At 39.1% G+C, this 72089-nt stretch overlaps 3 protein-coding genes across 3 annotated transcripts in view; 1 reads left to right on the top strand and 2 right to left on the bottom strand.

The window, feature by feature from the left end:
• cyth4b (cytohesin 4b) overlaps positions 1 to 6639 on the bottom strand; it is a 25804-nt gene extending 19165 nt beyond the window's left edge. The window contains exons 1-3 of the mRNA XM_041786371.1: positions 6512 to 6639; positions 1405 to 1487; positions 1215 to 1279 (exon numbers count right to left, since the gene is read on the bottom strand). Coding sequence (XP_041642305.1) covers positions 1215 to 1279; positions 1405 to 1487; positions 6512 to 6530 — 167 coding nt within the window. The 5' untranslated portion in view covers positions 6531 to 6639. The remainder of the gene's footprint in view (positions 1 to 1214; positions 1280 to 1404; positions 1488 to 6511) is intronic.
• Positions 6640 to 13216: 6577 nt separating this feature from the next.
• LOC121508527 (ras-related C3 botulinum toxin substrate 2) lies at positions 13217 to 61861 on the top strand. The gene is made up of 7 exons (XM_041785450.1): positions 13217 to 13358; positions 45603 to 45674; positions 47952 to 48069; positions 48481 to 48543; positions 57802 to 57961; positions 59964 to 60097; positions 61287 to 61861. Exons 1-6 carry the CDS (start codon positions 13255 to 13257, stop codon positions 60092 to 60094), a joined length of 648 nt encoding a protein of 215 aa, XP_041641384.1. The 5' UTR covers positions 13217 to 13254; the 3' UTR covers positions 60095 to 60097; positions 61287 to 61861.
• Positions 61862 to 67909: 6048 nt separating this feature from the next.
• LOC121507794 lies at positions 67910 to 70772 on the bottom strand. The gene is made up of 6 exons (XM_041784134.1): positions 70609 to 70772; positions 70423 to 70481; positions 69891 to 70042; positions 69654 to 69797; positions 68005 to 68130; positions 67910 to 67915 (listed from the first exon to the last, which is right to left on the bottom strand). The coding sequence occupies exons 1-6, from the start codon at positions 70770 to 70772 to the stop codon at positions 67910 to 67912; spliced, it is 651 nt and encodes a 216-aa protein (XP_041640068.1).
• Between the last annotated feature and the right edge of the window lie 1317 nt (positions 70773 to 72089).

Below are 72089 nucleotides of genomic sequence, written 5' to 3'. Positions count from 1 at the left end.
ATCAATTTTCCAATCCACTTCACCAAATTTCCACCAATTTTTGCCCATTTAAAGCCATTTCAGCTACATTTTATCCCTCCTTTACCACTATTTATGCCAGTGTTTGCCTTTTTTTAATCAAATTTTTGCTACTTCTAACCCATTTCTGCTACTTTTAAAATCCAACTTCACCACCTTTTACGACATATTTTTCCATTATTAACCATTTTAGCAATTTTTAAACCATTTTAGTTATTTTTTTTTAATTATAATTATAATTTTTTTTTGACAAAAATGATCTACATTTTTAAGAGGGCTTTTTACTACACACATAAACAAATAAAGATAATTGTTTCTTTGATAAGAGTGGTTATTATTCAGGTTAAATATAAAATATGGATAGCCTAACTTTACAATGGACTATGGTTTTTCTGACCTCCATGGTCCCCCAGTTCGGCTGTGCCCACTTATCCTATTTATTCCCCTTTATGGACAGCAGTATTTGACTTTTTCTAAAGGTGGTTAAATAGCACCTGGTGTCATAAAATTTTTTTTTTGCCTATACCCAATTTTTTTTAATGGACATCTAGAACCACCAGGCAGGTCAAATTCACCCTTTAAGAAAGCCTTAATTTTCACACTGTTTTATTTCACACCAGTAATAAATAGATGCTGCAATGGAAATACCATCTCTCTATTGCAGCAATGCCTAAGCAGAGGTTGTTAGATCAACCTTCAACATGGATACAAGAGGGAAAAAGACATTTACCACTGTTAAATGTCAAAAGGTAATCTCAGTGTTTTTAATGAAGAAGAATACAGTGATGAGGAAGTTTCAGGATTAGCAATCAGTCCAAATACGATTTTGTAGGTGACAGATCATCTTCCAACAGTGATCTGGTTTGCTATCTGTGGTTAATAAGCTGTTCAATGTCAGTGGTTAACTAACAGTCCTTCATCAGAGCTATTCATATATAATCAAGGCACTTTAATGACAGGTAAATTTGACCCATTGGCTGTTTTAGGTATGTAGAAATCCACGGCGGTTCTAGTGTTAAACCTTCATTGAGAAGTGAAGGTTGAGTCGATCAGAGGGGACCAAAATGTGGGCGACACTGCTGGAAAGATGGTGAAATGAATCAGACATGACAGAGACACGGAGTGGGAGCGTTTAGTGGGAGATCTAAGGGACTGGTTAGTAAGTGAGGAGTGGGCTTTATTAAGATCAAACGTACTTTTCCTCCGCAGACTCAAAGCTGAGTATTTCCGCCATGACGTGGTCGATCTCCATCTTTAACTTCTGAAAAGTTCAGAATAAAATAAAAGATCTTTAGCAGGTTTTATAGCAGGACAGGTCAGTTTTAGAGCTATTTCTCTTGACGTTAAGCTCAAACATTGATTGCTTCTATTTTAGGATGCTTGTACCTGAATTTCATCCAGAAGATCTTTCTTATGCGTCTTAATACTTTCAATCTCCATCCTCTCGTCTGCTGTGAAATCCGAGGAAACTGTAAAAAAGGAACAAAAACAGCCCAAGATTTCAAAGTTTAAATCCTTTATCTTTAAAAAGAGAAGTGCTAAACAGTATGTAATCAGTATGGCGTCACTTTCCCTCCCCTTGTCAGAGATCTTGTCCCCAACATGATAAGATCAGATCTATAATCAGTGTCAGTGATGTTTTATGTAAAAATAACCAGAGTAGAAGAAAGATAGGCTTCTCTGGAATATTATCGAGACTGCTGGTGTGGTTTCACAGGAAAACTTTGTCACCACACAGTCTAACCATGACCATATTTTTGAATACATGAGTATACGCTCACATGGATGTAAACATCTACTCCCACATTAAAAGGTTACTTAGACATTAAAAGTCTGACTCATATATATCCTACAGTCAATCCTGACTTTCATTGAAGCTTTGTTATTTTGCTATAAACAGCACTGAGGGTTGCTGAGGGGCAATCAAAGTATCGTCAACAAACATACTGTACGTGGTCAAATCTTGAGCCACAAATGACTCCCTCAGAATCTAAATCGTCATTCCTTCTGTGTTGTTTCTTCACAGGATTTGCTGTCATTTTCTGTTGTGTAGTCATTCCTCATTACAACAGTTCAGCTGACTAACTCACAGAAAATAAGGACCAGTGTTGTACTCAAGATCACACTATCCAAGACCAAGACTTGCCCAAGACCAGATTGCACTGAGACCAAGACAAGAACAAGACCTTTTGGGGTTTACACAGAGTCAAGACCAAGACTACAAAAATCAATTTTTAAAAAATCATGACAAGGTTGAACAGTTAAACAGCATTCTGTCTTTAATTGTAGTTTTCTTTTTAAAAAATCTGAAAGATAAAACCAAGGTGTCTGCAACTTTTTCAAACAACATGCAAAAATCTCTAATCTTAACAAATTTGTTCAACTAACTTCTTGTGAAAAATAAATCCTTGTATGTATTTAAAAGCCACTGTAAAAGTCTGGAGTAATTCTAAATATCTGAAAATGAGATGTTTCTCTAGATTTGTCAGGTGAACATGGCCTACAGTAAGTGTTCAGAGGTATTTCTGACGAGAAATAAGATGGACTAATGTCCATATGTCTTAATCCAATGCTTGGCATTGGACTTGGTGATGTGATATGCCACTGATCAGTTAAGGATGTTCTGTACAGGCATCTTCTCAGTGTCTTTGGATATTGTTTATCATTGGGCACTGAGGTTAGAACAAATCTTAAGTCCTTAACTCATCATTGTATTCTGTATTATCAAGTTGGTTGGCCTTCATTGACCACACATAGGCAAAATCATTGGCATACCCTTATTTATAAGGCTTTACTAAATCTACTTCCATGTGATTTCTTTCAGGTTAAAATTGCTGCAAGCTACAGTCTTCCCTCTATGTCTCAGACACAAGATTTACTTTTGCTATCTGTTCCCGAAGGAGATTCAGGTATGCTGCTCCTGCAGCCTGGAATGTGCTACGGGAGACCATTAGTCTTGAGGAGCTGATAAGATGCATCAGGTTGTAGATGATTGACTGCTCTGCTTCTGCTCTGTGACTCAGGATTTGGTTTCTCTGTGATTGTAACTGCTCTATTTAACATGTCTGTCTTTGTTAGTCGTGCCGCTGCCCGTCTCAGCCAGGACCAGTGTTAATTTCGTCGACTGAAGCTATAACTAAAAATGTTTATCCACACACTTTTTTCCATGACAAAGACCAGACTTAGACTAGCCAAAATAGATCTATGAAGACTAAAACTGACAGAAAGTGTGCTTAGTATTTGTCAAGATGACTAAAACTAGACTGACATGTAATTTATTTTTCATCAGACATTCCATGATATTTCTCCACAGAGGGTAAATCTGCTAAAATACAATGCATTTGTAGCTCTCTGCTGTAGAAAGCAGGGATCCAGGTTTGGTCGCAGAGGACACACGACCATGATTTGGTACCAGATTCAGGCAAGAGAATAAATGCTTGGACTAAAAGTAAAGACTAAACTGTGAGGACTTTTTATGAACAAAAACTAGACTATAACTCTAAAGGGTAGAAATGACTAAAATGTGACTAAAACTAAAAAATAGCTGTCAACATTAACACTGGCCAGGACAGTCTTGTAAATGAGATTCTTACTCTCAGTTAGTTTTTTCCAGGCTAAATGAATTTAAACAAAAAAATGTGAGGCGTGAGGCCCATTCCACAGACTACCGCTGCACGCTTTTTGTGTTTACTTTAGCACCAGCAGATGATCAGAACTCTTTGCTCCGCTGTTGGCCCCATTTTTACATGGTCTGTTGCATTGTGGCTGAGTTGCTGTTGTTCCTAGATGCTTCCACTTTCTAATAATATCGCCTACAGTTGACTGTGGAATATCCAGCAGGGATGAAATTCACAAACTGTCTTATTGCAAGAGTGGCATTAATCACAGTGCCACGCTTGAAGTCACTGAGCTCCAGAATGACCAAATCTGTATCACAGATGTTTGCAAATTGAGACTGCAGCCAGGTGCTTGATTTTACACACCTGTGGCAACAGGTCTGACTAAAACACCTAAATTCAATAATGAACAGATGTGGACAAATACTTTTGTCCATATAGTGTATACAGTTTGAGCTGAGCTCTTACATTACCGAAAATATTTCCAACAGTTTTTAAAACCAGAGAAACCTTCATTTTTATTGCTGTTTGGACGGTGATACTCAACGTGTGGCTCTGGAGCCACATGTGGCTCTTTAGTAATGATTTGTGGTTCTTTTATGTCTTAATTTGAAACATTATTCCCATTTTTGCCACTTATTTTTGACACTTTTATCCTGCTTTTTGCAATTTTGGCCCATTTAAGCTGCATTTTGCAATTAAATGCCACCTATTTCTTATTTTGCCATGCATTTTTGATGCGTTTTGCCCATTTTCCCACCACTTTGCTGATTTTTGCCCATTATAATCACTTTCCACTTATTTTTTTGCCACGTTTTTGCCACTTTTGGACCATTTTTGCTACCTGTAATTAATTTTTTGCCCCTTTTAGCCTATTTTTGCCACTTTTTTTGGCCACTTCTCACTGCCTTTTGCAATTAAATGCCACTTTTTGCCCATTTTCCCACTTTTTTTCTGATTTTTGCCACTTTTTGACAATTTTTTGCCACCTTTAACTAATTTTTCAGTTACTTCCAACCCATTTTTACCACAGTATGCCCTTAATCGCCACTTTTCTCCCAGTGTTTGCTGCTTTTTGACCACTTTTGCCAACTTTTACTTATTTTTTTGCCACTTCTCACCCATTTTTGCCACATTTTTACCCATTTTGGCCACTTTTTGCTCAGTGTTTGCCCCTTTTTGCCACTGTGCACCCATTTAAGCTGCCTTTTGCAATTAAATGCCACTTTTTGCCCATTTTCCCACTTTTTTCTGATTTTTACTGCTTTTTGACAATTTGTTGCCACCTTTTACTTATTTTTTTGGTCACTTCCTACCCATTTTTGCCACATTCTGCCCTTATTTGCCACTTTATCCCAGTGTTTGCCGATTTTTGACCACTTTTGCCACCTTTCACTTACTTTAACTGCCACTTTTTTACCACTTAGATTTTGGCTCTTGCAAATGCATTTTTCAACAATTCGGCTCTTTGGTTGAGCAGGGTTGAGTAACACTGTTATGAGACATTCTTATGGTATCAGTCATGGCAAAGCCACCATGAAAGGCATATCTTATCGTTGCCATAGAAATGGTGGATGTTTCTCCTCTCACTGCACCAAAGTGGGCACTTTATCTACCAAGGGGGTAATTTTTCAAACATTAGGGCACCAAGATGGGTGATCGCCCCCTTCTAGGTGAGTGTCTGACCTGCATAACCTACAAGTCTCTTGATTACTGACTGTAATGTTCTCACAGTTTTGCATGTAGGGGAAGAGCTGTACTCGAAGTGTGAGGGCCGATTTAAACCCCAGTGACCAGAGAGCGGTTCCCACAAGACAAAAACAGCAGTCGTATAAATACCTTCATCATCTGCATAGAAGATTTCGTGATAAACACAGCTGAGTTTTTTTTTTTTTTTTTGGTTCACCACCAGTAAGACTACACCTAGTATGAGCTCTCCTGCAGAGGGGTGGACGGTTTATGAAGAAACCAACACATAAATAGCGATCACAGGTTTCATCCTCGGATAAGCAGTGCTCATAGTGCATGACTACCAAAACTTCCTGCAGAGATCTGTGAGGCATGATCTGAATACAGGGCTGATGCCCCCCCACCCTTCCTGCACACATTTTGTGCAATAAAGCATAAAAAACACCACACATTCCAATCCTCATTTACAAGAGTTGTAATTTATCTGATCAACAACGTGAACATCACTTAGTAGCATGACTTTAAATGTGGATTATCATCACATCGAACTAATTATAGCGACTTCTGTTTTTCTGTTGTTGTCTGTGGCGAGTGGTCCTGTGAGTTACTGAGCATGACTGCCTCTTCCCTATTTCAGGACAGGATGCCAACACTTTTTAACCGTGCATTGTTTGACGAGTGATATGAAGAGCTGTGCAGCAAATCCTAAACCCTCTACTCACAGCTGATCTGTCAGCTCAGGGAGATATACTGACATGTTTCATGTTTTTCTTCGTTACAGCTGTTTATAACTGGACAGTCAAACGTAAGAGGATATCGGAGTTCTCATAAGGAAGAAAAACGAACACCTTTAAAAGATAAAACCCACCTTTTCTGGCTTATTTGTATCATAAACCCCAGATTGTATGTTGCCTTTATTTAGGGCTCTATTACTACAAATGGGCAAATTAACACAAACAGCAAAGTTTTACATACTATCACAAGTTGTCATAAACAGAAAATATCCCTTTTGCTGGTTAATAGCATAGTAGAGAAAGTTATAGCGAGCAAGTGCCTTATTTCTCAATTCAAGTGCCATTTTTAAGACGAAAGATTTTAAATAATTCCACATGAATGTATTAAAGTATTTATGTATATCCAAAATAGTCTAAAATATGACAAACAACCAGGAGAAGAAATCTTCTTACCCATTTGGCAATCAGTCATTTATATCCAAGAAAAAAAGCAAAATTGATTGGCGGTAACATGCAGTCCTGTTGGGCTATGAAGAGATGCAGATTACCTCAGAGAACAGCACAGTAACACTTGAATGAAGTAGGTGTTTTGTTTAAAACTCCACCCTCTTCCTTATTTGCAAAAAAAAAAAAAAAAAATCAAGCTTACATCAACGTGAAGACTGCAAGTGTGAAAAGCGGAAGTTGAGTATAACAGAGGACTAAGTCCAGGAAGTGAAGCAAAAGAGCGCTGGAGTATTGTTCTGCACATAATTTTCAGTGACAGACCTCAGTTAGCATCAGAAGAACAGCCACAGCTACAACTGACTGACAATGCGGTGTTAAAAATGTTGAAAAGTAAGAAAGGGAAGTCCAAAAAAATTTAAAAAACAACAAGGTTTTGAGAATAAATACGACCCTCTATCATCCTCAGATGCATTGCAACACCAGCTGCACGTTCGTCACACGAATTGGTTCATCAATGAAACTTTCACGATAGAGCTCAAGCAAGGAAGTGGATGTTGAAAGCCAGGAAGCTTGTAAGATGTTGAATCTACAGCACATATAAAACATGCTGATAAATGGTGATTCAGTGCTATGACAAGAAAGATTAGGTTCCAATTTATTCCTCTTCAGATCTTCAGTAATAATTGAGGTCAACCCCTGGTAAGAAGCACAAGACAATAAAGCTGTGTTTCCATCAGGGGGTGCGGTTTGATTCAGTTTGGTTTGGTATGGTTTGGTACGCTAAACCCTAAAATACTTTGAGTTTCCACAGACACCCGTGCCCTCACTTGGCAGGCTGTAAAGGCTTTGAATGTGAAGTCAAATTCAGCATGAGTCTGCTGGTCCAGCCGCAGAGTTACAGAAAGGATGACTGACAGAAATCAGCAGGGAATAAGCAGTAAACAGCTTTATTTCAGCTGAAAGTGCTTTTTAAAAAACTAACTACATTTTTATGATGTTAACCGCTGTCAGTACAGCTCCTCACCTGATGGAATACGTGTACAGAGACTGTTTTTGATTCGTAACTGTAGGTCAATAAGTGAATGTATCTAGTCTGTAACAGTTTATACAGCAAAATATGAAAGTTTAGAGCTGCACTATGAGAATTCACCACAATAAAAATACAGTAAAAGTTCAGCTGGTGTTAAAATCAAGCTAGATTAAGTCAGAAATCCTGGGTACGCTAATCTCATTTTAACATAGGCTGCAGCCCGAAGATTCTGGCTCTGCTTTGTGTGTCGAGTCCAAATATTATTTAAGCAGATATTAGTCTGTTTTTCTCTCGTTTTCACCCACTCCTCACAGAGAAAACTTCTGTGTTTTGCAGCCCGGAGGAGAGCAGCCGTGTCGCGTGCTGACGTGACGTCAGTACAACCCCCTATTGTTGTGTGTAGCTCCACCTTTTTGGGACGGATAGGAAAGATTGGTACCCCCAGGGAGGGTGCCGAAAACTGGGACGGTATGGGTTGGTGTTTTAGGACCCTTTCCAACTTTTGCTCTATGGAAACGCAAAAAAATGCTCACCGAACTGAGCCCGACTGTTTGGTGGAAACAACCTATAAGGTACAGCAACAGAAGGGCTGTTTCAAGCAGCAGTTCACACGTCCTCAGTTAGCAGTCTCAGACATAAGATAAACAATGTCTCAGATGTAGTAGTGCAACGTAAAATTACGAATATACAGGTACATCTAAAAAATACATTAAACACATTAACATTATTTGTGTTTTATGTTGATGACTATGGCTTATACCTCACAAAAATCAAAATCCATTGTCCCAAAATAGTAGACTATTGTGGAAATGCCTTCTCTTTGCTTCTCCCTCTACAAGACACTTTTGCAACCCTCCTCCACCCCAGCTCCTCCATTATGCTACATCTGACTTAATCAGTGATCATTCATTCTGCTGTCATTGATGCCTGCTCTGCTTTGGGTTTTGTCCTGCTTCTCTTCCTCCATCAGTCTTCCTTGTATGCACAGGAAGTGCTTTCCAGAGAGTTTTTGGAAGTGCAGCAGGATCCCAGAACAGCCACACCACTAAATATATAAATAACAGTAATACAGTAAAATAAGTAAACAGTTAAATGAGTAGTACTGACTGAAATATAGGGTTCTGCCCTTCTCAAATACATTGTCCTTGTAAGGTTGTCTTTACTTGAAAAATGTTGGTGAATTTAGACATTTTGGAGCAAAATTTCAACACATTGAAGTATTGTTGAAGTATTTGTTGAACTGATAGTTGAAGTATTTCAACTATCAGTCTTTCTCTTTCTGCTTATCTGGGGCTGGGTTGGTGTGGCAGCAGGCTACGCAAACCAACCCAGATATCGTTCTCCCCAGCGACACTTTCCAACTCCTTCTGGGGGATCCTGAGGCATTCCCAGACCAGACAGGATATATAATCTCTCCAGTACATTCTGGGTCTTCCCTGAGGTTTCCAACCAACGAGAGGTGCCCAAAAGATCTCCAAAGGGAGAAGCTCTTGGAGGCATCCTAATCAGATGGCCTGCTGGCTCCTTTGGCTGTATCTATCTCTATGGATGTCCAAACTCCTCTTCCTATCTCTGAGACTCTGGTATTTCAATTAATAATTGACCAAAAACTTTTGGTTGATACTAAACCGTCTAACATTTTATTTTTTTATTCTTAAAGTTACAAGGTTACATGCAAGGAAAATGTAAGGAAACAAAGAGAAGTGTTAAAACATCATAAAGATCATTTCAAGATACAATTCCAGTGGAAATAGAAATATTTTTAAGTTTTTAAGTCTTTATTTCCTTTGACTAAAGTAAGCTCTAAATGTTAATATCAAAAACTACTTTTCTACATTTGAGTTTAGTTCATGATAACAAAACTGTGCTGAAGCCCCATCTAGTGGTGAAACATGAGTATTACAGTAACAGACTCATGTGGGAGAGTTCTGTTTCCTCTTTAGATGAACTGAACTAAAACTACAAAGTTCTGTAACAAAGCTACATATGTGTGGTGCTTTTCCATGTTTGTAATGAGAATGCTAGCTCTGTGTATAGATCCATATTATTATTATTATTATTATTATTATTTGGCTCTTTCAGGCTCCTACATTGTTGCTCAATAACTGTCTTTACATGGACTTGAGTATCCCGGTTTCTGTGTGTGCAAATTTAGTTTTCAGAAATCGGGATATGACTCCCAACCAGGATACTTTAGTCCATGTAAACACACTCAAAGATGGCAAGTAGTGACTGTTCATCACACAGCAGTAAGTACACACAGCTGTTGGAGAAGAAGCTCACATTGCATTATTTACAGTGCTGTGAAAAAGTATTTGCCCCGTTTCTGATTCCTGAGTTTTTGCATATTTATCACACTGAAATATTTTAGATCATCAAACCAATCTTTATATTTCACAAAGACAACCCAAGTAAATAGAAATGCAGTTCTTAAATGGTGATTTTATTTATTAGGGGTAAAAAAAAATTCAAAACCTATCTGTCCCTGTGTGAAAAAGTAATTGCCCCCCTTGTTAAATCATGAGTTAACTGTGATGTGAAAGCTGAGTTAAATTTCACTGGCCACACTCAGGCCTGATTACCGACAGATTTGTTGAATCAAGAAATCACTTAAATAGAAGCTGTCAGACAAAGTGAAGTCGGCTACAAGAGCTCAGAAAGAAACGCATCATGCCATGATCCAAAGAAATTCGAGAAATCCATCAGTCTGGAAAAAAAGGTTACAAAGCCATTTCCAAGGCTTTGGGACTCAGGTGAACCACGGTCAGAGCCATTATCCACAAATAGAGAAAACTGGGAAGAGTGGTGAACCTTCCCAGGAGTGGTCGGCCAACCAAAATGACTCCAAGAGTGCAACGACGACTCATCCAGGAGGTCAGAAAAGAACCTAGAACAACATCTGAAGAACTGCAGGCCTCACTGGCCTCAGTTAAGGTTAGAGTTTATGACTCAATCATAAGAAAGACACTGGGCAAAAATGGCACCCATGGGAGAGTTCCAAGGCCAAAACCACTGCTGACAAAAAAGAACACAAAGGCTTGTCTCACATTTTCCAAGAGACATCTTGATGATCGCCGAGACTTTTGGAGAAATATTCTGTGGACTGACGAGACAAATTTTGAACTTTCTGGAAGGTGTGCGGCCCGTTATATCTGGAGTAAAAACAACACAGCATTTGATAAAAAGAACATATACTAACAGTCAAACGTGGTGTCAGTGTGATGGTCTGGGGCTGTTTTGCTGCTTCAGGACCTGGACCACTTGCTGTGATTGATGGAACAATGAATTCTGCTGTCTACCAGAAAATCCTGAAGGCCAACGTCCGGCCATCAGTTCATGACCTCAAGCTCAAGCACTCTTGGGTTATGCAGCAGGACAATAACCTGAAACATACCAGCAAGTCCACCTCTGAATGGCTCAAAATAAACAAAATGAGGGTTTTTGGGTAGCCAAGTCAAAGTCCAGACTTAGATCCAATTGAGATGCTGTGGTGTGACCTAAAACTGGCAGTTCATGCTGGACAACCCTCCATTATGGCTGAGTTTTCAATTCTGTGGAGAAGGGTGGGCCAAATTTCCTCCACAGCAATGAGAAAGATTCATCACCTGTTAACACAAACGCTTGATTTCAGTTATTGCTGCCAAGGGTTGCACAACAAGTTATTCTGTTCAGGTGGCAACTGCTTTTTCACAAGGGGCCAGATAGGTTTGGATTTTTTTCCCCCCTTTAAAAATTAAATAATCATTCAGACAATTAATTTTGTATTTACTTGGGTTGTCTTTGTGAAATATAAAAATTGGCTTGATGATCCGAACATTTAAGTGTGATAAATATAAAAATGATCAGGAACCAGAAAGAGGGCAAATACTTTCATGTGACATCTGGCAAGTTGTGGAATTTTGGCCCACTTGTTTTTTTTTTTGTTTGTTTGTTTAAATTTTGGGCTTTTTGTGCCTTTATTCGATAGAGTAGGATAGTGTATAGAGTTGGAAACAGGAGAGAGAGTGGGGAGAGACATGCGATAAAGGGCCACAGGCCGGATTCGAACTCAGGCTGCCCTCATACATGGGTAGCGCTTTAGACCACTAGCCCATCTGCGTGCCTGGCCCACATGTTTTTGCAGAATTTTTTTAATTCAGCCATGTTGGGGGTTTTCAACCATGAACTGACTGCTTAGGATCATGACACAGAATCTCAATTAGATCTAAGTCTAGACTTTGACTAGACCACTCCAAAACCTTCATTTTGTTCTGTTAAGCCATTCAGAGGTGGATTCGCCGGAGTGTTTGGGATCATTATCCTGCTTCGTAACCCAAAAGTGCTTGAGCTTGAGTTCAGGAACTTATTTTCCTTCAGAATTTTCTGGTAGAGGCCAGAATTCATAGTTCCTTTAATTACTGCAAGAAGCCCATGTACCAAAGCATTAAAGCCAGACACGACCATCACACTGCCACCACCATGTTTGACTGTTTGTATGATGTTCTTTTGATGAAATGCTGTGTCAGTTTTACTCCAGAAAGTTTAACTTTTGTCTCGTCAGTCTGCAGAAAATTTTACCAAAAGTCTGAGGGATCATCAGGATGTTTTTAGCCAAATGTGAGACGGTCAGCAGTGGTTTTGGCCCTGAAACTCTCCCATGATGCCATTTTTTACCTAGTGTCATTACTGTTGAGTCATGACCTCTGACCTTAACTGAGTCAAGAGAGGCCTGCAGGTCTTTCGATGTCATTCTGGGTTCTTTTGTGACTTCCTGGATGAGTCGTCCATGTGCTTTTGAAGTCATTTTGGTTGGCACTCCTGGGAAGGTTCAACACGGTTACAAGTTTTCTCTATTTGTGGATAATGGCTCTGACCGGGTCCCAGAGCCTTAGAAATGGCTTTGTAACCTTTTCAAGACCGACAGATGTCAATGACTTTGTCTCTCATCTGTTCTTGGATTTCTTTTGATGGCCCCGACTGGTTCTATTTAAGAGGTTTCTGGATTAAAAAGGTCTGGTATCAGGTCTGAGTGTGGCCAGTGAGATTAAACTCTGACCACCCCAAAAAAAAAAAAAATGTTGTAAACAGCAGTTAAGAAATAAATTATCAATGGGGCAATAATTTTATCACAAATGTGCTCAGATCAGGAAGATCAGAAGGGGGGTGAATACTTTTTCACAGCACTTAATAAGAAGAAGTCATGTCTTTAACAGTAAAACATCCATGATTCTAGTTTTATAATGAGCTCAGAAAAAACAAAATACTCTAGTTTAAGGTGACTCCATAGCTGATACCGAGATAATTCATTCTCTTGAGTGAAGAAGAAAGGTTACAGCAAAGGTGTCTCAAGGAAATAATGTCAGAGAAGGAAATGCTCTTCTCAACCATGGGGACCTGCAAGTGCAAACACATGCATGATTGAAAACTCACAGGCAAACAAAAGAGGAAGTTTCAGACAGGCCTCAGCGTTATTGCTTCTGCATCTTCCTCCTTTCAAAACGCCATTTCACAGCCCTAATCTGTCACAACATTTTCCACACCATTTACCTCACCTTTTTTCATATGTACCTTTTTGGGCACCGTGTTTGCGTAAGTTCTGTTTTTTAGAGGAAGCAGAAACACAACAAACTGGAGGGTGACATCTGTGCAAAAATGAAGGGAGAGAGAGACTGAGAAGAGAAAAAAAGAGGCAGTGAAGGGTGGGGAGTGAGCGGGAGGTGTAAGAGTTTCCTGTAGTTGCATGCTGATCTTCCTCCATGAGTCTGTTTCTGTCAGAGCGAGGAGCACAGACGAAGCTGAGCGGAACAGGATGCAGGCTATCAAATGTGTGGTCGTTGGAGATGGGTATGACATATTTTAATTCACCTACTTTATAACTGTTTAAAAATCTGACTTCAAGCATTGAGTGTAGATGTTTTTGGCCAGTTAACGGCATATCAAGATACTTGGCCTCAGGCTAGGAATTCTGTGTTAATTGTTGAGGTGTCAAAAAGTTTAAGAAGGCCTTTGAGTAAAGGTTTCTCAGCTTCTCAAAGCTGTGGTAATGGGATTTTACCTGTTATAAAACTGTGGGTTTGTACGCTTAAGGATGTTAAAACAGAATCCCCAGCATTAAGTGTTCAGTCTTTAAGGCGTGTGTTTGACAGCGCTGATTCAGAGTGAGGGTGCTGCATGGTGCAGGCCATAACATGCAGGAAAATGCTGCAGCAAGCTCAGAGCACAGTCTCTTTAGTGCAAGTGAAAATACAAGAAATGCAACAATAAAAGACTGAAAGGGACAAAAATGTGTAAAGAGGACAGCTAAAATAGAGGAGCTGAAGTTGTTGAAGCTGTTTTCACTGCTGGCTCAAGTATCAGACTGAGTTTGTCCAGTCTAAAGAATTAAATGAGATGCCTAAAAACAAGTTTGGACAATGTTCAATCAGTAAAATGAAGTTTAACTCTCTATTGTTGAAGGTGGGGTGATAAAAGGCAGGTTTTCATGAAGGAGGAAACTGTGAAGCGGAAGTTCAGTAGGTGTTGCTGTAAGAGATCAGAATACAGTTAAAGACAAATTAAACATTCAGAAGTAGCATTTCCTTGTGGGTTTTAGCTTCCTGGTGTGAGTAAAGACTCAGAGAGTGAGACTTTGTACGTTGTTGCGGTCTACATTCAAACACTTTTTTTAAGGTTGGAGTAACAAAACATATATGTTTTATTTCTTTATCTTGTTCATTGTGCATCAAAAGATACATTTCTTTTCTGGAGTCACTGGCAGTTTTTAGATGAACATTTGGATTTCTTACATGTGGACTGGGATGCACTAACCTTGCAAAGCAGATAGATGGACTGTTCAGATTCCACGTCTGTCATCAGGAAAATCCATGCAAAGCTTCGATCTGCAATGTAGAACTGTAAACAGCAACATCAATTTTACTCAGAAACACTGAGTTGAATTAACTCAGTTTTTTGTAACCTGTTCTAAATACTTATTATAAACAAGTTACATGTACTTCTTAGCTAAAGGGCTCCATTTACTTTAGTTTACTTGGTTTAAACAAATCAAGTTAAAACGATTTAAGTATTTTTGTTCTAACTCAAATTATTTGAGTTATGGCAAATCTGCAGTTTTCCCAGAATGCCTTTGGGCACTAAACCTTTATGCACCACGAGTGAATTTGCTGTCTCATTTAAATAGTTGCCACCAATGAGGGGCAATGTCAAAGCCAAAAAAATGTGGGATGGCACACTGACATTAATGATTTACCAACTACTGGTAAAGTGGGTCGCTAACCTGACACGCCAGATGAAAACCTTCAATACTAACCATTTGGGAAAGGGCAGAGGCTTTGAAAAACACTTGGAGTGTGATTAGATGAACGTTCTGTCTGTCACATCTTAATGGGCCAATCAGAGCAACAAAACACATGACGTAGCCGCGACTGAGGTGCGCATGTGCAGCTACCGAGGAATAACGTGAACCATATGGCAACCGTAGACATGTCAGTACACCACTTTTGTCATTTTTGAAAAGAAAACAACTCGCTGCTGTTCTTTGTTCTTCTTTTTATGAAGAAATGTTATCAAGTTCTGATAAAACTGGCGCTTTAGCAGCATCCACCCTAATGTCTTCTGCCATAATTGCACCGGCCTCTTGTTGCTGCTTGCTTATGTCACGACTCCGCTGCGCCTGAAAGTACTGCCCCTCGTTGCTGATTGGTCCTGTCACTTTTTAACCAGGCCCAAACAGTTCAGACAGGAGCTTTGCAAGATGGATTCACCAGTGAGAAACACGGAAACAGGCGTAGCCATCTGCTTTTCAAGGTTACTGCAGGAAATTTCTACATACATTGAGTCTGATCCTGTCACTTTACGAAAGGGTGATTTTTTTTTCCACAATTTAACTGATTTACCTGCTGTGGAGGCAATTACAGTTTACTCAGTCCTGCAGACCTTCTAGCATCCAGTGTCATCAAGCAAGATGAAGGGAGACAAAAGGAGTCTTGTACTGAGCTTAGAGGCTAGCTGAGCCCCTTTTATATATAAAACAATCCTCATTTTGTTGCAAACATGCTTTTAAATTAAACAGTGATGTACTACTAATCAAGTAAGCCATGTGGAGTCAGTGACTGAGCTGTTCATGAATGAGCCTGTGATGTGAAACCGCTCTTTAATGTTAGCCACAGTAGCTAGATCGCGTTTGCCAGTTTCCTTTTCTCCATCCTTTGTCATTATTTAATCCACACTTAAAACGCCAAGCTGTCATCAAATAAAGCCGTTTGGGAGGCGAACAACCAGCTCTACTGAGCTGAGCAAAATAATCGCTTCAAAGCGACAGATTTCCCGTCATGACGAGTGAGACTGGAAGGACATCAGCTGAGAAAATATGAGATCGATCAGAGTTTTTTTAGCTGAATGATGACAAAGCTTTACTGAACCAAACTGCATTGCTTTTTTTAATTAATCTGTGCCTGCTGATGTTTCTCTGTGATTTTTTTTTTTTGTTTTATTTTTTTTTGCCTTAAGATTTCAGCACTTTTCGGACACGAAAGTAGCTTAAGGATGAAGAATGTTTTTATATTTGCAATTTGAAAGCTTGGCACATACATGCAGCTCAAAACATGGCCTCTTTGGTAACATTTATGCAGAAATCACTTCTTGTTCCCCATGGGGGGTACTCTGCTGCTGCGTGACGTCATCTGCAAAGAACCTACAGCAAAGGCTACAACTGGTGTGTTGATTAGCTTGGATGTAGCTGTAGTAAAGCAGCAGTTTAACCAGAACTGGGCTACATTCTTTTATCAAAACAAGAACAAATAGCCACACTGGAAGCTTGTCTTGGCAAAGACGATGTTTTTGAATATCTCCCGATAAGCTTCAACTGCCTCATTTTGTCTTGTTACTCTGATTGGCTGATAATGAATGCGGCTGACAGAATGTTCATCTAATCACCTTCAAATAATGTATGTGTCAAGTTAGTGATGTATAGTACAGAGTTCATTAGCTTAATGCTAACATACAATGGAATTCACTATTAGAATTGCTTCATGCTAATTTCAACTTGAAAATGATCTATTTTGCATGACAATGATAAATCAAATAATTCATTTACTGATCATTGCCTCAAACATTTTCAGTAATATTGTTATTTTTTCTCAATCTACAGAGAGGCAAAGTTAGTTTCTTTGCATCTCTACAGTCTGTAACGTTCACAGAAATACTGAACTAAGCCTGAGTGACATCAGCTGTTTGCTTACTGAACGGGGCTTTTGAGCCCGATCCATGGTTGAAGTCTGTCGATCAAGGATGGAGAGGGATACTGGACTCTGTCCTGAGAGACAACCATGTCCTTCATGTCACACTTATATTTTTAACTCTGGAGACTAAAGTGCCCCACTGTTAAAGGGATATTTCAGCCTTTTGAAGTTAGGTCAAATGAGGTCCTTGGCTGGAGTAGTGGCATTAGCCTCCGGAGATTTCAGTGAGTGTTGCTCCTTTAAGAAGACCTGCTGGTCATTTGGACAGGGAAGCAAGGCTATACAGCATAACAGATGGGTACAATTTCTCTGAAAAACCTTCTAATTCAGCGAGTACTGGGTAAAATTAGCCAAAAACAAGGTTGGTTCAATTGCACACTAATTTTTTAAGCATCTTATTTTTCACCCAGAAAGCTTCTATGTTCGGCACTATTTTGTGGTGCAAGCTTCGGCTACATGTTCCTCCGCCTCAGTATATACCGTCTTGGATCAGCTATTTCTGTCTGTGGCTTCAGCAGAGAAAACAACAACAAACTAAACTAAAACTAGTTATTTCAGCTCAATTTTCCACTTCGGCAGCTGACACGTTTTCTCAGAAGGTAACACATGTAATGTAACCTTGCAAAGCAGATAGATAAGCCCGTTTCCATGTTTCTCACTGGTGAATCCATCTTGAAAGATCCTGTCTGAACCCATTTGGGCCCAGTCAGAAAGTGACAGGATCAATCAGCGACAAGGGGCAGTGCTTTCAGGCGTGGCGGAGACGTGAAGTTAGCAAGCACCAACAAGAGATGGGTGCAATTATGGCGGAAGAGATTAGCGTGGATGCTGCTAAAGGGCGAGTTTTATTAGAATTGCTGACATTTCTTTGTTAAAAGAAAAACAAAGAACAGCAGTGAGGTTTTTTTTTTTTTTTTAAACGACAAAAGTCATTTACTTTCATACAGTCACAGTGGATTGCGTTATTCCTCGGTGGCTGAGCATGCGCACCTCGGTAGCGGCTACATCACGTGTTTTGTTGCCCTGATTGGCCCATAACGATGTGACAGACAGAATGTTCATCCAATCACACTCCGAGTTTTTTTTCAAATCCTCTGCCCTTTCCCAAATGCTTAGTATTGAAGGTTTTCCAGATGGAAGTGTGAAACAAATCCATCTGGCGTGTCAGGTTACATATAATGTCGACTGTATCTAAAACAGTTATCAGCTATTAGAAGAATAAGGTGATAGCTACAAACTTACCTGGATGACAAATTTCCATTCAGCTCAGTTTTTCCAGCTTATCCTCAAAAAGTTGAAGAAAGGCTGCAAAACACTGTCGTTCAGTGAGACAGGGAACTCAGGATGGGGACTGATGCAGGCTGTTGGCATCTGTAAGCCGGCAGACTTACAGAAATTTTCAATACAGCGTACAATACAGCCCGTTTTTACTCGAAACTCGCTAAGTTATTTGGAGAAAGTGTGCCTGTCTGATGCGCTGTATAGCCTAGCATGCGAGCTGTGGAGTCTTCTTAAAGGGGTAATGCTCACTGAAATCTCCAGAGCACTGATCTTCAACTGGTGGCCCGAGGGACATATCAGGCCCCCCAAAGCTTCCTATCTGGCCCCCAGAAGATCATTAAATTCAGAAAAGGAGGAAAAGAAGGTGTTGTGGTTTTAAGGGTATTGTTTTGCTTTAAATGTATGCAGCTGTTTAACCCACCCCAAAATTAATATAATAACATTTTATACTGAAAAAGTTTTAGAATAACTAAACATTTGATCTGATTTCTTTTTTTTTTTTTTTTTTTTTTTTTTTTTTTAAAAAAATTCACTTGTCAGCTATTATAAGCAATTTTTTGAAAATAAAAGTGGGTTAAGACTGGTGGAAATGTTGCAAAAATGGCCAGATAAAGTGCTGAAAAGGAGTTAGACAGCGGCAACATGGGTTGTGGGACAGGGGTAATAATTGGCAGGCACGTGGCTTAAAGGGTTTAAAGAGTGGTTAAATGGGCAAAAAGTGTCAAAATTATCAAAATGGGTTAAGAGTGGCAAAAATGTTGCAGAAATGGCCAAATGAAGTAGTGAAAAGGGATTAAAAAGGGTCAAAAATGGGTTAACATTGGTGCTAAATCCCGATTGTGTAGGTCCATTTTTTGGGATTTGACAGAAAATACTAATACAATAATATGTTAATTAGCCCAAAATATGTATTTAAATTTTGTTTGTTTGTTTTTTGCTGTCAAAACTAAATCTGGCCCTTGTGCAAATTTACATGATGAACCCTGCTCTAGAGGCTAATGCCACTGCTTTTCAAATACTTCATACAACCCAACTTCAAAAATACCGAAATATCCCTTTAACTAAGTTGTCACTTAGCCCCAGCAAAGAGGGTTTAATATTTGGAGCAATAATGTCAAAGTAGCATTAAAGTGGAAACCAATGCCTGTTGCAATGTCTGTTCCTGTCCAAGTGGACAGCTCTGAGTCACGGCTTAGCTGTGTTTAAGGTTTCCATGAGTTGTGACACTCTGACGACTCAAACGCCTGAGGGGATTTTTTTGAAAACGCGCTGTCAAGACAGAGGCAGGCAGAGTGGAGGAGGAAGTAATGTGAGGAATGTGACCCCCCCCCCCCCCCCAAAAAAAAAGACTTTGCAGGAAGCTCAGTACTCTGCCAGGTTTTTACACCTGTAAACACCTGGTCAATCAGCCCAGAGAGTTTCGGTTTGTAAGGTTGGAATCATTTGCAAAAGTGCTGTCTGGGTTACAGCAGGTGAAGTTTTCAGCAGGTGAGCCTCAGAGAGATAGTGCAGTCTTCTAAATTAAACTGCACTGTGTCTGAGTAATGTGCAAACACGCGCCTGCATCTCTGTATATGTGACCAAACTAAAATGTCTAAAGTGGGGTTTACAGCTTCCAGTAACAGAGAAGACAAGAGGAAGTTTGTCTACAGGGAAGTCAGCTGTCACTGAAGTCACTGAGCACACAGATGCTAACGTGTAGCTGATATATGACGATTTTATAGTGTTGGCTGAAGGAACGTCTACATCCACAGTTAACAACTATTGTTGTATCACTTTCGTGTTTAAGCATATTTCCCTTTGCATGTCTAATTTAAATGAAGCCATTGCAGAAGTGCCTTAAAACTACATCATGTGTAATGACCAGTACGGGATGACTCAGTTGTTTGCTAAAACTGCCGGACTGAATGGACATCTATGCAAAATTAACCCCTCTACCAAAAAAGTTGGGGCACCAAGGAAAATGTTGCAATGATTTGCAAGTCTCATAAACTCATATTTTATGCACAATAGAACAAAAACAACAAATCAAATGTTAAAACTCAGACATTTTACCATTTCAAGTAAAACATGAGCCCATTTTGAATTTGATGGCATCTCTAAAAAATATGGAGAGGACCACGTTTACCCTTGTGTAGCATCCGTCTTCTTTTAACAACAGTCTGTAAACATCTGGGAAAGGGGGAGAACAGTTGTCTGAATTTTGTGGGAGGAACATTGTACCGTTCTTGTCTTGCTCAACAGTTCAGGGTCTTCTTTGCCAGATTATATGATACACCAAATTTGTTCTATTTGTAGAACGTCTGCTATGCAGTTTAGCAACCAGATTCTTCTACTGTGAAGCCATGATGCCATGATGGTTGCAGTATGTAGTTTAGCAAGTGGTGCTGGAATATTTAAGGCCTTCCCTGAAAGAGACATTGTCTGCATAGGAGCATATGTTGCTCTAAAACCTCTCTCTACTTTTCAGCATTGATAGTTCCTTTCCAGATGTGTAAGCCTCCCACGCCACTGACACTAATGCAGCCCCACACTTTTAGAGATTCAGGCTTTTGGAGATAACCTGATAACAAACTGGATGGTCCCTCTCAACTTCAGTCTGCAGGGCACTGTGTCTGTAGTCTCCCAACAGAATTTTAAATTTTGATTCATCTGACCACAGAACAATTTTCCATTCCAATATCTGATCATCAGCCTCATCCCTTAGTCAAAGACATGTCTTCAGATTCTCTGAATCTTTTGATGATGTTACGGACTGTAGCTGGTGAAACCTTCACAGTCTTCCAAATTTTACATTGAGTAATGTTTTTGAGAATTTGTTCCACAATTCCACTCTTCCTCTCTGAAATTTTCCTTTAATACCCAGTCATGTTACTGACCTGCTGACAATTAACCTAATTAGCTGCAAAATGCTTCTCCAGCTGTTTTTCATTAGTACCTCTTACTTTTCCAGCCTTTTGTCGCCCTGTCCTTACTTTTTTGGGATGTGCATATGTTTCACGTATTGGTAAATTATCTCAGTTTAAGCAACTGATATGTTGTTTGTTATATTGTGAAATATGGGTTTATGAGATCTGACAATCACTGCATTCTGTTTTTATTTACATTTTACACAGCACCCCAACTTTTTTGGAATTGGGGTTGTACTTTGCTTGCAGCTGTAGTACACAACTGGCTTAATTCTGTTATCATTTATTGTACAAATGGTGTGTTTGAGGGGCAAAATTGGACTTGATACATCCGTCACAAATCTTCAAAACTGCCTCTTGATGATTTTCTTCTACTTGTGTTATCATATTCTCAGTCCTGCAATCTAAATCCTGATTATCAGTGTCATGCATATTTTTAAAGATTTATTTTTTAGCTTTTTGAGCCTTTAATTAAGTGAGAGAGAGGGGAATGACTTAAGGGAAAAAAGCGACAGGCCTGACCTGAACCCTTATCATTCCTATACATCAGGGATGTCAAACTCAAAGCCCGGGGGCCAAACCCGGCCCGTGGTGCAGCTATACCCGGCCCACCAGATCATATCATATTTTTTATAACCAGCCCACCCAGTATGAGGTCTGCAGAATTCCTCCAGTACGAAAATGTAAACTTAAACCTTGATGATTTACAATATCCCCAGTGAGACATAAAAATTACAAACAGTAAAGAGTAGAGATAACTTGATTAAAAGTCAGGAACATGGAAAAGTAATTTGTTTTCATTTCATATTTTTAATGTTGTATCTTAAAATTATGATTCAAAGTTATGATTTTCACTTTTTGTTTTATATTTTGACCTTTTAGAATTATAATTTAAAATTTGAAGTACAAGTTTGATCTTTAAAACTCATAATTTTTTATTTTATCTCACATTTTGACCTTTTCATCACATAATTTTAACTTTTCTCTTATATTTTGACCTTTCAGATTAACAATTTTAAATTTTGAGCAATATTTTTACTTTCAAAACACATGATTTTGACTTTTTGGTCACATTTTGACATTTTCAACTACTAACTTTGACTTTTATATCTTATTTTGACAGTTAAAACTAATGATTAAGAATTGTATCTTATTGTTTTGACCTTGAAAACTCCTGATTTAAAATTTTATGTCCTTATTTGACTTTTAAAACTTACAATTTTGAATTTGGTCCATTTTTGACCTTTTAAATTCATGATTTTGACTTTTATCTCATATTTTCACCATCAAAAATCATGATATTAACTTTATATCTCATATATTTGCATTTTAAATACATTATTTTGTCTTTAAATTTAATGTTTTTACCTTTTGTACCAAGAAGTTTCACTTTTCCATCTCAGATTTTGAGCCTTTAGACTGACTTTTTTTAATATTGAAATAATTTATAATCAGCCCCCCCCCCCCCCGTAATTTAATTCTGGGGGGAACAAGGTTGACATTTATGGTTAAATATTGACCCTGCTAATCCCTCAAGCTCGACCCAAAGTCAGAATCCGGCCCCTGCTGTCACTGAATTTGACACCCCTGGTTTACATCATGCATGTCCTATTCATTAGGCCATCTACACCCCAAGCTATTTGCTACATATTTTGAAAGTTGTTGTGGTGGTGGTACTTTATCATGAGCAAGCAAAAATGAAAATGTAAATAGAGAAGAAGGCAGAGAGATATGGTGGACGGCATGCTTGTGACTTCTACTAATAAGATGGAAAAAGGGAACAGGTTTAAAGTCGATGGAAGACCAGATGAATAAAGAGCGACAGAGTGAGGTTGTAGCCTTTTTCCCTCCCCAACATGGCTGGTTCCTGTTTTCAGCTCTAACCGAAGCTTCTGAAACAGATCAGTTCCTTTTTGACTCACATAACCACAAAAAAAGTGCACAAGCTTGCACCTACACCGAACGCCCTCATTAACCCCAAATCCTAACTCTAACTATCAGAAGTAGATGTCTAATCCAAACTTTCTCATTTTATCTAAACCTTATTCTGATCTGGACTGTAAAAAACAAGTCTGGATACTTAAAAAGCCTTTTAGAAAAGTGATGACTTGACAAATTTAAATGAAAACCCCTTTCACAAAGATACACAGCCACTGACACAAAGATACCCACACAGCTTTTCTTAGCTAACAGCTGGGCCTCTCATGCATCTATTGAGTCATAAACTTCCTGTGCTGGCCTTGAAAAAAACCTAGTTTGTCTTATTTGTAAGAATATTTTTCTTTGTAATGTGAATGTGAATAAAAACAAAAGACGGTGATTTTCCAATAACCTATATGCAATTGAATACAGCAGTGGTTCTCAACCTTTTCAGCCCGCAACCCCCCAAAATAAAGGTGCCGGAAGCTGTATGGGACCCAGACAGACTGGGGGGGGCATGGAGGTCAGCAAAATCATGGTCCATTGTGAAGTTAAGATGTGATAACTATATTTTAAATTTAACCTGAATAATAACACTCTTATCAAAGCAGCAAATATATTATTTTACTATTCATTTCTGCCATAGTATATGGCCATTTTAAAAATGTAAATCCCTTTTCTTAAAAACAGAAAAAAGGGTTAAAATGGCATAAAGAGTGTGGAAAAGGTGGTGAAATGGGGTTTTAAAAATAGCAGAAATGGGTTAGAAATGACAAGAATTAGATAAAAGTGGCAAAAAACAAGCAAATAATGGCAAAAATGGGTTAAAGTGGCAAAAACAGGCATAAAAGTGGTAAAGGAGTATTAAAAAGTTGCAGAAATTGGTGGAAAATTGTATTTAAAAATGGGATTTAGAAGTGGGAAAATTAAATTAAATTAAACTGGCGAAAATGGGCTGACTGAGGCAGATAGGCAGAAATCTGCAGAAATGGGTTAAACTGGCAAAAATGGATGTAGAAAGTGGTAAAAAAGGGTTAATATTCTGGGTCAGCAGAGGCAAGTGGCAGAAACAGTGGAAAGGGTGTCAAACTGACAAAAACGGGTTTATCAGGTAAAAGTTTGTTCAAATAATTGATGGGAAAAAGTTATGAAAATTAGTAAAAATGTGAAAAAAATAGGTAAAAGAGAGGCAAAAATGGGTCCAAATTGTACAGAAATTGATTTTAAAAAGTGTAAAATATTAGGAACAGAATTTGGTTGAGGAAAAAAAATCATTTAAAAATTTTTCATTTTTAGGGTCCTTAGACCCCTTCTAACTCAGCCCTATTGTATTTCGTCCGTTTCTTTCTTCTTCTTATTGTTTCACAAGCTTTTTAACCCTTAATTTGACCCCCTAAACACGCTCAGAAACTCACCAAAATTGGCACACACCTCAGAATCGGCGAAAAACTTGATAAAATGAAAATATTAACTCCAAACATGCCAAAATGTGCTCTCTAGCGCCGCCTAGGCACACTGAAACGGCCATCACGGCCAGTAGGAATGTCGTAGAAAGATCAAACCAACGTTGAAACGTTTGTCTCATCGAGACCCACAAATCACGCCCTGACACCCCTAACCTATCTCAAACAGGAAGCCAGCAATTTGCCTTTCAAAATAAAATTTTCCAGGAAAAAAGGGCTCCGAACAAAATGTAAAGGCTCCAAGACTGTAAATCGAATCAGCTTGAACAGCGCAGAGAAGACACACTAGGCCATGTTGATCAAAAGTTATTCGGGAATTTGTTGTTTCTCGAATGGTTTCCGAATTACAAGCCCTCAAAGTTGGTAAACCCCAAAGAAGCCCTCCCTGCTGCTCCCATTCAAATGAATGGGATGAGAAAAAATCTGATCCACATAAGCTGCGGCAGTTGGGCCTCTACCGAAAAATCAAAGGTCCTACAGCTTTAAAAATGACATGGATGGATTCCTGACAAAATTTACTACAAAAATATCTTATTTTTAGAGAGATTTGGTCCAAATTGTGGCATCTGTGAGGTGAGATTCAAAAAGATTTCAGTCAATTTCACTCCTGATCAAGAGAGCAGTTAGGGATGATGTCACTCACTGATTGACAGATGAAAGCACCCAGAATGCAGGCATTAGTTACCATGGCAACCAGGGGAAGCCACTTAATGAGCCCTGATCAGGCACACACATGGAGCTATTCCAATAAAGCAGCCTTTTTAAACAATGCTGTAACGGGATGGTGAAATTTCGGGTGGCTTCTCATCCACATACAGTCCCCCATAAGGTCTTTGGCGACGTCAGTCACCAAAGACAGCCACACATATATCCCATATGAGTGAAAGGGAGAGATGGTGCATTTGTGTGTTAGCGCGCGAAGCGCGCCTCAGTGTGTGTTTGTGTGTCTTACAGATGCAGGTTTTTTGAACATTACAATAAGCTTACCGTGCAGCTGGTCATGTGACTCACTGAAGGCGGGACAATGGAATGCGTAATACACACCCATTATAAAGTCTGAGGCTCCTGACAGAGCTGCAGGGACACACCTCAGTCTAACTTTGAGCAGGTCAAAGGGTCAAAAAGGATGAACCCTCAAAGTGGAGGTCAAACGGGCATGAGGGACGTGCGACAGACCGAGGACCCGACCAATGCTGCTTGCAGCTTTAATTTTTAAGGCACTTGGAGACCCCCTTTAAGTGTCTCGCGACACCAAAGGGGGTCCCGACCCCAAGGTTGAGAACCAGTGGAATACAGCACAAAGAAAAACTGATCAACTTTTTATCGAGTTTTTTCTTTTAATATTCACACATTCTGATGTTGATGCCTGCAACACATTCATTAAAGTTGGGACAAGAGCATATTTTCAACTGTCAAATCCCCATTTCTTCTAAGTCTCTTTGGACTAAAGACACTAAATGTTGAAGTATTGAAGGAATTCTTTCCCTTTCTTACTTGATGTCCCTCTTATGTTGCTAAATGTTTTCATTGTCATTTTTTTGCACTTAAAAAATGTCATACATTTTATGTTAGACTGGTCCGGACTGCCCTATTTTACTGTGAAGCCATGCTGTTGTAACCTATGGTTTGGCATCGTCTCAGTGAAATAATCAGGGACGTCCCTGCCTCATGGACAGCAGCAGATGTTGCTCCAAAACCTGTGTGTACCTCTCATTATTGATGGTGACTCCACAGATGTGTAAGTTAGCCATGCCATGGGTACTAATACACCTCCACACCATCACAAATGCTGGATTTTAAACTCTGTGTTGATAACTTTCTTGATGGTCTTTTTCCTCCTCTTCACACTATCTACTGTTGCCAATAACCGTCTTACCTATGGAATGTTCCAGATGTTTAAATAGTGCACAAAATCATCCCAGATGAGACACAGATTCTTTGAATCAAAAATCTTGAAAACTTACAGTTTTGTAATGATGGCTTTTCAGTCTCGCTACACAAACAAACTCAAAGGCTGAGTTTGGTAGACAAAGTTGGCAGTCATTTTATTTGCAACCAGTATGAATGTCTGAAACTGAAAGTATCAGCACTGCCGAGTATGGTGGCCTTTTGTGTCTTTGACAAGGGAAATCTTACACTTTACAAAGCAGGTGTCAGTCCTTGGCCTCATCTTAAAAATGTTAGACAGTGCCAGGTGCAGAGACATATACTTTCATTTATCAGTTTGAACATTTTTGTTTCTGTCTTTGCACGGAAATTAAGCTTTGCCCTCTCTACACCTGTGGACATTCATAGTGATACCTGACGTGTACCCGTATGTCAGTTCATGGCACTTTCTGGCATTGTGAGATGGTGAGAGAGCATGGCATGGCACAGTGGGGACCCAACATACACACAATCTTAGACAGTCTGGCTGCAGACCGTAGATCTCAGACAGCTTCTCTAGAGACATTGACGACACCGTCTTTGTCAGAAGAAGTGCTTTCATTTGCGGATACAATGTTGTTCTTTTTTAAATTCGACTTTATCCATAAACAAAGTCTGGAATAATTAAAATAATCACATTTCAAAAAGGCTAAGCAACATTACATAATCTAGAACAGAGGTTCCCAAACTTCTCAGCCCGCGACCCCCAAAATAATGGTGACAAAGACCGGGGACCCCCACTGTCCTGAAGATTGGTTAGTTAAACACAGCCATGCACATTTAAGAATCATGTGCAAGAGTTTTTAAACACTGTTTGGATTTTAGCATAAATTTCAACAAATGTTTTTATCTCTTAAATGAACCAATTTCATGCATTTATTTTTACAGAAATGTGCAATATATACAATTTAAAACCATTTAAAAATACTCTCTGCTTCTTGGAAGGCATCTTGCGACCCCCACTCAGTGTCTCACGACCCCTCAGGGGGTCCTGACCCCCAGTTTGGGAACCACTGAACTAGAAGAGCACTCAGAGAGCGCAGACCTCTGCCATTAGCCATATCTCCCAATAGTACAGAATCCTTTAAAAAAATTCCTGGATCCAGACGGTGATCCGGATCACTCTCAAAATCTAATCAGTTCTTCCTTATGCCGTTTCTGACATTTCCTGAAAATTTCATCAAAATCTATCCATAACTTTTTGAGTTATGTTGCTAACAAACAAACAAACTTACAAACTAACAAATCCTGCCGATCACATAACCTCCTTGGTCGAAAGGTCAGAGGGGTGAATTATAGCCCAGCAGCCTGTTGCACCAGCTATGTGCAAGTTCTGCCTTAAGTTATAGTGTAAAGTCCACATTAAACCCTATATTGAAACAAGTTCAGTTCTAACTTAAGTTGTGTAATTGCTCAGTTGCACCACAGAAACGTAAGGTTGATCTTAACTAGTAGAGATTTACGTCCAAACTAACCAAAATATTGTGGCAGATAACTTTAACCAATCACTGAAAAGCATTTTTTAACCCTGTGTTTACTACAGATGTAACCTTGTGAAGCAGATGCATACGCCCATTTCCCTGTTTTTCACTGGCGAATCCATCTTGCAAAGCTCCCATCCGAACCGTTTGGGCCTGGTTAGAAAGTGACAGGACCAATCAGCAACAAGGGACAGTACTTTCAGGCGCAGAGCAGAATCGTGACGTGAACAAGTGGCAGCAAGAGCTGGTGCAGTTATGGAGGAAGAGATAAGCGTGGATGCTGCTAAAGCGCCAGTTTTATCAGAACTCGACATGTCTTTGTTAAAAGAAGAACAAAGAACAGCAGTGAGTTGTTTTCTTTTCAAAAACGACAAAAGTCAAGTACTTACATGTCTATAGTCGTCATGTTTCGCATGTTGCGCACATGCAGCTTGATAGCAGCTACGTCACATGTTTTGTTGCTCTGATTGGCCCGTAGAGATAAGACAGACAGAACGTTCATCCAATCACACTCTGAGTTTTTTTCTGCCTTTTCTCAAACATTTCCTATTGAAGCTTTCTCAGATGGATGTGTGAAACACATCCATCTGGTGTGTCAGGTTACTACAGATGCCAACGGCTAAAAAAAAAAAAAGAAGTTTGCTAACTGCCATTAATCATCAAACAGCATCCAGTGTGGGTGAAAAATATGACAAGGCATTTTACCTATGTGAGTATTGTGAAGCCTACAGCCTAAACCTAGAGCCAGTATAAATAACAACACTGATATCGAGTAGTGAAATCGCTAATAACACGAGATAATTCAACAGTGGAGGCGGAAATGTTTCCACTCATGGAAAACAACATTTTTTGATCATTGAGAACGCAGTGCAGATTCCAAATTTCCGGTAAAATCCTCAAGTCCTCGTCACCCTCATGGGTTATCACGTCTTTTGGAGCTATCACTGTAACAGACGTATTCTACAGAGGACTTAACACCTAGTAAAGGGTAGGTGTAAGATTTAAGTTATAACTTACGCCCAACGTACAGGATGCATGGAAGTATGAGAGCAGTGATGTTAACATCGTTTGAAAAGGATGTCTACATTTTCGTACATAAAGGGAGTATACACCGCATTATGCATTATGCAAATGATATTTTTCTCTGATTTTCCTAAATATTAATGCAAATGACAGAATTTTTTTCAAGTCATCAGCCATTAGAGCATAATTCAAATGTTTTTGAACAAACTTCATAATGACAAAAATTATTTAAAAAAAAATAAAAACCTCAAAATGCACTGTTCCACATTATTAAACACAACGGCTTTTTAAAACATTTTATAGGTTGTAAAGAACTGAAAATGGTCATTTGTAGACATTGCAGCATCAGGGGGTCATATTTACTGAAATCAAAGCTATTTCAATCAAAAACATCTTAACAGGCCAAGTTCCATGTTATCATAGGAGCCCTTCTTTGACATCACCTTCACTATTCTTGCATCCATTGAACTTGTGAGTTTTTGGAGAGTTTCTGCTAGAATTTTTTTTGCAGGATGTCAGACTATCCTCCCAGAGCTGCTGTTTTGATGTGAACTGCCTCCCACCCTCATAGATCTTTAGCTTGAGGATGCTCCAAAGGTTCTCAATAGGGTTGAAGTCAGGAGAGGATGGGGGCCACACCATGAGTTTCTCTCCTTTTATGCCCATAGCAGCCAACGGCACAGAAGTATTCTTTGCAGCATGAGATGGTTCATTGTCATGCTTGAAGAAAATTTTGCTACAGAAGGCACGATTCTCTTTTTGTACCATGGAAGAAAGTGGTCAGTCAGAAACTCTGTATACTTTGCTGAGGTCATTTTCACACCTTCAGGGACCCTAAAGGGGCCTATCAGCTCTCTCCTCATGATTCTGGCCCAAACATGACTCTGCCCCCTCCTTGTTGACGTCTCGGCCTCAGTGGGATATGGTGGCCATCCACCAACCATCCACTACTCCTCCATCTGGACCATCCAGGGTTGCACGGCACTCATCAGTCAACAAGACTGTTTGAAAATGAGTCTTCATGTATTTCTGGGCCCACTGCAAACATTTCTGCATGTGAGCATTGGTTAGGGGTGGCTGAATAGTAGGTTTATACATGACTGCAAGCCTCTGGAGGATCCTACACCTTGAGGTTGGTGAGACTCCAGAGGCACCAGCAGCTTCAAACACTTGTTTGCTGCTTTGTAATGGCATTTTAGCATCTGCTCTCTTAATCTGATGAATTTGTCTGTCAGAAACCTTCCTCATTATGTCTTTATCTGCATAAACCCGTCTGTACTCTGAATCAGCCACAAATTTCTTCACAGTATGAGGATCATGCTTAATTTTTCTTGAAATATCGAATGTTTTCATTCCTTGTCCAAGGCATTACACTATTTGACACTTTTCAGTAGCAGAGGGATCCTTTTTCTTTCCCATATTGTTGAAACCTGTGGCCTGCTTAATAATGTGGAACATGTGGAAAAGTGCATTTTGAGGTTTTTATTTTTAAAAAAATAATAGTTATCTTTATGAAGTTTGTTGAAAAACATTTGAATTATACTCTAACTGTTGATGACTTGAAAAATATTATGACTGTCATTTGCATTGATATTTAGAAAATCAGAGAAAAACGTTTGCATAATAATGTGGAACGCGGTGTGAATGGGCCTTTAGGATGAAATGTCTTTTAGCTTTAGTCATATTTTAGGCATTTCTACCCTTTATAGTTCTAGTCTAGATTTAGTCCATAAAAAGTCCTCACATTTTAGTCTTTAATGTTAGTCCAATCATTTATTTTCTTGCCTAAATCTGGTACCAAAAAATGGTAGTGTGTTCTATGCATCCTGCTAAACCTGGGGTCCCTGCTTTCTACAGCTGAGAGGCAGAATATCTACAGATGCATCATTTTTTGAAAGATTTACGCACAGTGTAGAAATATCATGGATCTTGGATGTCCGACGAAAACTGCATGACATTTTAGTCTCGTTTTAGTCATCTTGACGAAAACTAAACTTGCTTTTTGCCAGTTTTAGTCATCACAGATCTATTTTTGTTAATCTTAGTCTAAGATTTGTCATGGAAAAAAGGCTGTCGACAAACATTTTTAGTCGTAGTTTTAGTCGAATTAAATTAACACTACAAGGGCGCACCGATGACTCATCCAGGAGGTCTGAAAAGAGCCCAGAACAACATCTAAAGACCTGCAGGCCTCACTTCACTCCGTTAGACTCGGTGTTTGCTATTTGCAGTTGCTGCCAGGGATGGAACAACGAGTTGTTAGGTTTAAGGGGCGATTACCTTTTCATAGGGCCAGATAGGTTTGGATGTTTTTTTCACCTAATAAATAAAATCATCATTCAAAAACTTCCTTTTTTCATTTATTTGGATTATCTTTGTCTCAGGTTAAAATCTGTGTGATTTTCAAAAGTGTGATAAATATACAAAAAATCATTTTTGAGGTGGAAAACCAACAAAATTTGGTTCCATACATTCCCTGAAGAAAACATAAAGCTTTTCACATTCTACCTCAGCAATGGTAGAATCAAACACACTGAACAATATCAAATTGAAGATCAAATCAACCTCAGCAAGGCAGTGCAGTTGGTGGTATATGCTAGTCTCAGGTTGGATTCATAATTCCAGCATTAGCTTGTAGCTCTCTCATGCTCTTAGGATCTCTTGTCTCCAGCTGTGCAGGGCTGCACTCAGTAAAAGATCTGGTGGATGTGATGCCCAATGATGGTTGGGTAATAACTGCTGTGCCCATGCAATGCTGCAGACACAGAAGAATTTTAGTGTATATGCTAATACTCCTCTTTACATCCTATGCTGTCACCTTCCTCAGGTCATTTGACAGAAAGCATGCTTAAGGTACTTCAGCCACTTGATTCCCCTTTTAAACAAGAGGCTTCATCCTTTGTAAGCTCTCTGATACAACTGAAAAGAGACAAGAAACCTGAATTTTTTTCCCCCTGTTCCTTTATATCTGGGAGAATTCAAGCTCAGGTATGATCCTCACAGATAAACCACAGAGAAAATATTTGTGTCTCTACTTGACGATCATCTGATTTCATAACAACCCCTTTCTCTGCTCCTCAGTGTCTGTTTGAACAAAGACCAAGGCTGAAACCTCTTCTCTTAACATCTAACCAATCAGAAAAGGTTCGTAGTGTGATCTGCTCTCTGTGCCAGTGTCTTTGTGAAAGACGGCACGAGTTCTGGTGTTATTGTTGAACTGCTGAAGGCAAAGCTCTGGAAAAATAAGAGCAGGACCAGTTGATACTTGTTTGATCATCTCCTGCATGCAGCCGAGCTGTTTCATCACTGCTGATATTCAGATAAGCTGCTCTCTGCAATGTTGGGCTACTAAAACTATCTCTGAGTAGACGCCGTGATACAGTAAATATCATGCTTGGATGACTGGATAATCTTTAGTGGTTTCACGGACATTTTTATTTGCAAAAGCGTAAATGTTGCATTGGGAAACCATAAAAGCCTGCAGGAATGGAGGCGATGTTGTTTAGAAGGGGAAAAAAATGCAGTACAGGGTGTATTGAAACCAGAAGAAGAGGTCAAACAAACAGAAATCACTCATTATGACTTCAATCCATTATTTGGACTTTTATTTAATATTTTGACATTTTACATTTATTATTTTGACTTTTTTATCTCATATTTTGATTTTGTTAATGTATTTTTTCATGTTATATTTTGAGCTTTTCAATTTATTATAGTGACTTTAAATCTAATATTTAGACCTTTTCAAGCTATTAATTCAACCTTTATTTTATAGTTTCACCTTTTAGGTGCACCATTTTAAATATTAAGTCATATTTTTTGCCCTAACTGTTACAAAAGTTTGAAAAATACCAATAACTGCTGTGCAGAAACTCAATTTTAGGAGAACTCAATAATTTATTGTTTTTTTTTTTTTAATTGACATTTTTTAAAATAAGAGGGAACTTTGTGTTCCCTCTGCTGTGCTTGGCCTGTTAAGGCTCAGGAGCTGGGGGGGCTGATGGGGTGGGAAGGTGGGCCTCGAAGAGTTGACTGAGTCTCATCTGCGGCTTGTACAGACGGAGGCTTCTTGGAGTCAAGATTTTTTTAACTTGCCTCCACGGAGAGACCTTTTCATCCGATAGAGACCTGACTTCCTCCAGAACACTCTGGAGGATGTCAGCCCTCGACGATAGGTGGTCCTTCTCCTCTCGAAGCTTCTCCATCTGCTTCTGCAGAGTGACACAGTTGTCCTTTTTGGCCTCAAGATCAGATATCAGTTCTTTGATCTGATCGTCCCTGCTTCTGGCCTCTAATCTCAGGACCTGAAGCTCGCTGTCCAAGGACTCTTTCTCTGCAGTTAGACTTTGGGACAGTATCCTATTCTGATTGGTCATCTCCACATTCTGAAGCTTGACTTCCTCCAGCTCGTTCTGGAGACAGTCAGCATTCATCTTATGGAGATGGCTTTCCCTCTGAGATACCTCCAAAGTCCTCTGAAGGTCAAGGATGGCCTCCTCCGTGGCTTCTAACTTGGATGAGAGCTCAAGGCAGTCCTTGGTCTTATCTCGAAGCTGGTGCTTCAAGCTTTCCAGGTCCTCCTTGTTCAATTCATCGGTATCCAAGCCTTCTTCTGTCTGGTCCTGAAGATCTTGATTCAGCGCTGATTTGTACTTTTTTAATCTCTTGGCCTGCATTTTATTTTTGTCAGCCATCTTCAAATACTGATGTCTGACTTTTTCCAGTTCTGTCTGGAAACTGTCAGCCCTTGACATTTGGTTTTGACACTCCTGTGCGGACATCTCCAAAGATTTCTGAAGCTGTTCCAGCTGGCATGTCAAATTCTGGCGCTGTTCTGTGTTGACCGTTTCTGTTTTGCAGGCCTCTTCTTTAAGGAACCTGATCTCCTCCTCCAAGGACTCTTTCTCTGCAGTTAGACTTTGGGACAGTATCCTATTCTGATTGGTCATCTCCAAATTGTGAAGCTGGACTTCCTCCAGCTCATTCTGGAGACGGTCAACATTTATCTTATGGAGATGGATTTCCCTCTGAGATACCTCCAAAGTCCTCTGAAGGTCAAGGATGGCCTCCTCCGTGGCTTCTAATTTGGATGAGAGCTCAAGGCAGTCCCTGGTCTTATCTTGAAGCTGGTGCTTCAAGCTTTCCAGGTCCTCCTTGTTCAACTCATCGGTATCCAAGCCTTCTTCTGTCTGGTCCTGAAGATCCTGATTCAGCGCTGATTTGTACTTTTTTAATTTCTTGGCCAGCATTTTATTTTTGTCAGCCATTTTCAAATGCTGATGTCTGACTTCTTCCAGTTCCATCTGGAGGCTGTCAGCCCTCGACATTTGGTTATGGCACTCCTGTCTGGACATCTTCAAAGATTCAGTCAACTCAAGGCAACTGTCTCTCAGTTCTTGCAGCTCTTTCATTAAGTTGCTGTTGATTGGGAGGACTTGACAGTTCTTTTGTTTTTCTGACTCCTCTAACATTTTTTGCAGTGCCACGTTGCCTCTCTCCCTGGCTTGAAGTGTGGAAAGAAGCTCAGTGTTGACTAATCTTGCTTCCTCCAGTTGAGCCCTCAAGGCCAGATTCTCCTTGGCACTGGCTTTTCTGCCATCACTGCTGGAGTCATCTACCTGTAGCCCCAGTTTTTGTATGAGGTCCTCGTTTTCGGCCTTCAGGGATTTGATTAAAATCTCCCTGTTGTGGCCCTCATCCTTAAGACATTTGACCTCTCTCTTGAGGGACTTCTTTTCGTCCATCAGCTGCTGTACATGAATTGCATCCTGATTGACTGTCTTTTTCCGTGCTCCCTGGAGGACTTCACGGTTCCTTTCGTTGTTAGACTCCTCCAACATCGTCAGCAGTGCCGCATTGCCCTCCTCCCGAGCTTGAAGTCTGGTTTGAAGCCCCTGGATTTGTAGCGTTGCTTCCTCCAACTGAGCCCTCAAAGCCAGATTCTCCTTGGCATCGGTGTTTTTGTCGTAACTGCTGGAGTTGTCTTTCTGTAGCCTAATTTTTTCTTGCAGGTCCTCATTTTCAGTTCTCAGGGTCTGGAGCAACATGTCCCTGTCAGAGATCTGTTCTTTTAAGCTTTCTAACTCATTTTCCAGGGTTGCCTTCTCAGCGGTCAGCTGCTTTACAAGAACTGTATCAGCTTTTCCTTCCCTCTCTCCCTGGAGGCTGCCAGCTTGAAGGACTTGACAGTTCCTTTTGTTGTCAGACTCCTCCAACATCTTTAGCAGTGCAGCATTCCCCTCCTCCCGAGCTCGAAGTCTGGATTGAAGCCTCTCGTTTTCTAACATTGCTTCATCCAACTGTGCCTTCAAGCCCAGATTATCTTCCGTGGCCTGCACGTCACTCGGGAAGTTTTTCATTTGCATTCTGTTAATCTGTTTCTTTAGGGCCAAATTTTCAGCTTGGAGAGTTTTTGCAAGCTCTGGATCACTGGAGGTTTCCACTGAAACGTTGGATTGATTCCGGTGCCTTAACTGTTGTCGGAGCAACCCGATCTCTCTCTCATGCTCCAGCTTCTCCCTTCGCTCGATCCTTAGCTTCTTCTCCAAATCCGTATTTTTAATCATGCACATGTCCAATTTTTCTTGGAGACTCTCTGTCCCCTGCTGTCTATCGTTGGGCCTCTGCTGTACGTAGGCTTCCTCCCTACGATGACGGTTTGTCTGAGCCTGGTGCGAACGCTGCCTGTTCTGACGGCGGTTCCCACCGTCGGCTCCATTCATGGTGTTGTTATAATTTCCTCTTCTGCTAAATTGTTCCATTACTCTGGTGGAATCAATTTCAGAACAGTTCATAAATCTGAAATCTCAGTCGTTCTCACAATAAAGTCTGTCTGACTGTCACTGTTAACTTTGGTCACAGAATGCGTCTGACTTGGGTTATTTTCGTACATATAGGTTTGAAGGGCTTAGGTGATGTCATAGTAGGGGAATTGCTTTGATGTGTCACAGTTAATGTGGGCGGGGCCAATATGTAGGAATTTTTGTAGGGGATTTTTTTGTTTGTTTGTTTGTTTGTTCCAACATTCTATTCCCATGACAACACACAATCATTCAAAACACTGACTTTTATTCCAGAATGGCCTCTATAATATCAACATTCCCGCACAGCCCCACACTGATGCAGATTCAATTTAGCCTGCCATTTTAAATTTAGTCTTGGGCTTTACATAAAATGTTCTTTAGTTTTAGTCATATTTTAATAATTTTTTAACTTTTTTTTTTGTTGATGAAAACAACAAAAACACATTTGATCATTTTAAACACTTAAGTGCACAACATATAAATCACAGACATGGACATAATTACACTTTTGCCACTTAGAAGCTCTGTGAGTGAGAGGAATAAAAGAAAATTAAGAAAATATTTCAGACTCTCCTGGTACCTTGTCATTTCCTTTTTTCCACATTGGTCTTCCATGTCAATGCAAGCGACGGAGTGGGAAATAGAAACTGAATGACAGAATAAAATGGTGTGCCCAGGGATGGGTACCTTTTACCGATACAATACCGATGCTTGGTACATGGGAATCAATATATATATATGTATATACACACACATATACACACACACACACAGATATATATATATATATATATATATATATATATATATATATATTTATTTATATATATATATATATATAAACATCCAACTGTTTGTAATGTAACATAGCAGTTGAAGGGCAAATAAGTTTAAAACAAATAAGCAAAAGAGGATGGAGTAAAAATAAAGGTATAATACTTCACAGATTTTAATATTAAAAACTACAAATGAAAGTAAAGCAAACTTCTTTACTGTGAACTACATTTACTGTTTATCTTCATTCCTTGTGCAGTTCTTTTTCAAGAAAACTAACATGTCAACTTTCTCCGAGCTTGCTCCACACTAGCTGGGTTTCCATTACAGTTTTTCGCAAAATAAAAGCATTATTTCTTAAATTTCGATTAAGTACAATTGCACTTTGAATGGGTTTCCATTGAGGGGAGTTTTGGGCATAGGCCTTGCAAATTTTTGTAAAATCTCATCTCATGTGAATCTGCTGCAGGGAGGCTTGATGCTCAAAACCTGTTGCGTGTTGGTACAGTTTTGGTTACATCTACAGCGGTTGTCTTGATAATGTTGAAGAAAAGACGAAGCCAACGGAAAATAGTTAAGAGGTAAAGTCCGTATGTATGGCAAAAGCCATGTATAAGGGTAGAAGTATGATGTTAAGAAAAGTCTCGTCTCTTCTTCTATCTACACGTACAGCGCCATGTTGTCTCGGAGTGACTGGTCATGTGACACCGTACGTCACGTCCCATGACTTGTAAATGCGGAAAAAGTGTTTTCATTACACTTTTGTGATATATTTCTATATGGAAATGCCTGAAAAACCTCCTCGTGAAAGCGTAAAAACTTTTTTGTGATATTTTAGGGTTTTTTCGAAATTCTGGTGTTTCCATTACCAGTTTTTTATTGCGCTATTTTGATTTTGCGCATTTCCAAGCGTAATGGAAACCCACCTACTGACTGTATCCCCTGCTGTGGAGAAAACTCGCTCTGAAGGAGTGGAAGAGGCTTGAACACACAGATACCCTTTGGCCAAGCTGGCCAGCAATAGGCATCTGATCCCTCTTCTGCCACCACCACAGGAGGGGATGCACTGAGCCGAGGACTGCTGGAAAGCTCTGCAGCTCATTCTTGGCCTTTTCAGCCAACAAAGGTGCACTGATGTCTGCCTCAGTCTGTGGTGGCACTGCCTGGTCTTCATCCTCGAAGAGCTCGCCAAGAGCTGAAAGCTTTTTCTTATTTTTTACAGGTGCTGCTACCATTTCTTCTCTTTCAGACCTATCCTTCTCTTCCTTCTGCAGCTCATTTTGTTTTTTCTCCTCCTGCTGCACCTCTCCAACCTTTAAATAAAGCATACACAACAAGTAATTAAAATAATATAATTGTGTTAGAACAGAACACATATGTCCAGTTGTCCACATTACAGTCACAATGAACAAACCTTGTTTCCACTTAAGAGGGCTACAGCTGCATTCTCTAGGCAGCTGTAGCCCTCTTAAGTGCAGTAGCCTTCTCAAGGAACTGCCAAGGCTCTTTGTTTGTTTCCTTCTATCAACATTAAACATAAAAAATTTGGATGATGCATTTTAAGTGTGAATAATTGCACCATTAAGTTGTTGATTAACAACATGATCAATCATTCGAAAGTATCAATTAACTACATACTGAGTAACGATGGGAGAGGTCTGCCTAGACCTTCTCCTTGATGGCTCTCTTGAATGCAGAATCATCATCTTTCATCTCAAACTTGGCCTTCAGTTTGTCCAGGATGGGGAGGATCTGCCTACCAGTGGCACTCTTATTAGATGAGACTGCAATTGCGGATGTGTAAAGGACCCTCATGGTGTCTTATTGAAACTGTCTGATTTGTACTTGCTTGGCCAGCATTTTATTTCTGTCAGCCATCTTCCAATGCTGATGCCTGACTTCTTCTAGTTCCTTCTGGAAATCGTCAGCCCTCGACATTTTGGTTTTGGCACTCCTGTCTGGTCATCTCTAAAGATTTCTGAAGCTGTTCCAGCTGGCATCTAAAATTCTGGCACTGTTCTATGTTAAACATTTCTGTTTTGCAGGCCTCTTCTTTGAGGAACATGATCTCCCTCTCCAAGGACACCTTATTTGCAGCAAGTTCTGCGACCAGCGACCCATTCTTGTTGGCATTCTCCAGTTTTCTCTGAAGGCCATCAGCTCTGGACAACTGCAGAAGGTGTTCCTTATTGGACTGTTCTAAATCCTTCTGCAGGGTCTCTTTAACCTCCTCTTGGGCTCTAATTTTGGAGGCTACATCAAGCCAACTGTCTCTCAGTTTCTGCAGCTCTTTCTTTGAGTCATTGTTGATTGAGAGAAATTGACAGTTCTTTTGTTTTTCTGACTCCTCTAACATTTTTTGCAGTGCCACGTTGCCTCTCTCCCTGGCTTGAAGTGTGGAAAGAAGCTCAGTGTTGACTAATCTTGCTTCCTCCAATTGAGCCCTCAAGGCCAGATTCTCCTTGGCACTGGCCTTTCTACCATCACTGCTGGAGTCATCTTTCTGTAGCCCCAGTTTTTGTATGAGGTTCTCTTTTTCGGCCCTCAGGGATTTGAATAAAATCTCCCTGTTGCAGCCCTCATCCTTTACACATTTTACCTCTTTCTTGATGGACTCCTTTTCTGCCATCAGCTGTTGTACATTAATTGCATCCTGATTGGCTGTCTTTTTCCACACTTCCTTGAGGCTGTCGGCTTGAAAGACTTGACGGTTCCTTTCTTTGTCGGACTCCTCCAACATCTTCAGCAATGCCGCTTTACCCTCCTCACGAGCTTTACGCCTATATTGAAGCCCCTTGTTTTCTAACATTGCTTTCTCCAATTGTACCTTCAAGGCCAGATTCTCCTCTATGGCCTGCACATCACTTGGGAAGGTTTTCATTTCCATTTCCTTAATTTGTTTTTTTAGGGCCAAATTTTCAGCTTGGAGAGTGTTATCAAGCTCTGGGACACTGGAGGTTTCCACTGAAACGCTGGATTGATTCCAGTGCTTTAACTGTTTGAGGAGCAACCCGATCTCTCGCTCACATTCCAGCTTCTCCCTTCACTCAATCTTTAGCTTCTCCTCTTATTCCATATTTTTAATCGTGCACATGTCCAATTTTTCTTGGAGACTCTCTGTCCCCTGACATCTATCATTGTTGGGCCTCTGCTATACGTAGTACGGTGGCCCTGAAGGCCAATACGAAATAAATATTTCAAGAGCACAAAATATATGTCAGAAAACACAAAAACATTTCACAATACACAAAAACATTTCACAATACACAAAAACATTTCACAAAACACAAAAACATTTCACAAAACACAAAAACATTTCACCGATCGTAAAATACATTTCACTTCACACATCTACACTTACTTATATAGAACATTTAGTCTATTAGCTGTGTTTCCATTACAGTTTTTCCAAAAATATAAGCGATGTTTCTTAAATTTCAGCCAAGTACACTTTGAATGTGTTTCCACTCAAGGGAGTTTTGGGCATGAGCCTCGTAATTCTCGTAAAATCTCGTCTCATGAGACTCCACTGCAAGGAAGATGGCCGCGGTGGTACGGTCATGATTACATATACGGCAGTTGCCTTGAGAATTTCGAACAAAAGACGAAAGCAACAGATGATAGTTTAGAGGCAAAGTCCGTATGTATGGCAAAAGTTATGGGTATCAGTATGATGTTAAGAAGTCTTGTCTCCTCTTCTTTCCACATGTACCGTGCCATGTTATTTTAGAGTTCATATTCAGTGATATGGCTATGCAGGACCTTTATTTTGAAATACCTCAAGGCGGAAGTGGGAAGTGGATAGTGCATGTCAGCAGCTTGACGCTAAAAAGCGCTAACAGAAGACGATAAAAGTTATGAAGAAAATATGTCTGTTACTCATGTACAGCAGCGTGGACCCAGATTTGGTGACCAACACGCCGCCAAAATACAATGACAGGACGCAGGAGGAAAAAGATGCGTTCTCAGTTCAGCGTAATGAGTGTGCACCAAGCTGCAGTATCAAAATGTTTACTTAAAAGATCTTATTTTAAAAGATATTACCGACAAAAACACGATAATGATGACTAAAACAGATGATCAAAACTAATCTTCTGCTTTATACATTCTTTTATTGTCATTTTTATTTACTGTGGCGAAATCTACGCCTGATAGTCGATAGTCAGCTCCATCTTCTGCAAAGGCGGCAGGGGGATACAAATCCTACCGGGGGTACTTCTTCTGGCACGACACTTTAAGCACGATTTTAGGCTTCCAATTGAAATGTGTATGTCATGATACGAGGAGAGCATATCAAGAATCACACTATATGTATTTCCCTTGTTGAAGTATTCCGCTATCAACTCAAGTTCCTCTTCCATGCCGGTAGACACTTGAAATTTCGTGCTCGCTCGGCTATTGCGGTAAGAAGTGTAAACAAGAAATGATAAATGACTGATGCCGGACAGACTTGGGTTTAGCCAATCACAAACAAGTACCATGGTCCTACCCTTTCCGGTTTCGTGAAATGTATCTTACGATCGGTGAAATGTTTTTTGTGTTTTGTGAAATGTATTTTGTGTTTTGTGAAATGTTTTCGTGTATTGTGAAATGTTTTTGTGTTTTGTGAAATGTTTTTGTGGTTTGTAAAATGTTTTTGTGTATTGTGAAATGTTTTGTGTTTTGTGAAATGTTTTAGTGTTTGATGAAATGTTTTTGTGTATTGTGAAATGTTTTTGTGTTTTGTGAAATGTTTTTGTGTATTGTGAAATGTTTTTGTGTTTTGTGAAATGTTTTTGTGTATTGTGAAATGTTTTTGTGTTTGATGAAATGTTTTTGTGTTTTGTGAAATGTTTTAGTGTATTGTGAAATGTTTTTGTGTTTTGTGAAATGTTTTAGTGTTTGATGAAATGTTTTTGTGTTTTGTGAAATGTTTTAGTGTATTGTGAAATGTTTTAGTGTTTGATGAAATGTTTTTGTGTTTTGTGAAATGTTTTAGTGTATTGTGAAATGTTTTTGTGTTTTGTGAAATGTTTTTGTGTTTTGTGAAATGTTTTTGTGTATTGTGAAATGTTTTTGTGTTGTGTGAAATGTTTTTGTGTATTGTGAAATGTTTTTGTGTTTTCTGAAATATATTTTGTGGTCTTGAAATATTTATTTCGTATTGGCCTTCAGGGCCACCGTACTACGTATAGCAGAGGCCCAACAATGATAGACGTCAGGGGACAGAAACTCTCCAAGACAAATTGGACATGTGCACGATTAAAAATATGGAATTAGAGGAGAAGCTAAAGATTGAGTGAAGGGAGAAGCTGGAATGTGAGCGAGAGATCGGGTTTTAGTGTATTGTGAAATGTTTTTGTGTTTTGTGAAATGTTTTTGTGTTTTGTGAAATGTTTTTGTGTTTTGTGAAATGTTTTTGTGTATTGTGAAATGTTTTTGTGTTTTGTGAAATGTTTTTGTGTTTTGTGAAATGTTTTTGTGTATTGTGAAATGTTTTAGTGTTTAGTGAAATGTTTTTGTGTTTTCTGAAATATATTTTGCGCTTTTGAAATATTTATTTCGTATTGGCCTTCAGGGCCACCGTAACGTAGGCTTCCTCCTACGATGACGATTAGTCTGAGCCTGATGCGAACGCCACCTGTTATAGTTCTGGAGGCGGTTCCCTCCATTGGCTCCATTCATTGTGTTGGTAAATTTCCTGTTTCCAACCTCCTGAGTGAAATTTCCTCTTCTGCTAAATTGTTCCATTGCTCTGGTGGAATCTGTTCCAAAGAAGGACAGAAATCTGAAATTTCGTTTGAAATTTCGTCTGAAAAACGTTTATACACTCTCATGAGGAGGTTTTTTCAGACGTTTTGGTAAAGAAATATATCGCAAAAGTACAACGGCAACTCTTTTTCCGCGTTTACACCTATGGCGTCACGTGACCAGTTCACTCTAAAATAACATGGCACGGTACATGTGGAAAGAAGAGGAGACAAGACTTTTCTTAACATCATACTGATACCCATAACTTTTGCCATACATACGGACTTTGCCTCTAAACTATCATCTGTTGCTTTCGTCTTTTGTTCGAAATTCTCAAGGCAACTGCTGTATATGTAATCATGACCGTACCACCGCACCCATCTTCCTTGCAGTGGAGTCTCATGAGTGGAAACACATTCAAAGTGTACTTGGTCGAAATTTAAGAAACATCGCTTATATTTTTCGAAAAACTGTAATGGAAACACAGCTATTAATAGGCTAAATGTTCTATATAAATAAGTGTGGATGTGTGAAGTATGCACAAGTGCAGTGTACTGCAGTAGTACACTGTCGAAGATGTGGAACTATGGACACCTACCATCAGTAGCAGCTAGTCAATAGATGGTGCTAGGCCGCCCCCTGCCCCCAGCACTCCTACCAAAAAAGAGGAAGAAGCTACTGCGTAAAATTTTAAAAACTTGTTTTTGAAATACAAACTTTCAAATTCTTCACAAATAAACTCTACTTTATGTCATAGCTAATACATATCAGAGGATTTAAATGTGCAACAAATAAGTATTATAAATGTTCCCTGTGTTAAATGCTACTTCCTGTGTCCTTCCTGGGCACTCTCGGAGCTCCCGGGACGCAGAGATCAAATGCATCAAAAATATCAATGTCTGTCTAAATCTGTGCTGAAGCTATCAGGATAAAAGCCAGTTGGCTCATGAACAAGGTGACAGAAGGTATCATAGTAATATGTACTGTAAGCCCTAGGGGACCAAATTTGGTCCTGTTCGCCTTGATCCAAACAAACTTGCTCTGTGCACTCCTCTTTTGCGCTAAAACAGTCATGTTGCACATCAAATTAAACAGAAAAAGCTCAGCTACAAGCCCACATAAACCATTTTTACCTACACCACATTCAACTGAAAAAGGACTTCAATCAATGACCTCATATCAAAGTGGCCATAGTGCTACGTAGCCAGACGCTACCGCCCCCTATGGGATGGTGCCTGGTACTACAGACACAAACATGGTCTCGTTTGAAAGCCCAGCCTCTACTGAAAATTCTAGTCATGTTTGTGTAGTTTCCATTTGTTTCAACAGTTTCTTTTAGTTTTCTGCACTTTATTTTGTGTTGTTTTTTGTGCCATTGAAAATAAATCTGCTCCTCTTGGTGTCAAAGTTTAGTTCCTTTGTAAGACTTCCTTTAATAGGGAAATATATGGAGGTGTGGGTGATTTGAGGGGGAAGAGAGAATTCCAGGGTGCAATGACCACCTATAATGGCATATGAGTGAAAAAAGTTTGAGGCCTAAGATTTTTCAAATGGTAAAGATAGTGCTAAATTGGGCCAAATTGGGCCCAAATGGCACAAGAGGGGATTTCGCCTGGATATTTTTTTTTACTATAATCTCTCTTATTTTGTCCTGATAACCCTCTAATGGCATAAAAGTTGAAACAGGTAATGTCAAATGTGGTGCTTTGGCCTACTGGAGATTTTTGGACTTCAACTGCATTATTTCTATGGGATATGCTAAAATTGCACAAAGAATAGGCGAAAATGAAATGTTTCCTTCATAATATGTGCACCAACTTGAACTTTGACTCTGACCCGGTAACATATATACACATATATACACTTCTGTGCTCTCTTCGTCATTGTACCTTGATCATTCAAAAAGAACTTGTAGTTACAGAGTTATACTCATTTAGAGAAAGAAATTTCAAGCAGTATCCTAATAAATGGGGTTAAGGCATAACAGGTTAAAAAAGTAGTGGGTAAAATGAACACTAGGTGAAGAGAGCACCTTGGACGCACTCCAGCGATGGGCCAAAATATACCCATGTTGACTTTTGGACACATGATGTTGGTAAAAAGACAAAATTCAATCATCCATTGGTCCCAAACTTGGGGTCCCAGCACTGGATGGGGGGTTACATCCAAAGATCTCAGAGGGCTAAGTAGGGCTCTGTCTGATCTGAGATTGTTACAATTAGATTTGTTCATATTAAATAATTGCACAGAGGGGATCTTTCAAACAGGCGTGTTCAGGCTGGTTTGTTGAGATTTTGCAGACAAAAACAAGAACTACTGCATTGTATGAAATCTTTTCCCATGAGGGATGTTGTTTTGTTTTGACGACTCTTTGGACATGCAAATCTTTCAGATGTTTTCCCTCAAATATCCTCAGAGTATCTCTTTTCTTTTGTCCTATTTCATAAATCCTGCTCATCTTACCAGGTTGTGAGATGATAACCTGAATTAATCAGAAATATAGGCAGCACATGTTTGTTAGTGGTGAGGATATAGAGTGGAGAATTTATCCAATAATTCAGCACATATTTGAAATTGAAGAGATGCCAGAAATATACGCTGTAACTCAGTGGTTCCCAACCTGGAGTCCGGGGACCCCTAGGGGGTGCGCCAAAGATTTCTGCTCTGACATTGTCAAAATTAGATGTTCATTTAAAATTTTTTGAATAAAAAAAAATTAAATTAGATTAAAATATAAGAATAATGTGTAGATTTCTATTCAAAAAGGTCAAAAATTTGTTTGGAAAAAAATTCAAATTTTTGAGCTTATTAAGTCTTTTATTTACAAAATTTCAGACTTCCTAAAGTCTGGGATTTACAAGGAAAAAAAAATCAAAATTTCAGAATTTAAAAAGACTCAAATTGACATTAGAAACAACAACAATTAAGAGTTTTTTAATGCCTAACTTTAGAACAGTGTAGAGCCAAAAATTTACAAGAAACCAAACTGAAAACAGTGGTCAGATTTTGACTTTGGGGCTTAATAATCTTAAAAATCCTTATCCAGGGTTCTGGGACATTTACTGCTTTAAAGTCATAAAAATGTTTCTTTTCTTTTCTTTTCTTTTTTTTTTTTTTAATGAATTAAATTTTTTAACCTTTTTTTCTCTTCTTGAACTTAGTCTTTGTTTTTTCAAGAGTGGTCCTAGTGCACTGTCATAATAATGGATAGTTTGGACATAGATCTTTAGTCAAGAACAAGTCTTTATAGGTCTGTTATGTTGGGATTTTATCAATGAAAACAATTTCAAATGATTCCGAGTGGGTCTGAGGGGGGCTTAGTTTTCTTTGATGCGAGTGGGGGGGGGGGCCCTGAGGAAAAAAACGTTGAGAACCACTGCTCTAACTGACAAGAAGACAAACCTGGATTCACCATTCTGCTCACCTTCTGTGCACTTAAACTTGCAGCAGTGTGACAAAGTTGGTTAAAGCTTTGCTGTGAAAACGAATGAACTGTTTGCATTTCTGTGTTTTCATGATGTCTCACTCTGTGTGTTCTTTAGAGCTGTGGGGAAAACATGTCTGCTCATCAGCTACACGACCAATGCCTTTCCCGGGGAGTACATTCCTACTGTGTGAGTAGAACAGACATGCACATGCTCCCTCAGTACAGCTACATTATTAAATCATTCATTCACAGGTTAATAACATGCTTTCTCACATGCCTTTCTGAACAATAATTAAATATAAAAGGCCACTGTATGAATGCAAAGGAACATATGGCTGCAAGGCATTAAATCAATCCAATTTATACAATATAAAGCAAACCCCAGGGAGAGAAAGGGTTTTAATGATATTACTGACTACTTTTTTGTATGTTAATTTTTTATTCACCTTGTTAAAGCCTTTTTGATTCTTTTATATGTGTTGCAACAAGTGGTAAAAGAAAAAGACAGAAACTAATCAAACACATCAGAAAGGATGTCCCATAATGGCCACAGGGGGGCAGTGCTGCTTCAGTATTTCCACCTGGAATACTGCAGACATCAGTCTTTCACGGTTGAAGAAATGCACATCTTTCCCTTTAGACTAAACCACTCTCAGACTTATATCATGGTACATTTGGGAGAGGAAAAAAACAAGGATTGGATTTCAAACACTTCCATTACCCCAGAATAAGGCTGGACTTGTTTTATTGGTGAAATTTTGAGTTCTAGTTGAGAAGGAAACACCTCTCTGCGACAGTTCTTATTCAGGCACAGTTTGGGAACAAAAGACTTATCAAAAACCTCATGTGCATTGATAATAACTGGATTACTCTATCTCTGAAGACTCATCTGCCTTTGACTACTAAGACTGGCTTGTCTGAGGAGATGAAGGTATTGAGATGAGGTTCTCATGGCCTTGACTTTACCCACAAAAAACAGGGCAGTGATAGAAAATCTCATAAACCCCTATGCAAAATGGAAAACTGTTCTGTGGTCAAACCACAGATGCTGTGCTACAATGTCTCTTCAAGGAAAGGGCTTACAATCCTTGGTGCAGACTAGCATTCATAAAACAAAAACAAAATTCTGCATGTTTTTGAGAGAGGTGGCACTGCATTAAAAACAGCTAGGATTCTGTAATTGAAATCCTTACATGGGCACAAGAACATTTCCAGAGAAGATTCTGCCAACATAAGTGGTCATGTCATCCACAAATACAAGTTAAAGCTGTATCATACGAAAAAAAAAAAAAAAAAAACTACAAGTGAACTCCTCAGGGCCAAAGCTCATTTAAAATGGACTGAGGCAAAAAAAAAAAAAAAACTCCTCTGTGGTCAGATGACTCAAATTGTGGCAATATTTTTGGAAACTATGGTTGTTGTGTCCTGTGGACTAAAGAAAAAATGGACCATCCAGTTTATTATCAGTGCTTTAGTGCCTGTGGGCTGGCTTACACACCAGGGAAGGCTATCAGTGTTGAGAAGTAGAAAGAGGCTTTAGAGCAGCATTTTCTCCCATCAAGACAGTGTCTCTTCAGTTTAGGCCCTTGCATATTTCTGCAAGACAAGGCTAGACCACATACCACATCCATCACAACAGCATGGCTTCACAATAGAAGAGTCTTGGTACTGAACTGACCTGCTTACAGTCCAGACCTTTCACCAAAAGAAAACAGTTGGCACATCATAGAATGAAAAATCTAGCAAAGAAGACCAAGGCCTGGTGAGCTGCTAGAATCCTGTATCAGACAAGAATGGGAAAACATTCCTCTCCCCAAACTCCCTCAACTGGACACCCCACTTCCCAGACATAACAGACTGTTCTTTAAAGAGAGGGAATGCTACACAATGGTAAGCATGGTCCTGTCCCTACTTTTCTGACACGTGCCACTGCCATCAAATTCAAAATGAGCTAATATTTTCCTAAAATGATGAACTGTCTCAGTTTTAACTGTATTGTGGATCAGATATAAGTTTATAGGATTTCAATTCATTGCATTCTGTTTTTACCTTTTACACAGCGCCCCAACTTTTTGGGGTGCTTTTGAGGTTGTACAACAAGCATGACTTACACAAATGAGAGATAAAGAAACGACCAAGCTGAAATAAGCAACCACACTTTTTAAAACCTGGTCTTAATTTGAGCTTCTTCACTAGATTTTTTAATGTATTTTGAAGGAGAGCCTTTCATCCAATCAGATGCCGAGATATGAGCCTGTCCTTGACCTTCATACTAATAAATGAAACTTTGTCGACTGAGTCTCCACTCAGACTGTAGAGATCTGTGATGTCTGAAGAATTAGACTGAATCTTTTTTTATTAAGTATACGATGGAATTTCACTGACCTTTCTAAATGAAGGGATTGATGTGTTCTTAATGATCAGCCCCATTAAGTCATTTATTGATCACCTGTGCTCCCTACAGATTCGACAACTACTCAGCTAACGTGATGGTAGACAGCAAGCCGGTCAACCTGGGCCTCTGGGATACAGCTGGACAAGAAGACTACGACAGGCTCCGCCCTCTGTCCTACCCACAGACGGTACGCTGCTGAATTCACTGTTTCTAACACTGTTGATACCTGAATCAGAGGTACTGGATCCTTTTATTCACCACTGCAGCCTGGCAGAGCTTCAGCAGAAGTGAATTTCAAATAAGGCTTTCATATTGGAGGAAACCACCCAGCTAGACACAGAAAATTCTCCTGAGACACTTTTACCCCATAAAAGCAGATTAAACAAATACTAGAGAATATAAAAATGCACAGCTGCACAAACATGATTAAAGCACAGCAGAGCAGCAGCAGCTTTTCAGGCTTCTTCATGAAAATATCCTTCATATAACATCCAGCATTTCCATGGCTACTATAAACTCTCATGATGGCTGTTTTTTGGCAAAAGAGAAAGCAATCAAAATTCACCAGTATCTGCAATATCTCTTTTCTTTCCTCCAGGATGTTTTCTTGATCTGTTTCTCTCTGGTGAGCCCGGCATCCTACGAGAACGTCAGAGCCAAGGTGAGTCCCCTCACTCAGACATTTAAAAAGCCCCTTTAGTATACAGATTTTCAATCTTAATGTCACTTACAACAGTCAGAATGTCTTTGTAGTACCAAATAATGCAGCAAGGGGGAGCCGTCTTCATTTAGTTTTGTGATCTCCTTTGTAAGACAGTAGGAAGACTCATTTAATGAGGTGATGGACCAGGTAATGCCTTTATTGTACAGTTTGAATTTGATTAGTAAATATGGAGACCTGGCTTTGTATGGTACATGTAATATTCTAGAATTCTAAGTGGAGAGAATTTGTCAAATTGCCCTACAATTGCCCTCTAGGTCAGTGGTTCTCAACCTTGGGGTCGGGATCCCCCTGGGGGTCGCGAGACATTGAGAGGGGGTCTCCAGAGTCCCTGAAAAAAACTAACAATAATTTTAATTTACACTTTACACCAATTTTAAACCCTTCCCACCACTATTTTTCTGCCTGTTTTTGTCACTTCTAAGCCAATTCTTGCCAGTTAAGCCTATTGTTGCCTCCATTAACCCATTATTGCCACTTTTGACCCCTTTTTGACCACTTTTTTTACACACAGTTTTTCCCATTTTACCCATATTTTAACATCTGATATGCCAATTTTTGCTAGTTTAACCAATCTGCCAATATCTGCCTATTTTCTCTTTCTCAGTTGACACTTTTTGCCAGTTCATATCGATTTTTCTCTTTCCATTTTTTCACAAAATTTCCACGTTTTTGCCATTTTAAAGCCATTTCAGACCATTTTTGCCATTGATTTTTTTTTGTTGCCATTTTTATGTAATTGTTTTCATGTCTAACCCATTTCTGCTACTTTTAAAATCCAATTTCACCACTTTATCCACCTCTTCTTTGCCATTATTAACCCATTTTAGCCATTTTATTCCATTTTAATTCCTTTTTTTTTCAACAAAAGGGTTTTACATTTTTAAGAAGGCTATTTACCTCAAAATGATAAAAAATATATTTTTGTTTCTTTGATAAGAGTGGTTATTTTATTAGGTTAATTATAAAATATTATCACAGCTATCACAGCTTAACTTCATAATGGTTTTGTTGACCTCCATGGGCCCCCAGTTTGGCTGGGCGCCAGAAAGCTCTCCCATTTATCCCATGTATGGGTGACCTTGTCTGCAGATGACTGTCTTGAATGTGCATGGCTGTGTTCAACCACATTCAGGTACAGTGGGGGTCCCCAGTCTCTGGTACCTTTTTTTGGGGGGTCACGGGCTGAAAAGGTTGAGGACCCCTGCTCTAGGTAATGAAATTCAGCTCAGTGCCCTCTAAGTTGCTGAAATTTGACATAGTGCCGTCTTCTCACATAATGCTGAGGACACAGAATGCAAGCTGGGAAAGTGAAGCCAAAGCTGTGCTCTGTGGATAAAACCGCCCCTTAACGACCGCCTCCTAATGAATGTTTGTGTGAATAACTGAATTGCAGACCAGCATCACAACAATAAACTGCTGTGTGGTGGTGAAGGCCTATGCAATTACAGTCTATTGACCATCCTCAACCACCTTTGGTCTGGTGAATCAGATAGGTAGGAGGAGTTTTGCATGTGTATGCAAACAAAACAAGAGAGATTGTAGAAGAGAGCACAAAACAGATTTAGCACCTCAACATTGTTTATCTTTCATGTTATGACTCATTTGAATTTTTCCCAACACATTTGACTGTTAGGTATATAAAGATAGATTTATAGAGAGCCTTTTATAGATCCCTGTTGCTGTGTTCAGCACCACTGTTCAGCAGAGCTGTAAAGTAAATGATTCAATTATCTCTCAGAGCTCTGACTCTAATTATCCATGACATTAAATGGTCAGACGAGCTTGGTTTAAATTTCCCCTGTGTCGCTGCATGCAGAACCACAATTTGTAGGCTTCTGTGTGAGATATTTGAAGCTATAAAGCTTTCATCGTCAAGGTTCAAGGTTCACTTTATTATCCCCGTGAAGGGCAATTTGTTTCGCAGCCAGCAGTAAAGACATAAATCTAGATCAATCATAAAAGCAGCATAAACGACACAATAAATAGAAGCACAAGAGACAGTGTGCAATACCTATAACAATAACACATAATAAGAAGTAACACAGGCTTCGGCTAACCAGTTAGAAAGCTGATGGCAGCAGGGACAAAAACTTTCATCATCTGCTACTTTATTTATCTATATTGTGCACCATAAGATTCAGCTGTATGATGAAGGAAATGGTCCGTAAAGTCTCCTCTTTTTAAGGGTTGTAGTTACTTTAATATAGATATTGATCAATACTCATTACAGGACAACTTTCATATAGCACTGGTGGAATATACAACCCCAAAAAAGTTGGGTCACTGTGTAAATAAAAACAGAATGAAATGATTTTCAAATCGCTTAAACCCATATTTCAATTAAAATAAAGCAGAAACAACATGACAGATGTTGAGACATAATACCATTTCAGAAAAAAATGCTCATTTTGAATTTGATGGAGGCAGTTTCTTATTGTCTTGCAGAAATAGTCAAGATTATCCCTGAAAAGACGTCTAAGAAATCAGCTTTACTGGCCAAGTTTGTACGCAACAAGGAATTTGACTCTAGTTAGCTTTGCTCTTGATTTACAGAAATGAAACATATGTAAAATATATCTATTAAAATTTAACTGAAAAAAGTATTGAAAATTAAGATTTAAATATGCACAAGTTTTAATTAGGTATTTTTTCTAGTATATACAAGCCCATGTGCGTTGATAGTATGGTTTCAGGATGTGCAAAGGGTGCAAGAATGCTGACTAATGCCATCAGAGATGCAGGCTTTCGAACTGCGCACTGGTAACAAGCTGGACGGTCCCTCTACTCTTCAGTTGCAGGACACAGCCTGACACGCCAGATGGATGTGTGAAACACATCCATCTGGGAAACCTTTGATATACAGTGTTTGGGAAAGGGCTGAACCTTCGAAAAATAAACTCGGAGGGTGATTGGATGAACGTTCTGTCTGTCACATCTTTACGGGCAAATCAGAGCAACAAAACACGTGACGTCGTCTCTGCTAGAGAGGTGAGCGTGCGCAGCTACCGAAGAAAAGACTCTATATAGAACTGTATAGTGCAAACCATTGTGACAGCAGACATGTCAGTACACGACTTCTGTCATTTTTGAAAACAACTCACTGCTGTTCTTTCTTCTTCTTTTAACAAAGAAATGTTAAGTTGATAAAGCTGTCACTTTAGCATCATTCACACTAATGTCTTCCGATATATCTACACCGGTCTTGTTGCTGCTTGTTTTCGTCAGGACTCCGCCGCACCCACAAGTACTGCCCATCGTCGCTGATTGGTCCTGTCACTTTCTAACTGGGCCCAAACGGTTCAGACGGGAGCTTTGCAGGATGGATTCACCAGTGAGAAACATCGAAACTGGTGTATCCAAATGCTTTGCAAGGTCAAGTGTCTGAGGTTTCCAAAAAAGAGTTTCAAATTTTGATTCATTTCAGCCATCTTTAACTTACATTTGTGGATGATACAGCCTGCTGTGTTGACAGATAGTGATTTCTGCAACCGTTCATATGCCCATCCAGCACAGAAACATACCTGTTTTAATACAGTGACACCTGAAGATCAAACGCCTCCAATTTTGACCTTCAGCTTTGTCCCTTGTGCACAGAGATTTCTCCAGATTCCTTCAATCTTTTGATGATATTATGTAGTAGGGTTGGGCAGTTAATCATAAATTAGATTAAATCACAGTATGGCCTGCTGCAATTTTCAAATCGCAAAAGGTGCAATATTTCTTTGACCTGTAATTTGTGCCAAAATACCAGATTTAAACTTCTTTTTTGTTGCAGCAGTGAAGTTATGCATGACATATCGTGCAACCATTCAAGAGTAATTTTTAGAATAGTCTACAAAAATCCTGCCTTCTTCATTTTTTGCACTTTTTTGAATATAAGACAAAAGGATAAAATCGCTTCAATGCAATACTTTATATCCAATTTGCAATACAAGTCAAAATCATCAGAATTAGACACTTTTAACAAATTGTTCAACCCTTGTTTAGGAATGAAAGAAAATTAGGAAATAATCGCATACAGCAAATCGCAATTGCAATATTGGGGGAAAAAAATCACAATTAGATTATTTTCCAAAGTCGTTCAGCCCTATTATGTGGTACAGATGGTGGGATATTCAAAGTCTTCACAGTTTTTTTTTTCCAGGAACACTCTTCTGAAATTGTTCCACAACTTTTAGATGCAGTTTTTCACAGTTTGGTGAACCTCTGGTCATCTTTACTTCCAGTGGACTCTGGTTCTCTGAAAGGCTCGTTTTAGCTGTTTCTGATTAGAACCACTTACTTTTCCAGCCTTGTGTTGCCCTGTCCCTACTTTTTAGATATGTTGCTCTCATTATATTTCAAATGAGTTCATATTTTCGGTTTCAACATCTGATTTCTGTTCTATTGTGAATAAAAATATGGGTTTATGAGATTTGACATCCATTGCATTGTTCGCATTTGCATTATACACAGTGCCCCAACTTTTTTTGGAATTGAGGTTTTATTAGTTTTATTGGTCTGTAACCTTTCCTTTCAGCTAATTAACTTATACTGTGTCTTTAGTGTGATTCCCTCGGCCTATCGGTCTACATAGACTGGTTGGTGGGTCTTGATGGACCGTGTAGGTTGGTTTGGGTTACTGTGGCAGCTAAGGACCTCATGGTTGGTTTTATAATTTATCAGTAGCACATAGAGGCTTCATTAGGATTAGGAACCTTGTCACTTAGTGCTTAGTGTTAAATTAGGGCACAGTCATGTTGTGTTTACTATATAAATTTCCACCTTTCAAACTAAAGTCTCGCACTGCTTATTTCTTTTCAGTGTCATTGAGGTTAAATTATTCAGTCCTCCGGTTTGAAGCCCAGGTTGTATTATAAGGAAGCACTGGTGACATAAAAACTTTCATGCAGCCTTCTGATCTCAAGTGTTCATTTAGTTTCCTCCGTCTCCTTCTTGACAAGACACAAAGAACTCTTCAACAAAAAGACGAGCATCTTTGGGATTTTTCCAACATGGCTGCTTTAAAAAAAAAAACCACACTTACAGCCTCTAAAGAATGGTATCAGAACATCAATACAACATAAGGCAGGAAATAGAAGGAGCATTGATTAGATTTGGTCCACCACTCTGCTTTGCTTTTCATTTTAAATCCTATGCAGGTTGCTATAGTAACAGGGGACTGGAGTAATAACATGGAAAGTGGTTGCTGTTAATTGGTATGAAGGGGACATAAAGGAAGGAAGACCTGGTGAGGGTGAAGGCAAAAACATAGATCAAAAAAATACAATTCTGAAACCAGGAAATTGAGTTCAGTTTGGCCTTGGGCAAAACAAAAAAAAACAGAGCAGTTCACCTGATGAGATGAAGCTGGTATGAATGTTTTTGCTTACTTAAAACAGGCTTAATGCTGTGTGGCACTCCTTTCAACAAATGTATCCATAAATCTGGAGTTTTTAAACCCCTGTCGGGGCAAGGGCTTTTTTACAGCAATGCTCTCTGATTGGTCTGGATTTCTTGTGATTTATGAATACATAGGAACAAGTTTTTTTTGACTCTGCTTGTCAACAAAATGGACTTAAAATAAAACAGTTAATACCACTGAAGGGTACACATGCAAGCTTTGTTAAAAGGGTTAGCAAAAACATGGCATTTATCATTTCTAAATGACAGACATATTATTTAGAGTACCTCCACCATCCTCTGGGGCTCTCTGTTTGTGGGTCTTACTACCTAACCTACCTACCTAACTCGGTTTGTTACTAGCTGCAATGCTTGTTTGTGAGTCTGCATGTTTTTGCTGTTTGTGGGTTTGTGAGCCTGCATCTGCTGACTGTTTGGGGTCTTTTTGCATTTAGTTGAATCTTTTTGTGGGTCTTTGTGCCTTCAGTTGCTTCTTGTTTGTGAGTCCCTGTGCCTCCGGTTGCTGCTTTTTTGTTGGTTCTTGTGCCTTTAGTTGCTGCTTGTTTTTGGGCCTTTGTGACCCTGTACAGTTCAAAGGTAACACCCGCACACTGTCCAACTTGCAAAAAAGGATGTATTTATTTACAACGTTTCGGTACTAGACCTCTAGGAACTACACGGTGCCAGATCCACCCGGCCTGTTCGATGGCCACGTCTGGCCCATGTATTTGAAACACAAGAACATCATGGAGGCATCCATGATGAGAAGGTGCCTGCAGGTGTGAGGCCACCTCCTATTTAACATGTCCTGGCTTTTTGAACAAACTGTTTGCCTGATGAAGGTCTAGTACCGAGGTCTAGTTAAATGCTGTTTTTTTGTTCACTGTGAGGTAAATTTGCCAAATCTATCAGCCACAGTGGTCTATGGATCATTTAAAGCATCATAACAGAGATTTTAGCCAGAAAACAGACTTTGACTGTTTTCGAATTCACCTACTACACTAGCAGTGTGTACTGATTTGCTCAAAATGTAGTAGGCAGTATGCGAACAAATGCGAAAGTTGCAGTATACAAAAAATACCCGGATGACGTACTGATTCGGGAAAATTTCACAGTATGTATCCGACCAGTCTGCTTCGCCTACTGTTACCCACAATGCAAAGTGTCGGGTCAGAGTTCGTAATAGCGGAGAGGGACGGAAATTTCACCGCAGCGGCTGATGGTTACAAAAAGTGCCATTACCTTTTCTCTTTATCTTTTTAACAAGTACTATAGCGAATAAGTTGTAATAAGGTCACCGTTGTTTTTGTTTAACTGTTCTGGCTCGTAACGGCCGGAAAGGTGCTGTCAAGTGTGCCCTTTCACTGCACTAAACATGCTAAGCTAAAAACAACGGCTATAAAAATCTTGAAAAATCAAATAAAAACACTTCCTGGATTTTTTCTGTATGTAAATGGATGGAAAACCAGGCTACGATGTACTTCTGTACACCGGAAACCAGCTAAACCAGGCCAAGCATACTACACAATAATGTCCGACTGGTAGTCATACTGCATACTACTGTCGAACGCAGTACGCAATGTGCAATACATACTGCATACTGTGTTTGGCTGGAGTATACAGTAGGCCAATTCAAAAACAGCCTTTGTCTCTTCTTCTTAGGTCAACTAAAGGTCAAAAGGCAGGCTAATGGAGAGCTTTCCTCAATTCAGATTGTAACTTTTTTTAAATTTGAGAGGGTCATATATCTCCTGAGTGGGCGTGGCTTCAGTTCATTCAACAGACACACCCACATCATCCTGGATAAGCTTTACTGCCTCATTTTTCATGATTTTGAAGCTTCATTTTGTAAATTTAGAGATGTTTTATCTGACTAAAATTTGACCTTAGGCTTCATAACACAGTGACCTGTCATACAACAAACCTAACCACAGATCTATTTTCACTTTACAGGGCCTTTCAGTTGCTGCGTGTTCATTGGCTATAAGCCTTCAGTTGCAACCAGTTTGCCGGTCTTTGTGCCTTCAGTTGCTCCTTGTTTGCCGGTCTTTGTGCCTTCAGTTGCTCCTTGTTTGCCGGTCTTTGTGCCTTTAGTTGCTCCTTGTTTGCCAGTCTTTGTGCCTTTAGTTGCTCCTTGTTTGCCAGTCTTTGTGCCTTTAGTTGCTCCTTGTTTGCCAGTCTTTGTGCCTTTAGTTGCTCCTTGTTTGCCAGTCTTTGTGCCTTTAGTTGCTCCTTGTTTGCCGGTCTTTGTGCCTTCAGTTGCTCCTTGTTTGCCGGTCTTTGTGCCTTCAGTTGCTCCTTGTTTGCCGGTCTTTGTGCCTTCAGTTGCTCCTTGTTTGCCGGTCTTTTTGCCTTTAGTTGCTCCTTGTTTGCCAGTCTTTGTGCCTTTAGTTGCTCCTTGTTTGCCGGTCTTTGTGCCTTTAGTTGCTCCTTGTTTGCCAGTCTTTGTGCCTTTAGTTGCTCCTTGTTTGCCGGTCTTTGTGCCTTTAGTTGCTCCTTGTTTGCCAGTCTTTGTGCCTTTAGTTGACTCTTTTGTGAGTGTCTGTGCCTTCAGTTCCTGCTTCTCATTAGTGGGTCCCTGTGCCTTTAGTTTCCTCTTTTTGTGGGTCTTTGAGCCTTTGGTCAATGCTTGTTTGTCGGTCTCTTTGCCCATAGTTGCCTCTTTTTTTGGGTCTTAGTGCCCTCAGTTTCTGCTTTTTTAAGAGTCCTCTCCTGTCAATGTCTACCATCAAGACTTGCTTTCATAAATCTAAATACATAGACTAAACAACAATGTTAAAACATCTAGCAACATGCAAGAACAGGAGGGCCACATTAGTCTCTACCTGAAATCATCACAAAGTCTCTCTCTCAAGTCCTTGTGTTCTTTTTTTCTAATCTTAAAAGTTGGAAGTCCTAAGACTTCAGTCCCTTCAGTGGAACCTCTAGAAACAAAAAAAAGTGACAAGTAAAATCTCCCTGAAAATTTTTTTTACATTGGCTCTGACCATGATGGCACATCAAAATTTATTTTAATTTAAACGAAGAAGTCCCTTTAGGAGAAGGAGACTCAAGGAGTCTGAATTTCTAATAGACAGTGAAGTAACATTTTAGATACACACATCTAAAACCTCTTAAATTTCTCCAAGGAGCAGTCGCAGAATTCATCAGGTAACACCCATAATCCCAACATGCCAATCACCTGGCTTCTGAGCAGATTACCCTAAAAGCAGACTGGATTTGTCAATCAAAAACTACAACTGTGAGCTAATTCTTTCAACAGATTGCATCTCTAATTTTCTGACTGAGGAAGAGGGATGAAGGGGGGGATTTAAAAAAATGTAGAGAAAAATCAATTTAAATGAGTAAGGGAGATATGGGGAGAGATAGGAGGGTTGGAAAGGGTCCAGAGGGATAAATGGAAAAATATTTAAAGCACGAGTGAGCAAAGTGATGACAGCGGGGATGTTTAGAGGGAGAGCATGAAGAAAAATGATGGGCAGGTTTGAATTTGCAACAAAAAAGAAGAGTTCAAAAAGCACCTTTCAAAATAAATGCATAAAGCACGTAAACTCTTGAAGGTATGGCTGTAGTCATACATATTATTAGTATTTGCAGGGATGGACTCCGACCCAGTAGCTCTCTCTTTAACCCTATTTGTTCAATTTAACTTATTATCACATCAAAATATGAGAAACCGTGAACTTAAGTAAATTTTTTTATTATTTTTATTGCTGTTAATTATGAACATGTATAAATGTAATGGGTTAAATTCTAAAAATCAATTTATAGAGTGCATTTCTCCTCTAATTTTCTACTCCTGTCTTCTTCCAGTGGTTCCCTGAGGTTCGCCACCACTGCCCCTCCACACCAATCATCCTGGTGGGCACCAAGCTCGACCTGAGGGACGAGAAGGACACCATTGAGAAGCTGAAGGAGAAGAAGTTGGCCCCCATCACCTACCCACAGGGTCTGGCTCTGGCAAAGGAGATAGGTGAGAAAAATCACCTTTTTTAATAAACGATCATTTGTAACTCAGAAGGTGACATAACAGGAAGTGTCTGCTGATTTTCAACCTTATGTTAAACTATCCCATTTGGGTGTACAGTAAAGGGGCAGTGCGTCACAATCTCATGGTTTGATTGTTTCACAGGTTAAGGTTAAAATTGAATGCAATAACTTTTCTAACTCTTACAGTGCCTATTAAAAGTATTCACCAGCTTTGATTTTGTTTACCCTTTTATTTCTTTCATAAATCAATCATGGTCAATATAATTTGGCTTTTTTGACCAAAAAATAATAAAAAAAAAATAGTCTTTAATATCAAGTGAAAACAGATTTCTACAGAGTTATGTAAATTAAATTAAATATTTAATGTAAAATAAGTGACTGCATAAATATTCACCCCCTTAAAGTGACTGACCTAATTCACAGAGGTCAGACAAATGGGGGTCGTCTGAGTGCAGTGAATGTGTCCGAAGTGATTCCAGTATAAAAACGCCTGTGTCTGGAAGTTCCAGTCACTGGTTAATCAGTATTCCTGGCTACCATTACACCATGAAGACAAAAGAACACTCCAAACAACTTAGAGAAAAGGTTACTGAAAAGTTTAAGTCAGGGGATGGATGCAAAAAAGTTTCCAAGGCTCTGAACACCCCCTGAGTTCAGTTAAATCCATCATCAAGAAATGCAAGGAATATGGCACATAGGAGACTAGTGAGGAGAGAGAGAGCCATTGTTGAAGAAATCTCAGATTGAATCTGGACTACAGTTCACCAAAATGCATGTGGGAGACTCCATGGTAAAGAGGAAGAATGCTCTTTCAGCTGATGAGACCAAAATGTTGCTATCTGGCCATCAGACAATATGCCAAACACTGAACATCTCCACAAACACAGCATGTCCACTGTGAAGCAGTGGTGGCAGCAACATGCTGTGGGGATGCTTCTCAGCAGCAGGCCCTGGAAGTCTTGTAAAGGCAGAGGGTAAAATTGATGTGGCAAAATATGGGAAAATTCTGGAGGACAATCAGTGAGCAACAATGGTCCAAAGTCCTGTTTTCAGATAAAAGCATTTCATTTGGATCAAGGTCCCAGAGTCTGAAGGAAGATCTGAGAGAGCCAGAATCCAGCTTGAAGTCCAGCATTTTCAGGTCCCACAGTCAGTGATGGTTTGGGGTACCATGCCATCTTCTGGTGTTGGTCCATTGTGCTTAATAAGTCCAGAGTCGACACTGTCAGCCATCAACCAGGAGATTTTAGAGACCTTCATGCTTCCATCTGCTGAGAAGATTTATTAAGATACTGATTTCATTTTCCTGCAGGACTTGGCACCTGCCCACAGTGAAGCCAGAACTACCAGCAACTGGTTTACTAACCATGGTATTACTATGTTGGAATGGCCAGCCAACTGGCCTGACCTGAACCCCATAGAGAATCTATGGGGTATTGATAAGGGGAAGATGAGAGACACCAGACTCAACAATACAGACGAGCTGAAGGCTGCTATCAGAGCAACCTGGGCTTCATAACACCCCAGCAGCACCACGGACTGAGTCACACTGCACTAGCCATATTTTTTGCAAAAGGAGCTCCAACAAGTACTGAGTGAATAAGCATAATTTAACCGTCGGCTGACATTTCTGTATATTAGATATTTTTTTATTGATGTTTTGTAATATTGTACTATTTTGTGGTAGTGGATGTTTGATTTTCGTGAGCTTTAAGCCAACATCATCAAGATTCAAACAAAACAAAGTCTTGAAATCTTTTACTTTGTGTGTGTGATGAATCTAGAACATAATGAAGGTTCACTTTTTGAATGAAATTGCAGGAAAAATGTGCATGTTGTCATGATATTCTAATTTTTTGTGTACCTGTAGCATTAAGTTTTGTGAGTCCGTGGCTTACTACTGTGAATTTTTGAAAGAAGAGTGAATGAACAGGTGTATAAAAGAGAACTAGGCTAAATAAGATTGCCTTTGTATTCACATTCAGAATCAGTGAAGTACCTGGAGTGCTCGGCTTTGACTCAGCGTGGTCTGAAGACTGTGTTTGATGAGGCCATCCGAGCCGTGCTCTGCCCCCAGCCCACCAAAAGGAAGAAGAAGACCTGCTCACTGCTGTAAACGGTAAGACTGGAGTCTACACTGAGAAGGGAGAAAAAAGGGAAGAGACGGGACCGATAAAGAAACAGAAAAAATAATAAACCAAAGAGAGAAAGAGGATAAACTATAGTGAAGGACATAAGAAGAAACTAAAGTGGTAAAAAGATAAAAGATTAATAAGACATAAAATTCCTGTAAAGTGAAATTAATTGTGAGGCAAAATTCCAAAACCTATAAGCCCCAGTGGACTACTGGTCATCAAAAGTATCACAACAGAGAGATTTGTGCCAGAAAACAGTAAATTTAATCCCCAACTTCTGTCTTTCTGCTCTGCCACAAGGCCAGGCAGCTGCCCTCTGATCAGAAGTTTTTTAACATTTGAGAGGATTATATTTCTCATTATTGGGCGTGGCTTCAGCTCATTAAATGGGCATGCCTATGCTATCCTAGAGAAGATTTTACTGACTCGTGTTTCATGATTTTGAAGGTTAATTTCATAACTTAGAGATGTATTCCACGACTGAAATTTGGCCTGGTGGTTCACAACACATTCGCCTGTCATACAACAAACCTAAAATAAAGATTCTTTAACACTTTACAGGGACTTCAATTGAAAATTTTACTCCATGACACTCTGTGACTGTTGAGTATTCATCAGGGTAACTCTGTGATTGTTGAATGGTTATCAGAGTTACTCTGACTGTTGATTGGTCGTCAGGATAGCTCTGTGACTGTTGAGTGGTCTTCATGGTAACTCTGACTGCTGAGTGGTCATCAGGATAACTGTGGCTATTGAATGGTTATCAGAGTTACTCTGTGACTGTTGAGTGGTCTTCAGGGTAACTGTGACTATTGATTGGTCATCGGAGTAACTCTGTGACTGTTAAGTGGTTATCATGGTTATTTTGTGACTGTTGAGTGGTCTTCAGGGTAACTCTATGACTGTTGAGTGGTCTTCAGGGTTACTCTGTGACTGTTTCCAATGTTATCAAAAGATTATCAGTGCCAGTCCTGTATGGAAAACTGTACCCCATAAGTAAAACTAATTTTTATATCAAATTATCATATTTCCTGTTCTTTTTCATCAACTGACATCATCAAAAACTGAAAAAAGAGCTTCAGAATGCTGACTCTTCACATGTACTACCTTTTTATTAATGTGTGTTTGTTTTGTTGAGGTGTTAACAGCCTTGTATACATCTCTTTGTTTCAGATTCCTACGGACCTGTGAGCAGAAAGACATTCAGACTTCTGACCCAAGGCTGTGAGAAGACATTTTTCGAATTCATGACATGTTTTTTTAAGGAAAACAAACCTGATCTCCACTAGTAAAAAATATTAATAATAAAGCTTTATTATTAAACAGTAGCAAAATCTTCTGTACAGCATACTCTGTGACTGATTTTTAAAGTGTATTGTGGATACACCACCCTGAAGAAATTAACTGTAAAATATGGGAGATTATCAGATTGAATCTCTAAATGTGGATGTGTTAGACTGGCAGTTTAAATGTCAGACCAGTAGCATGCACTTACTTAATCTAATTGACCTAAATAAAAAATATATATATTAATAATAAAAGCTCAGATACTGATGGGATTAGTTTATAAAAACTTAAAACTGTGGTTTAGAAAATGATGACTACTGATTAAACAGAAAATCCACAAGGATCAGGAATATAACTGTGTACATGCAGGGAGCTGATCATGTTTTATTTGAATAAAACTTCTAACAAATGTTTTATGTGTTCATATAATATAAAAATAAAAGATGATTGATCAAGTAAAATATCTGCATAGAAAATCTTATTTCATCAAAATTCATACCTCTGAAATGGATGAGTCAAATGACTGAATGGTGCCATAGGCTACCTGATTTCTTTTTGTGTATTTGTCACACTTAAATGTTTCAGATCATCAAACAAATTTTATTATTAGAGAAAGACAACCAGAGTTAATACCAAATGCAGTTTTTAAATGATGATTTCATTTATTAAGGGAAAAAGAAACATCCAAACCTGCCTGGCCCTATGTGAAAAAGTCTTTGTCCCCTAAACCCAATGACTGGTTCTTCCACCTTTAGCAGCAACAACTGCAAGCAAGCATTTATGATAACTGGCAATGAAGTCTTTGACATCACTGTGGAGGAATTTTGGCCCCATCTCATTTGCAGAATTGTTTTCTTTCAGTCACACTGGAGGGTTTTTGAGCATGAACGGCCTGTTTGAGGTCATGCAAGATCGTCTCAATCAGATTGTGTGGACTTGCTGGTGTTATTTGGCGCATTGTCCTGCTGCATAACCCAAGTGAGCTTAAGCTTGAGGTTATGAAATGATAGCCAAATGTTCTCCCTTTCAGGATTTTCAGGTAGAGAGCAGAATTCATGGTTCCATCAATTATAGCAAGTTGTCAACATAGCACCAGACCATCACACTACCACCACCATGTTTGAGGTTCAACTTCTGATGAAATGCTGTGCTAGTTATTCTCCAGAAGTAACAGGATGCACACCTTCCAAAAAATTCAAATTTCATCTGGTCAGTCCACAGAATATTTTCCCAAAATCTTGGGGATCATCAGGATGTTTTTAGTCAAATGTGAGACGAGCCTTTGTCTTCTTGGTAAGCCGTGGTTTTGGCCTTGGAACTCTCCCATGGATGCCATTTCTGTCTCTTCTTTATGGTTGAGTCATGAACTCTGACCTTAACTCAGTCAAGTGAGGCCTGCAGGTCTTAAGATTTAGTTCTGGGTTCTTTTGGGACCTCCTGGATAAGTCATGGTTGCACTGTCAGAGTAATTTTGGTCAGCCAACCACTCCTAGGAAGGTTCAGCATTTTTCCAAGTTTTCTCCATTTGTGGATAATGGCTCTCACCATGGTTTGTTGGAGTCCTGACAACTTAATGTCTTTGTAATCCTTTCCAGACTGATAGATGTCAATGACTTTGTTTCCTCTTGAATTTCTTTTGATGGCACTGTGATGTGTTGCTTTCTGAGATCTTTTAGCCTGCTTCTCTTTGTCAGGCAGGTTCTATTGCACAAACTCTGCAGTCATAGGAATAAATGTTGGTAATTTTGATTGACCTGTCTACCAATGAGAGCTGAAAACAGGTGAGCATGCAGGGGAGATCCCAGGATCGTCTGTTAGATGTTTAAAGTTCAGAGAGGAGAAAATGAATGAGTTCGGAGCGCAGGCTTTGCCACTAACGCTGATTGATGTGGCATGCTTCTCTGCCATCTGTTGCATCATCTTCCATCTCACTTTACTTCCCTAGAGGGCCACACATCAGGAGGCGGCATTATAAATCAGACTTATTTATTTGTGTGGATTAAAACGGCCTAAATGATTAATGGTGGACATTAGGTAAAGGTTGCAGTTCTCCTCTCCCTGTGGGCGACATCTCTCTTCATTTGGTAAATGCATGTGTGTCTCTTCCTTGATAAATATAAAACTCACACAGATTAGTCATTAGAGATCAGCAAATGTCACTTATTGTTACAAATACCTTCTCTTCTGACTGTTTTATGTAAAATAAAGAGTGGCTCCAATTTGAAAAATGTTAAAACAATTCAAAAGTGATCCAGTCAGCACACCAAGATAAGACAGCTGTGTTATACTGCGTATGTCTGAAGATTCTCCTGCAGATCTGCAATGCCCCCCTGTTTATGAATTACAGGACAAGTGTGTACTGTTGAGCTTGCAGCTTGACCTCAGGATGGCGTAACATTATTTCTTACACTCAGGGTGGTTGTGACCAAAAATGGAAGCATACATAAATTAAAAAATGATTTATATTCATGTTTTTTCCAACTTCTTTTACATGAATTGTTAAATCAAGATTGGACCTGATAAAGAAAATCACATACTAAATAATTTGGGGGAATTTAACCCTTTAAATGCAAGTTTAAGTGCAGCATATCCTGATTTTGTAATGTAAAAAACAGAAATATAAATATATCTCAAATACACTGCGTTCCAAATTATTATATAAATTGGATTTTAGTATCATAAACACTAACTTTTTTGTTTTTCAATGAATCTCATGGATGATATAGTGTTTCAGGACTCTTTGGATCTCTGAAATCAATCTCAGACACCTGTGATCATTTGTTTGCCAGGTAAGTCATATTAAAGGAAAACTACTTATTAATCATTATTAATCATGCCACAGGTTTCAGCAATATGGGAAAGAAAAAGGAGCTTTCTGCTGCTGAAAAGCCTCAAATAGGGCAATGACTTGGACAAGGTACGAAAACCTGAGATATTTTACGGAAACCTAAGATAATCATCGTACTGTGAAGAAACTTGTGGCTGATTCAGAGCACAGATAGCTTCGTGCAGATGAAGGCATAATGAGGAAGGTTTCTGACAGACAAATTCATCAGATTAGGAGAGCAGATGCTAAAATACCATTACAAAGCAGCAAACTGGTATTTGAAGCTGCTGGTGCCTCTGGAGTCCCACCAACCTCAAGGTGTAGGATCCTCCAGAGGCTTGCAGTCATGCATAAATCTACTATTCAGCCGTCCCTAACCAATGGTCACAAGCAGAAACGGTTGCAGTGGGCCCAGAAATACATGAAGACTCATTTTTAAACAGTCTTGTTGACTGATGAGTGCCGTACAACCCTAGATGGTCCAGATGGAGGAGTAGTGGATGGTTGGTGGATGGCCACCATGTCGCAACAATGCTGTGACATCAGCAAGAAGGGGGCGGAGGAGAAGAGAAGAATTTTGTGCTGGAATCATGGGGAGAGAGCTGGTTGGCCCCTTTAGGGTCCCTGAAGGTGTGAAAATAACCTCAGCAAAGTATATAGAGTTTCTGACTGACCACTTTCTTCCATGGTACAAAAAGAAGAACCATGCCTTCTGTAGCAAATGATCTTCATGCATGACAATGTACCATCTCATGCTGCAAAGAATCCCTCTGTGTCATTGGCTGCCATGAGCGTAAAAGGAGAGAAACTCATGGTGTGGCCCCCATCCTCCCCTGACCTCAACCCTACTGAGAACCTTTGGAGCATCCTCAAGCTAAAGATCTATGAGGGTGGGAGGCAGTTCACATCAAAACAGCAGCTCTGGGAGGATATTCTGACATCCTGCAAAGAAATTCAAGCAGAAACTCTCCAAAAACTCACAAGTTCAATGGATGCAAGAATAGTGAAGGTGATATCAAAGAAGGGCTCCTATGTTAACATGGAACTTGGCCTGTTAAGATGTTTTTGATTGAAATAGCTTTGATTTCAGCAAATATGACCTCCTAATGCTGCAAATTCAACAAATGACCATTTTCAGTTCTTTATGACCTAAAAATGTCTTGAAGCTCTTTTGTGCTTAATCATTTGGAACAGTGCATTTTGAGTGTTTTCAAATTTGAAAAAAAAAAATATTATTGGAAGGTTTGCTCAATCAAATTTGAGTTATGCTCTGACTGTTGTTGACTTAAAAATTATACTGACTGTCATTTGCATCAACTATTTAGGAAAATCTGAGAAAGTTTTATTTGCATAATAATTAGTAGTGATTATATTTTTACTAATTATAGTTAGTTGTGTGTAAATGCAATATCTATCCAGATAGGGGGCAGCGATCATAATCTAGTGGTGCTTGTGAGAAAATCAAAGGTTCCAAAAGCAGGACTGAGAGTTTAATTCAGAAGATCAATGAGAACATTTTGTCAAGATTCCTTTAAAGAAAATGTTTATGATACTTGTTGAGATCCTGTAAAACAGAAGGACTGTCCAGATGAGGTCTTAAGGACTTCAGTGAGTTATTTCTGCAAGTAATTAAGAAGCATGCACCACTGAGAAAGCTTACGGAAATGTGAAATCACCCTAGATAGATGAAGAATTAAGGGAGCTGATGAAACAAAAAGAAGAAGCAAAAAGGTAGCAATCACATCAGGCTATGAGTCTGATTGGCAAGAAAAAAAAAACAACTAAGGAATGATGTAACTGTAGTAAATCAAAAGAAGATACAATTATTAGAATAGGATCATTAGTGTAGTTAATAGCGTAACATGAAGAACACTTACATCCTGTCTAGCAGGTCTTGAAGTGGAAGGACATTCTTTAATAACACCGATAAAAAATTGCAAACAATTTTAATGACTATTTCTACAATAAGGTGAATAATTTAAGAAGCAGCATGCAATTAATGACTGACACCTCTACAACAATGATTAAAGATTGAATAATGTCAAAATAATAAATGTGAATTTAAAATTGAAAGAGTAACAGTTTCACATGTTGAATGTGTGATTCATAAATACAAAGATAGACCATCAGGAATAGATAACCTAGATGTCACATTTATTAGAATGGTTTCTAGTGTAATTGCTGTTCCTGTGTGTCATATTATTGAAAAATGTATTTATCCACAGGCATGGAGAGTAACCAAAGTGACTTCACTCTCAACAAATCCTCCTGCACCTTCCTGTGGTTCTAACAGCCGTCCTATAAGCTTGTTGCCAGCTTTAGGAAACATAATGGAGAAAACTATTTTTCAACAGGTACAAACTATTTTGATGTTAATGATTTAAACACCAGTTATCAACATGGCCTGGCCATTCTATATATACAGCTTTGACACAAATAGTTCTTTTCTTCTTTTGTTGAAACAGTTCCTCATAGTGTTTAATGAACAGTAATGAATTTCATCTGAGTAAACTAGCACTTTCAGAATGGTTGGCAAGGCATGAAGTGTATTTTCAACTCTTTTTCCTTGGAATTATTGTGTATAACAATAAGTTCTTGTGTTTCAAATACATGGGCCAGACATGGCCATCGAACAGGCACAATGTAGTTCCTAGAGCACCTCCTCTTTTTGTATTCTTCATATGGGATGAAAATAAAGTAACGTTGGTTCAGCACGTCGATCAAAGGTTCGTAGGTGTAAAGCAGAAAGCCTTCCACAATAAGGATGTGAGTCTCCTCCTCCTCAGTGTCAGACTTTAGGACGATCTCAGTGTCCAGGGTGTTATTAACGCCATGAGAGTTGTCAAACTTCACCGGGTTATCCAACCATGCGTAGATTGTGCTCATCATGGCGTCTATGTCCAGAGCATTGATGACATCGTACAGCATAACAATTTAAAAATGGACCTGTCATATATAGGTCCTATGTGGTCTCTTCCTTTCTGACTCTCTCTGCTTTCTTTTACTACTGTATTATTCTTTAATGCTCTCCCTTTCTCCCTCTGCTCCACTCTCTTACTACTGAATTGAAGTTTGAGTGAGTTTTAGATGCATGAACATAATATTGAGCAAGTTTATGTCTTATTCACATCAGCTCTTGGCAACTCTGCCATCTTTTCTGTGACAAAGCTCTATTATCTGATCAACAGTTCTGATCGCTCTTCATCAGCTCTCCTTTTCTTCTTCAGCTGTGAGGGGTTTTACGGTCCTTACCTCCGTAAAACCTCGGTCAGCAGCTTTATCTATCCTTCCATTAACTTCGAATAGAAGGAATAGATATGTGTGTGGGGTGTTTTGTGAGAAATCTTTGAGCTTTAAAAGCTTTATTTCCTACATTGCGGTGTGTTTTGCACTAGTTTTTACTAAAAATTGACTTAATTAGCTGTGAATTTAGAGAAAAGTCTCAAGTTAAGTTTCCATATTATTGGAGTCAATACGGTCAGAGTATTTCATACTTTACTTCTCCTAAAGTCCTCCACATGTGTTATCTCTATCCCAGATAAATTAGAGACAAGTTAACGAGTTATCTTTTTCTGTTTTTTTGCCCCCCAAAACAAGAAAGACTCTGTTTGTATTGAACATCTCTGCTGTGCACCGTGCGTGTGACAGACTGACCCTGGGTCAGCAGCATCACTGCACAGACTTACAGCTGAAAGGATCAGATCACAGTTTATCAAACATGCTGAGAATATATATTTATATTTATTGGCTCAGCTCACAGCTCATGCTCGCACTCACACTAGGCAATACCATGCCTGGGCCGTTACAGCCGAAAGTCCGGTACGTTTTGCCAGTGTGAGTGCAATTGTAACGTGCTTCGGCGCGGCACACTTCATGGCCACAGCACAGAAGGACGAGGTGGGCCTAGGCAAGGATGCAGATGGAGGAGCGCAAACGTGGGAATTTGACGTAACATGAAGTTAAAACAAGAGGACCTCTCTTTCTCAGGCCTGGATGTGTTGAGCATTGTGACTGGGGGCAAAAGGGGGGACAGGGGACGGAGTCAAATGGACTTCAGCACAGTTAGAATACGGCACGATACGGATGGCCTAGCGTGAGTGCGCCCTTAGTCATCTAACTGATTCATCAGATGGACATGTTTGTGTTTTTAGCTTTTTAACAGTGTGGTGAGTTCCTGACTTAAAACGACACGGTAACAAACATACACACTCCAATATCAAGCTGTGGGCTCAGGCTAAATTAACGTGCTGTATGTTGGCTGTCTGCTAAATCAGACTTGAGAGTCTTAAATTACCTGTATTCTGACCATCTGCTCTTCTCTTTGCTGACGGTTTCTTCCTTCAACTCTGCTGTCTCGGCATTTGCCAAAGATTGTATATTAACAACAAGAGCACTCACTTCATCCCCAATTCACGCACAACCAATAACTGTCAGATCTGTCCGGTTGACCGGGCCTGGGAAGGACAGCATATAAGGACACGTCATAGCAGTCAGCAGACGCTTCTGAGGAAGACTGCGGATGACAGTCCAAACATGTCAAGGTAAAATCTGATCTGCACAAGAGTTTGATGTGTATTAATTCACAATCAGAACCAGCATGGTAACTTGACGGAGTTTCTTCATACAGTCACAAACTAAACAACGGCAGAAGTTGATGTTTAACAGGAGAGGATGCATTTACAGGAGAGACAGCTTTAATAGAGAGGGGGCAAAACCAACATAACCGACACAGCAGGTTTATGTCGGTTATTGGCTCTAAATATTGGTTTTGATTATTTTTCAATTAACCGCTCAGCACTACTGAGAAGTATGATTGTCAATTGGAGCAATAGGGAGGGACATACAGACATACATACATACATACAGCTCTCACTTTATAGTAGTAACATGTTTCTTCTCTGCTGGATGTTAACTGTGAACCAGTAGCTGTCCTGTTCCACCATGCCGACACAAGCATTAACACAGCAACAAGGTGTTTGTGAGTCAAATTTGTTTTATTTTAATTTTCACACTTTTGGACAAGGAGAGACTTATTTGATCTTGTTACATGAATATTATTGAAGACTGGTTTTACTTAACTGTCACTCAGTGGTTCTTTTTGAGTACACAAACACATTTTATGTTTATGTTGAAAAAATGCACAATTTTTGAAATGATTTTTCATTTTTCCTCTGACAGCAGTATGGCAGTAAGAATTCAAACATTTTTGAAAAGAAAAAAACAAAAAAAAAAAACAAACAAACAAAAAAAAACTGAAAAAAGTGTAATTATTGGATCTACATTTAAACTAAAGATCAGCAAACAAAGAAGTTCTAACTCACCAGTTTTCTTAAATTATGTGAATGTCTGTTGAATGAAAAAACATTTCACCCACCAAATAGACAAGAAACAAATTTATCAAACTTGCTCCAAAAGCCAATACCCACAATTCTTTTGATCCATCCCTTGTAGCCGCTGTTGCAGACATCAATGAATCCAGCTGCTTCAACACAGGCATGTGTATGGTTACCAGTGAAGGAATGGACCCCATAAATCCTGCAACCATGCACCACTCCTCCACCAGAGTCACCCTGTGAGAGAGAGATCATTTATTCAAATAGAAAAATCAAACTATAGAAAAGTAAAATATTCATGTAACAAAATAAGAAGACATTTGAACCCACCTTAGATGTATCTGTTGTACTGGATTGACCACAGAACCAGTGTTGATAGAGCTTCCAGGACTGAGGATTCCTGTTCTGCAAGCAGCTCCTTAAGCGTGAACAGTTGACAACAGGGATGTCTGCACACTGGAGTGTAGTTGATCCACCCCTTACTAGACAAGAATAAAAAATAATTTACTTCAAAGATGAAAAAACAGTCTGTTTAAATTGTTGTGTAAATACTTAGACTCCAAAAAAGACCCTCTTCACTGGAATCATATTTTTTTTATTTTTCTCCTAAGTCATCAGATTAATCCAAACATTTATCCTGTTCCTAAAAGAGTCAACCTGCCTCTTTTAGCTGAGGAATAAATTTGACTTTGGCTGCATGTTAGCTTCAGGTATCAATGTTTAAACTGAATAACATAAAGATTTATTTTATATGTATCTATTGTAACTGTAGAAACTACAGAGACAAAAAAATGTATAAAAAATGTATAAAAATAATGAGTACCTATTTATTAGTGTAAACAAAAGTAAAGCTCCTTCTCACCTCTTTCATTATTAGGACCCGTTGTCTTGGCAGCATATCCTGCAATCTGCACTGTTTGTCTGAAGTATAATAAAAAGGAACATTAAAATAAAAATATTTCACCTGTTTGTGTGTGGTGGATATTATTTTTTCAAGTTTCTTAAGAGCTGAGCTTTGAGATAAAGAAGAGGAGCGATCAACACTCACGGCCTGTTACGACATTCAGCATCACTAGGAAGTTTTATTGGTCGAATGTTAGTAGGGTTAGGTAACTTCAGCAGCATGAGGTCATGTTTCCCGTTACTGTCATTGTAGATCTTGTATTCTGTGATTGGTATTCCATTCGTCAGATTTAGTTGACCTGGATGCATACCTAGATATACAGTTATATACCTACAAATAAAATGATGTAATTACTGTTCTGTATTTTAACACTGAATGTTATTATTAGAAAAAAAATGAAACACATGCTAGAAATGTAAGAACTTCATCTGAATTTTCAAATGATTTTTTTAATGTATATTTCACTGTCTTACATCTCCCAGCAGTGAGCTGCAGTCAGAATCCATTGATCACTGATCAGAGAGCCTCCACACATGAAGTGATCAATCCCATTAAATCCTTCTACATACACATGGTAGCCACGTGTATCATTCCGACATGTGTCACCTCCAATGATTCTCTTCTGCAGATCCACAGCTGAGCTCACTGAGACACCTGAAAGACAAAGTCCCACTGTGAGCTGGAGCAAAGTTTGTTGTAGGAAAAATCCTAAAACCTGAGACTTTCTTCATCTGTCTGCTCTTTTAGGTGTTAAAACATTTTACCTCCGCCAAGGATGTTATGTGATGGGCAAGGTTTGTTTGTTTGTTTGTTAGCAACATAACTCAAAAAGTTGTGGACGGATTTTGATTAAATTTTAAGGAAATGTCAGAGATAGCATAAGAAAGAACTGATTGGATTTTGGGAGTGTTTCGGATTACTGTCTGGATCCAGGAATTTTTTAAAAGGATTCTTTACTATTGGGCCAATGGCAGTGGTCTGTGCTCTCCAAGTGTTTTTCTAGTTTATTTACCGCTGCCATAAAATAAATTCTGTCATTCATTTCCTGCTTTAACTTTTTTTTAAATGTACTTTTTAATTCATTTTTACATTGATTTTATTTTTAATCTTGTTGCATTTTTTGCTATGTTAAGGAACCTTTTAAATTCTGTCAATGGAGTATTTCAATTTATTCAAACAAATTTCAATCACCCATTTCAGTGAAAATAAAGCCCCATTGATTATTTTCTGTGAAGCATTGAAGCGTATGGACCGGTCTTAGATTTTTTCCACCACAGAACCCCTGCAACAGGTTCTGTCCCAGAGAACCTGATCAAACTATGAGTGTAAATCTAAGGAAGTTTTGGGGTGGATTATTTAACAGAATCCATTTGTATTATGTAATACAAGAAAATCTGTGTATGTAAGGAAGGTATGGCTCTGTAGTCGAAGATTTCAGAGTGCTAGAATGTTCGAAGGAGCAAAACAGATGACTAATCCTCAGTCATACAATTTGATAATATTTGGAAATATATCTAGTATTTAATGTCATATTTCATTATTATTCATTATCATTTTGATCTTCTGTTTTAAAGGAGACACGTTGACTTTGTTGTGTCTTAGACTCTTCAGACATAAAAAGAAAC

Source organism: Cheilinus undulatus, linkage group 4 (genome assembly GCF_018320785.1).
Source record: "Cheilinus undulatus linkage group 4, ASM1832078v1, whole genome shotgun sequence".
Taxonomy (NCBI): Eukaryota; Metazoa; Chordata; class Actinopteri; order Labriformes; family Labridae; genus Cheilinus; species Cheilinus undulatus.
The sequence above is the reverse complement of the archived record's forward strand: the minus strand, read 5'-3'. Positions and strand labels throughout refer to the sequence as shown.

Bases quoted from the DNA above. Each gene is read 5' to 3' on its own strand.
- LOC121508527 (XM_041785450.1), top strand. From the start codon at position 13,255: ATGCTGATCTTCCTCCATGAGTCTGTTTCTGTCAGAGCGAGGAGCACA. The intron at 48,070-48,480 runs GTACGCTGCTGA...TCTTTCCTCCAG, and splicing joins CTCTGTCCTACCCACAGACG to GATGTTTTCTTGATCTGTTT. The intron at 57,962-59,963 runs GTGAGAAAAATC...ATTCACATTCAG, and splicing joins GGCTCTGGCAAAGGAGATAG to AATCAGTGAAGTACCTGGAG.
- LOC121507794 (XM_041784134.1), bottom strand. From the start codon at position 70,772: ATGCATCCAGGTCAACTAAATCTGACGAATGGAATACCAATCACAGAA. The intron at 70,482-70,608 runs GTGAGTGTTGAT...ATTATACTTCAG, and splicing joins GCTGAATGTCGTAACAGGCC to ACAAACAGTGCAGATTGCAG. The intron at 70,043-70,422 runs GTGAGAAGGAGC...ATTCTTGTCTAG, and splicing joins GGGTCCTAATAATGAAAGAG to TAAGGGGTGGATCAACTACA.